Source organism: Malus sylvestris, chromosome 13, assembly GCF_916048215.2.
Source record: "Malus sylvestris chromosome 13, drMalSylv7.2, whole genome shotgun sequence".
Lineage (NCBI taxonomy): Eukaryota > Viridiplantae > Streptophyta > Magnoliopsida > Rosales > Rosaceae > Malus > Malus sylvestris.
This window is the reverse complement of record NC_062272.1, coordinates 4,519,890-4,570,703: the sequence shown is the minus strand read 5'-3', so window position 1 is coordinate 4,570,703 and position 50,814 is coordinate 4,519,890. Positions and strand designations below refer to the sequence as shown.

Genomic DNA, 50,814 nt, shown 5'->3' with positions numbered 1-50,814 from the left:
GAACAATGCACATCCTCCTTTATTTATAGCGTCAGATACTTCCTAAGTAGAGTTAATCTGAGTAGTGAAACCCTACTCGGATGAGGACTTCTTCTTCTAATCAAACACCATCTCGAATACTCATACTCCCATCAGGATTTTGGACCTAGCCTTTCTATCAGGTCGTATTCAAAATGCGTCTTGACCTCCTCATCTCACCGGGACTCCTTATCACATCAGGATTTCTGTTAGACGCAGAGTTTCCCACGCCTCTTCCTTATCCAGGCCGCTCATTTTCCCAATGGGGCTCGACCGACTCCAATTAAGCAGCCATGAACAAGATGACCTCTAACAATAAATCCTTCTGGGCCGAGAATGATTCCACACTCGGCCCAAACCAATATTTGGGCCTAAACATTGCCCCCTCGCTTCTGAGGTCTTCGACCTAAATTCTTCGGTCGAGCTCTGACCTTGAAGAAGCGAAACTAATACTCAGAATCCATATACTCTATTTCTAAGGCGCATTTATGGAGCACGATTTGTACGATCTCGATCCTGCTGACCAATCCACCACGTGGCATCCTTTAACACGGCTAACCCTTAATAGTGACATTTAAAGCGTGCGGCTCACTGAACCATCTTACTATCATGACCTTGTTGCTGAAACAACCATGCCACCTTGATTCGTGAACCATTCAACATCGTGCAGATGCCAAAACATCTTTCACTGTAAATCTCGTCGCCACACACAATCATGCACCCCCCAAAACACGAAACCCTCGGTCTTCTCAATTGGATTCTCTGAATGTTCATAATGATTAGCGAATTCTTCGTTCGATTTTACCCTTCATTTTGAATTTCAAATGATTGCCCTTCCTTCCACAATTCTATAAATACCGAAATTCCTTCATTTATACTTTACGCTTTCAAATTCTCTGAAATTCCTTGCCATTGCTCTCCAGTGAATCCCCTTCTTCCAGATCTTCGTCTTTAAATCCCCAACCCAGAAAACTCCTCTTGCGTCGCATCTTCAACCCACTTACAATGGCCTCCTTCATCTCCAAGCTTTCCAAGCAATGTGACCAATGCCAGAAAATTATTGATCGAAGTTCGATCAAAACCATACGTTTTGAAAGTGACATGAGCACCCCTCATCAAATCCTTGGTCCTCTCTTCAAAGCGGCGGTACCACCAACCATCACTGAACTTCTCAAGGAGCACTGTCTATCACCCTTATTGCAAGGGTTTGAATGGTCAAAGTAGGACCTGGCAAGGCCTCAAGGTTCATGGCCCTCGACCACTACAGCCTGGGCAGCTTGGGTCGTACGAATGGAAAAACTCTTCGGCAAGCAATGGAAAGCCCTAAGCATCTATGACGCCATTCATCTCTCATCCATAGAAGTCGTCCTGGACAAGGAGCTTCTTCTAGCAGCCTTATGTTTCTAGTGTTCGGCCATTAACAACATGGTTCTCCCTCTCGGCCCCATTGGTCCCACCATTCTTGACATTATTGCCATCTTAGGGACTTCCCCGACTGGGGTCCCAATCGACGCCGTCGTCTCTAGGTACTCGTCGAACCTTGACCTGAAAGCGCTTTTCGACAAATGAGCCCTTGAGACGTTGAGCGGTGAAGGCCAAACACCTTCGAAAGAAGAAGTTCACAAACTTCACAAACTTCACAAGAACTTCTTCAACTATAACACCCTCTATCTCTATTTTACCGACCGATGAGAAGAGGTTCTGCGAGAAGGGGAACACGAGGCTTTCCTCTTCTATTGGTACAACAAATTTATCTGTTGTACCAAATCCAACAAATGTTTGGTCGAGAACATGCCAGTGGCCGAAGCCTTAGCTAGCGGTCACACTCTGACACTCAGCCCGACCATTCTCGCCCATTTCCTACGCTGCTTGGCCGATACGACCCTAGATAAGGTCGACCCGCACCAGAATGGTCCCCTCTAGGTCTTCCAACTCTGACTGCAGGTCTACTTCACCCCTCTTCGGCCAACGATTGCTGATTTCTCGCCCACGGAAGCGCTCGGCCCTCAGCTGGCTTCTCGGCCAACACCCCCTCACCAAGCTGAAGAGGTGTTTAAATACTTTTTCGCTCTCGACGACCTTTTTAACTACGAGCTCCTGATCTGTCGTCGTCGAGAATACCCTTCGTCGATCAGGCTTCCTACATCAGCGTGGGGCGCGGATGAAGATGCTGACCTTTTTCAATCTTGGGGGTCTTTCGTGCTTACCTGCGACCTACCACTCGGCTGTGATGGTCGCCGAGCAAGTTGGGAAGTGTATCATCCCAACTTCCTCGCTCGGTAACTTGGCTACCTCCAAGGTTACCCGGTCCCCATTCTCTCCTCACGATTCGTCCTAAGTTGCGGACGCGAACCTGGTTCTTTAGAGAATGAGTGCAATGACGCCAAAAATAAGTTCCATGAGCGATGCCAAAAACTCCGCCTTCGACCGGTCATTCCAGAATCTCTTAGCACCGATACCTTCGACGATTGGTGGGAAGAATACACTCATAGCTTCTTCAGCGCACCGATCGAATATGTCATTAACAAGATCCTTGGCGATCGTCCCCACAAGGCTCCTGCTCCCCAACCTAAAGAGGCTACCCATGGTATATAACTTTCTTTATATATTTAGATATATATATATATATATATATATATATATCCTTATTGTTATTGAATTGGCTTTCAATTCCCAGGCAGCCGAGCATCGAAAAAGGTAGAAGCAGTGGCTACTATTCTTACGAAGTTCACGAATCGTTGTCGTTGGATTCGGTCACAGTGATGGTTTTCGTCAGAGTAAACTCACGCCGAATTAACAGCAAAGTGTAAAGGCACAAATACTCAAAACGGATATAAGTATTAATAGTGAACCTGGTTCGGGCGTCTGAATGCCGAACTCTAAATCTCACTTGAGAGTATCCAATCATAAAATAACTCGGTGTGCAATGCGCTGAGCTCAGTAAGCTGTAACACCTCACCTCGTCGAGAAGGCTAATGAGATGACCTCGATCAATAAGGATTCGGAAATCCTTCTCGACCGAGACTTGGATAGGTAATCAACTGCCCTCGCCGCAGTGATGTTGATGCCAACGGAAGATACTGCAAGATCGGCTGATTCTACGGCGACAGAGCTATCTATGCTGACTGAAGATATCACCGGTTGCTTTCACAGTGCTGTTGATGCCAATAGAAGATGTGTCAGCGAAAAGAGAAAATAAAAATCTCAAAGTTGTTGAGAGAGTTTGCTCAGGGCAGTTGTGTGTTGAATTGGAACAATGCACAACCTCTTCTATTTATAGCGTCAGATACTTCCTAAGCAGAGTTAATCTGAGTAGTTAAACCCTACTCGAATGAAGACTTCTTCTTCTAATCAAACACCATCTCGAATACTCCTACTCCCATCAGGATTTTGGACCTAACCTTTCTATCAGGCCGTATTCAAAATGCGTCTCGACCTCCTCATCTCACCGGGACTCCTTATCACATCAGGATTTCTGTTAGACGCAGAGTTTCCCACGCCTCTTCCTTATCCAGGCCGCTCCTTGTTTCTAATGGGGCTCGACCGACTCGAACTCTAACAATAAATCATTCCGGGCCGAGAATGATTCCACACTTGGCCCAAACCAATATTTTGGACCTAAACAGATACATTACGTGTTATTATGCAAATAATGAGATATGTATGTAAAAAATTTAATAACTTAAAATGTAAAATTTTACATTACTTGTATAAAAACACGTAATTTAAAAAAATTTCTCCTCAACAACCCCGATACATTTAGGTTTTCTCCAGAAGTTCCAGATCTTTCTACACCCTTCTTTCTTCCTTGTGTGGTCATTCTCCCCCGTCACCTCTTAAATCATTCCCCTCGCAATCGCTAAACCCCATTCTCTAATTTTTTCCAATTTTTTCTCATTTTTCGTTTTCCCCAAATCTCCCTGAAAATTTCTCTGTTTACGCTTTCAATCCGCAAAAAACCTAGAAGTTTCATGGATTCCGAAGCTGAGTTTGCGCCTGAGTTCGCTTCCCTTTTCGACTGGCTCACGAGGAGGGGTCCAGATCGCGAGCTCTCTGTGCTCATGCCCTTAATGTTAGGTGCAGTCGCCTCCGCCTCCACCGCGACACTCGACCTGGAAAACCCAGATGGAGAAAACCCGGAAAGACGAACCCCGCGGGAGCGAATATTTCTCGTCGATCCTTTCAACCAACGCGTGGCCGTGATCGGAGGCGATTCTGACCTGGACTCGCTGCTGCAGGGGCTGGGTGGCAAGGACGGTCAGCCGCCTGCGTCGAAGGCGTCGATTGACGCCATGCCGAGTGTCACGATTGTCGAGGCGGACGTCGGGTCTGAGTGCTCGATTTGCTTGGAGCAGTTTGAGGTCGACGGCGTGGCGAAGGAGATGCCTTGCAAGCATAGGTTTCATGGGGATTGTATAGAGAGGTGGCTGAAACTTCGTGGGTCGTGCCCGGTCTGCAGGTTTACGATGCCTTTTGAGGAGGAGGAGGTGGGGAAGAAGGGCGGTGAAGCAAGCGGAGAGAGGAGGAGGCTCCACGGGGAGATAACGGTTAGGGTTTTTGTTCACAATGGCAGGAGAGCAAGTGAGGGTTCTGAGCAATCCAGTGATGATGATACGATGCAGAGTTAGAATAAAAGTTGCTTTAGTAAAAAAAAAAAAAAAAAAAAAAAAATTTTGTTCTTATGAATTTCTGGGAACGAGGAGGAATATTGTACAGGATCTCCAAGATTTCAAGGTTCAAAATTAGTTTTATATATTGTGGTAATTCTCATTTTACGGTGAAATCCGCACTTTGCTAGTTTTAATTTTTTACGCTTCATTTTCATATTTAAAGTTACGGTTTAACAATTAAGCAGCGGGACTCGCCTCGACTTTATGTGACATTGGCACAATCTTTTATAACGTGAACACCGAAAATAACGCTAACACAGAGTTCATAGAGTGCTTCCCTAGAAAATGACGGCTCGACTTTTGTCTTATTAATTAAGCAATTTACCTCAACTGGAATGTGAACTTGTTTCGGTGTTTCTAAGGGCCAATGCCACTTGACAGTAAAATTTGAGGGCTGCCTAATGCCCCTGCAGCTAGTATCACATCGCCCGTTGAACTCCTTGAGTTCTTCCGCGGGTTGAGATAAGCTTCGTAAGTTTGCGAAGAGCTCCCGTCGCTCTTGATGAATCTTATTCCTCTAGCTACTGCCTCTGCAAAAAAACCCTTAGGAATTTAACCAAAATCGATAGGGACCATTGACAGGCTTTAACTCCCGCGGCGTGGCCTTCACATCTCAACAGTTTTCATGCTTACCTTTCTTATGAAAGATGGCACTCGATACAGCTGCACTCAAAAGAGGCGTGATGTAGTTTGGATTCCCTGCCGCGAGAAAATCAGCTGAGGTGTTTCTTCTTCCCCGTTCATCACGCGTTGTCACGCCAATCTTCGTTCCCCCTATATGATCCAGACTAAAACCGTTGTATGGGAAAATTCCTGCTTCAAGAAAGCTAAGCTCAGCAACATACAGCCATGGGGTCAGTTTAGGTTTAAAGGCATTCCTATACTCCACCCATTTGTAAGCATCCAACACCATCTTGTTCCACCCAACCTTTTCGACGTAGTCCTCACTTGCTCTGCTGAAAACTCCGCCGTTGATGGCAGATCCTCCTCCTAGAACTCTCCCTCGGAAATTGTAAACGCCGTCCTTGGAGATAAAATGTTGCGCAACTCATGTGTACTCGTCAGTTTGGTGCAATAAGAGCCCATAGTTCCTGTTTTCTAATATCAAGGGATTTCCATACGGCGAGCCACCTCATTCCACCAAGAGCACTGAGAACTTCTCAGAGAGGGTTGCGGCTAGGGGACAGCCGGCGGTGCCTCCTCCAACGGTAATGTAGTCAAGGACTTGCCGGAGACTTGATCGACATCTGAAGTAGTCATGTGGGGGAGTCTTTGTCCTGCAACCAGGAAAGAAATCAAAATGTGATTATCATTTCTCAACATTCAAGGCTAGCTAAATTTTTTGGATAACCATTTCGTTTTTCAGTTGTCCGCTTTTATTTTCAGTTATTCTGAGAAGGATAAATAGCATACCTTGAATCCATGAAGAACACAAGGCCAAATAAGCAAATGGGAGGAACACAAACAATGAAAATCCCATTGCCATGAACTCTCTTTGATGCTTGTAGGTTCTACTAAAGACATTTTTCTTTATTAATAGGCACAAGTCAACGACCGTTTCCTTCTAGTCACTACTAAAGGGGTGTGTATTTAATTGCATCATATCCGTACTTATTATTTCACCGCATTAATAAACATCGTACTTTTTAAAAATACATAGATTTTCTTTAAAATCTAATATGAATATAATAAATGAATACATAAATTGGTCGATCGGAAACAAGTTAAGAGTTGGAGCACTTTACCCAAGTTCAAATTACCACGGATGCATTTTATGAAGCCACTAACTCTACTTTGGTGTATCGTTTAACCTAAAGGTTAAAGTTATGTTACCACCTCATGTCATATGAGATTGTATGAGGAAGAGATTAATTTGTCACCAGTGTTTTGCGAAGATCGGATGAACATTTATCGTACGCAGTCTTACCCTTACTTTGCAAAGATACTGCTTCCATGACTCTAACATGTGACCCTTTGGTCACAAAGAAGCATCATTTATGTGTTGTCAAGGCTCCCCATTTTACTACCCGTTAAATTAATTAAACTAATACACCAACTGTCCCATCCATTTTCACGCACCAACAATTTATTCTCCGTTCCATTCGCTGCACGCAGTAACAATCTAGTCAATGATCTTTTGTTCCTATTCTTTCTGCCTTATAGTTCAACTTTTACTTGTGAATTGTGGACTTGGAATTCATACAAATTTCCGGTGAGCACTGAAGTTGGATTTTGGTATTTTCTTTGTGGTTGGTTGGCTGGATGGTTTGGTTTATCGGAGGCCAAAGAAAATCTTAACTTGACATGATATTTATGGCTAAAAATACAAGTTGATGAAGTCGATCACCTTTCGGGTTTAAGCATTTTCTCTCTCTTGAAGAATATTCATCCCTAGGTATCTTCCAAGCATTAACAAAGTGGCCATTGGATTTGTGCCCGGTGACTCAAAGAATGTTGATCCATCAACTACTCTCAGTCCCTTAACTCCATAAACCCTGTAATCCTTGTCAACCACTGAGCCCATGGTGCAACCTCCATGGTAGTGATAGAAAGTCCTCACATTCTTCTTGCACAGTTTTCTCAGCTCATCTTCTGTAGACATCAGCTCGTCTTTTCGCTTGCATTCGATCCCCAGGAAGAACGCGACCGATTCAGACCTTACCACTCGCTCAAGCAACTGAGACAGCTTCACACATTCTGCCAAATCTTTCTCATTTGCCAGATAGTTGAATGTGACTGAAGGGTTTTCTCTGGGGTCGGTGCTGATCAGCTCAAGCGTTCCTTCTGATACTGGAAAGGCGAGTTTCGCAGCTATCGGCATTACTGTTGCATTGGAGCTGACAGGTGAAATTCCTGCCTCAATTATGATCTTGAAGTCATCTGCTATACCGACAACTTTTGGAGGTTCTGGTGGGAAATTTTCGGTTTAGGATCTGCTAAAAGAGCAATGCCAGGATTGTCTTTCATTCCTTTTCCAACAGCATCTTGTTGTGCCTTGGCCCGTTCGTTAGTGTGGAAACGAGATTCAGATTACAACCCCACCAAATCAAACTCAGTTGAACAGAATAAAATACAAGAAATAAAGACACCGAGAGAATTACAAGGTTTGGCAAAATCCTGCCTACGTCCTCGGAGAGATATTGCTCTTCACTATGAGAATAACTAGTACAAGATACACTTGAGTTAAATCGACATAACCCAAACCCCAATCCCTTGTACACTCACAGAATTTTCTCAAGAACCTCACTCTACCCCAAGAGTTTCTCAGTCTCACTCTCTATTTTTCTCTCCTTTGTGTTCTCCTCCGGATGCACTCCCAATGCATTACTAAATGCACAAATATTGCATCTAGTTATAGGCATACACTTGCAACTATGCCAACAAACAAGACCAAAAAGTCTTAAGTTCACATGACATAATTATCACTTAGCCTACCTAGCATGCACCAAAGTCTATACCTAGTCTATAAAGTACAACTTTTCTCCATTTGTCATTTAATGCATATAAAATACAACATGCACAATTGTGTGCAAGCAACCACAAAGTCAAGTCTTGCTTGCTTCCAACTTTGCTTGTGGCAGTCACCATGTCTTCTCTTGTAACAAGACTTCCATGCCACAACTGAAAGCCAAACACAAAGTGGCTACTGCCATTTCCCTGTAGCACTCAGAAAGTTACACTATCAAAATTGTTGCTAACTCATAAGTATATGAGCCAAGCACAACACATCTAAGTCGACAACTAGTTCGATGTTGAAGTTCTTTAGGTGTTGATGAGGGCCGATGGCACTTGACAACAGAATCTGAGGACTGCCTAGAGCCGCTGCCGCTAGTATCACATCACCCCGTGAGCATGAATTCTCTGTCTGGTTGAGGTGAGCTTCATAAGTTTCGCTCGAGTTTCCGTTGCTCTTGATGAATCGTATGCCTCCAGCTATTGTCTCATTTCTGTCACCTGCAAAAACCATTAGGAATTCAATCATAAAGGGTTGACCAGTTAAGGATAGTGATTTTCACACTCCTATCTTCTCTTTCTGCATTCCGCCCCTTGTTTCTGTCCGTTAATTCTCTTTTGACACATCAACTCCAAAGGCCAAAGAAGATGTGAAGAGTGCAGGTCGAGAAAAGGGGGCGCAGAAACTCGCCGTTAAGAAATACTACCAGTTTTATGGTTACCTTTTCTGTGAAAGATGACATTCTTCACAGTTGCATTCAGAAGAACTGTGATATTGTTCGGATTTCCTGCCTCTAGAAGATCAGCTGAGGTTTGTCTTCTTCCCTGTTCATCAAACACACTTGCACCGACCTTTGTTCCCTTGATGTGATCCAAACTAAAACCATTGTAAGGGAAAACCCCCGCCTCAAGAAAGCTGAACTCAGCAGCATACTGCCATGGGGTCAGTTCCGGTTTAAAGACGACTCTAGATTCGACCCATTGATAAGCATTTGTTACCGTCTCCTTATCCCACGCAACCTTTTCGACAAAATCCTCACTTGCTCTGCTGTAAAACCCGCCATTTATAGCAGATGCTCCACCTAGAACTCTGCCTCTGAGATTGCTCACACCGTCATTGGACACAAAGCTTTGTGCAACTGATGTATATTGATCAGTTTGGAGCAATGAGAATCCATAGTACTTTGTATCCAACACCAAGGGATTTCCATATGGTGATCCTCCTCGTTCCACCAAGAGCACTGAGAATTTCTCCGACAGGGTTGCAGCTAGGGGACAGCCGGCAGTGCCTCCTCCAATGACAATGTAGTCGAAGGACTTGCCTGAAACTTCATTGACATCTGAAGTCATATGGGGCACTGTTTTCCCTGCGATTACGAAAACTGGACATCAATCTAAAATGAGATGTTGGTGAAAGTAAATAGGGTTAGTGACAAACCTTGAATCCATGAAGAACACAAAGCCAAGATAACAATTAGGAGGAACAGATAGAATAAAAAGCTCATTACTTTGAATAGTTGGTGTTTAGCATTAGAAACTCCAAGATTGGTGCTTTCATATAACAGGATTAGGAAGATAAAGGTATGAATTGTATATTCGAGTTTTTCTACCATACATTACTCAACTGGACGGCCAGATTTAAATATTTTAGACGAAACTTCCATATTTGACGGTCTGAAGGATCTCGCCCGTCCAATGCATTCCATACGTTGACGCATTGTAGAGTTGTCGTAGTTTATTGTCATGTGGGGGACCTAAACTTGAGTGAGTTCTTTGACATTGATTAGCTAACATGCGCGTGCTTAGTTCATAATTTTGTTTTCTATGATGATTTCTCACCCTCCTCCTCTTCTGCTTGTCCCTCGACAAACATCGAAAAGAAATATTTCAAGAGTGCTTGACATGATTAGCATCAAGTCATGCGACTTGCAGCTATAAAAGTAGGGAATCGTATTCAAAACATTCTCTACATTCTCTAGGCAAATTAGGTTAATCAGATCTCAGAAGCATTAAGCAATAAGCAGTTTCCATCTGGTGTTCAAACACGCACGTTCGTGCACACACGTACGAGAGAGAGCGAGAGCGAGAAAGAGATGTATCCACACAATATATTATACCTTCTTTTAATATGAATATACTTTCAAAAGTGGCATACATATATAAAAGTGTACATACATGTATATAAACAAAAGACTAGGACACGAGGGAATTAAGTTTTGTCCATGAACTGTATATAACTAAAACCGGATGGCTCCAAAAGCATTTGAGGAATCAGATTCCCTTGCAGTTCAAGTCTATTACTTTCGGTCCCGAATCAATGTTGTCACTCTGATATTTGCTATTCAGATCAAAAGTAGCCAACAATCCAGACTTTCTCAGATGGTTTCCACCCTTATCTCTTTGTGTTTGTGTTCTTTTAGCAACTGGTTGCTTTACAGATACACCGTCAGAAATCGGACTGCTGCTTCTCTTGCTCCCAAAAACATGATTGCTTGCTGAATTATTCCATGCCTTATTGTCCGGGTGGATGCCCATTAATGGTAGTTCAACACAGGTTGCATTAGAATTTTTAGGGAGCTTTTCCTCCTTCCTTCCTGAACTTTCGGAAGATGTCAAGGAACTGTCCATGGAGCCTCTCATTTGCTTCCGCTCCACGTCTTTTAGGGTTGAAGTTCCTGTTTCTGTTAACTCTGAGAACGAAGAACTCGGACATCCATTGTTAACCATTGAAACCAGCTGGGTGAGTTCAGCCTTTGCAAGTTCTACTCCCACTGAAGAAGAACTATACCCTGAAAGAGTTTCTTGCGCTTTCTTCAATACCGATTGTAAATACTTCCCTTGAGCTTCAATTCTCAGCTGAAGATGTCTCTGCACCTGAAAACAGAACTCCGGCTTTAAGTACCGATACTTTTTCAATCTTTTTATGAATCGAAGATGGGAATATGGTATTCGTTTATCAATTTTACCTCAATTTGTTCATGAAGTTTCCTCTGCACTTCCATTTGCAATTGGAGAGACTGAGCTATTTGCAAGCTTCTGATATAAACATAACAACACTTAATCAATAGGGAGCTCTTTGTGCTGTTATTTTTCCATCTAAATTCATCAAAGAGATTGGGATCTATTTCTAACTATATTACTCATTAATCTGACTGTGATCTTCATCGCTGATATCCGCGCCGAAATGACCATCACTGCTCTGAATCTCCTTGTAATCTGCATCAAAGTAGAGGACAAATATAAAGAATCGACAAAGATTAAAGAACGAGCAACAAATGATGATCCTCTATAGTTTTCGGAATCCAATGTAATGGACTCACCTTCTTGCTTGATGTCAGCGGAGTTTTCGGACTGTTGGCTTTTCCCTAGCCTGTATTTCTGCACAAGAACACAACAGAGTTTGAGAATTACGCTTTTCGATCATGATCTGGACAAAGATTAGATGTGACGAAACTCGAGAGAGAAAGTGCCTGTAAGTGGCTCTTTAGGTGGTACAAAGTGAGTCCATGAATTCCCATCATCCTCATCAAACTCTTTGGTGTGGCCTCTGTCCATATATGAAACATATATATATACACACACACATTAGAACTTCGTATTGTATTGTATAAGACACTAAAAATAAGGATTAGGCGAGATCAGCTCCTCAGTGAAGGTCACAAGATGCGAACATCCACCCTCGATCCTAAAGAAGAGGGAACATGACCTACACTTCTAGGAGCCCCCACCCGTCCCCCTACATCACCAAGCTTATATACTCAACTATCTGCCCCTCCAAGCTGACTGACAGCCTCGACGAATCGCTGATGAAGCTCTGGAGTCCACTTTAGCCGCGGCTTCGCGTCGGTGGATAAAACCAAATTCATATTCTGGTTTTGCATATTCTGATGAACCATTTTTGTTGAGGTGGTGGATGAGAGAGAGAGATGGCAAGTTGCAGGAACATAAATATATAATGGCGGTTCTGGTTTCTATGATCCAAGCTATAAGGGAAGGGGAGTTTCAAGGTCTGGTCTTTATAATTTGGGAGGGGAGGGGATGGGAGTAGTAGTTGTAGGGGTGTCCTATGTTCTCATTCCATATCTGGAAACATAAAGTGGGGTTATGTTGGAGGCAGAGAATATATGCCATGAGCTGTACTTACCCTTTCCTCCATTTCTCTCTCTATCATTTCATACCAACTTTTTTCTAAAAAAATTCAAAAAATAATTTTATTTTCTTTGCTTCTTTGACTTGAAAGAGGTAGAGAGAATCTCTGATGCAACAAAAACAAGAGAGAGAGTTCAATTTGTGAGAGCCTTAAAAGGAGAGAAAAGGAAAAGTGTATGGTTTGTTCTTATCTTTCTCTCTCTCCTTGTTGTATCTCTCTAGTTTCTCTCTCTAGACTCTATGCATGATTCCCTGATGAATAAGAAACCCCACCATGATTGCTCTCGTTCATGATTCTCCTAGTTTTAATCATTTTTTCTATGATCTCATCTTGATGTGTAGAAATTTTACAAAGAGAATTGGGGTTGCAGTTGTAATTTACAGCCTGTTTATAGAGATAGTTTTTAAAAAACTTGCAAAATCTCTTTTTTGTTTAGTTCGAACTTTTTCTAACAACTTCTCTGGTGTCACTTAAACTAATTATTCGTTAGTGTTTATTTTCTATTTTGCTTCCATGTTACCAAAAAACCCCACCATGACGAATAATAATGGGGCAACTTTGCTAATAGTGTGAGAAGCAATGCAATGCAGCTAAAAAATAATTATAATTATAAATAAGAAATAAGTTGATGGGGACGTCATAATTGGATTTTTTTTTTCTTTTGGTGATTGAAAGGGAAATGGGGATTTCATTTTCTTTTTTATATTTCTTTCCCATTTCTTTTTGTTTTTTATTTTTTGGGTATTTCTTGTTGTGAGGAAGGAGGTAGTGTGATTGGCACATTCCTTTTGTTCTTTGTAAGGATGGAGGAATCAACGAATCTAACGTTGGATTTTGGGACCCCAAACCATAACCTTTTTTTTACTCCGATAGAAGTATTCCCACATAAAGTGAACCAAATCACACCAATTTTATTGAAATAATAGACATGTTTGGTAATCATGACACGTGTGGTAATCATCAGAATTCTGTATATTACAGTGGTTAAAACGGGGACCATATCTTACTAAATTGATTGGGATATATATATGACAATTTAGTATTTTTTGTATAGGTAAGATTATCCAAATACGGGAGAATCTAGTTGTCCAATTACAAAGGTTAATACATGGCACTAAATGCCACACAAGGTTACATCAATCAATGGTTCCTGCCTTGGATGTATCAGAGACAGGGAATCAAAAGTATAAATGCACTTGTTTTTTTTTTTCACAACGATATTTCAAATTACCCTGATATAGAATGGTAAAGAATTTAAACTCGGGTACAAAGGATAAAACTCTGAATAAGTATTGTCTTGGTACAAAGCAACACAACCTCTCTCTCCCTTCTTTTTCTCTCTCTAAACAAATGGAAATGACATAAAGGGCAATCTACAGGCTCTCACTCTGCATAAAAGTCTCAAAAAGAAATATATTCCAAAGGGATTGTTAGCTTTAATTCTGTAATCCATATCCAAAGGACTGAATAAAAAGAAAATTTTGATCAGAAAAGAGAAGAAGAAAAAAGAAAAGAAGGTCACAAATCACAGTGGCCAACAACAAATCGTAAAAGTCGATCGATATCGGATTGATCTCGGGATTTCTTGGGTTGTCGTCAAGAGTTTGATCACTGGATTCAAAATTCAATGATTATTGATCTTCCAAGGACTTGCCATCCCAGTGCTTAACATTCACTTGGTCTGCCTGCTGCATAAATACACAAATGTCCCAGGATTCAAAGTTCAAATGCTAATTTAATTACTTCTTAACACATTAATCTTATCAACAAACTAGACGATGCATACGTTGTCGTCTTTGAGACTGTTCAAGCATTTGATCCTAAACTCATTAGCACAATCCTTGGATACAAGGCAATGACATGGTCACATGGGGAAAATACTTTCACTAATCAGGTTGTTACTCTCATCATTCCTGCAGCTAAAATGGTTAACCGAAAGATTGTACCGGTGGGACCTACGAGTGGCGGGGTCTAGGTTCCCGGTGGTGGTGGAGGGTTCTTCCTGAGCAAGCATTTGCTTCTCCTCTATGGAGCTAACATATCCCTAGTGGCAAGCTCATAGTTCACGTTCAAAGAAAGGAATATAATCATTGACAAATTCTTATGGTAGTGTGGCCCGAATGTTTGAAAAACAAGAAAAGAAGCAAGAGTTAATGAGTTATTGGTGTACCTTTCTCTTTAACCAGCTGCTGTACTTGGAGCTCCTTTCGTCGCTTTAATATATTCCATGGCAAGTAAAGGAGATTCCAGGATGATGCCGAAATGGCCCCTGGTATTTTTGGGTCAGTAGGAGAAGGTCCAGTGAATCAAAAAGCCACAAGAACAAAGGTGCCTCTCATCAATTATTATGCTTCAAGGGACCCCATTAGTGGAGATCTCACAATACAAAAGCATGGAGATAGAAGAAGATGAGAAGAATATGGCCTCAGGAATCAAGAAAAGCGAAACAAAAAGAACCTGTCAAAATCCCACCAAAAGAATACCAAAAACAATTGTTGGCAATGTGGTGTAGAAATCACAATCGCTTACTGAAAATGACGCGAGCAATATGTCACCAATCAATTTCTTTATGTAACAAGTGCATGGTTATGGGCTTCGTCTTTGAGTATAAATGACGACTTACATACTTTCATGCACCTCAATTTTTTGAAGAGCTATAGTGAAATGCAGAAGGAACTCCCCTCCCCAAAATCAAAGGCCAGTTGCATTAATAATACGAGCACGTTTGTGAAGCGTCTTCGTAAACATTTTGCAACCACTGTCGATGTCCTTGTTTTTACATGAATTCTACCCGAACAAATAGTCAGATAAAAACGCTACACCTAAAAATGGACTTCTTTCTATTGTGTTGGACACAAATGTTTTTTTGGCCTAGTATTTAATGCAAGTACAAGGAAAATGTAAGACAAAACTCCTCGTTGAGATCGGATTTTACTACGATGGAGCCACTATGAACTGAAAAGAGTGTCCAACTGCAGTGAATTCAGCTATCTCAAATGACTTGATAAACAAAGCGGCAAGCTCTTAATATCAAGCTTTAATATGTAAGCATATGTAATGAGAATAATAAACAATGAAACCTGTCAAAAGATCAAACTAAAAGCACGAACCAAATGTTTGTGTTACTTCTAGAAGGAACACATCTGGAGAGCCGACAAGCCAATGTTTGGAGCTATCAAATTGCTGTTGAACTTTCTGACAATATAACTTCTCCTTATAGGGTATGCTTAGCTGATCATGCAAGCTTTAGGTTCGTTATACATCTTAGGATGTAGCAAGCTACACATAGATATATACAGGGTCTACCAAGCGCGTGTTTAATTAGCGTATAGTGGATATATTAAGACTAGGGCCGTCTTTGAGATTTTAGGGGTTCTGTTCGAAATTTGTAAAAAGGGCCCTTCTTAAGATAGTTTTAAGTTTTAAAAAAGTACGACAATGTATTGATACTAGAAAACATTCACTTAAATCAAACACAAAGCCACTTAGTACTACGGTCTAGTGGTATTCCTCTTCGCTTGTATGTGAGAGGTCTTGTGTTCAATTCTCGCTCAAAGCGAATTTGAACCACATTATTGTTAGTCCATTGTGAGGCTTAGTCCACTCCCCACCCTCTTAGCATAGATAATATCATTTGTTCAAAAAACAAAACAAACTTTAGTACTCACTGATTGCATGTTTACAAATGTCCTTAATGATAAGTAAAAAGAGCTACAAACATAACCTTCACTAAATAATCAAAAGTTGTTTTATCTTAAACAACCAAACATGAAGACGTTACATATTTCAGAGCAAGTCCACCCCTAAGGACTTTGTGCCAGCATCCAGCGCATTTATCCACTCAATTAAATAGTAATAGACCCCAGTAAACAGTAATAGGCCAAAGCATCTCCACCCCTAAAAATACGCTGGCACCCAGTCTATCTAATATTATATTATTTTATTCATATCAATTAATATTTTATCATTTATTTTATTTTTTATTTTTTCTTCTTTCTTCCTTTCCCTCTCCGATCCTTTCTTTCTCTCTCTCTCTCTCTCTCTCCCTCCCTCTCTCTCTCTTTTCCAGCTCACTCCCGTGAGCTCACCTTCTCCTTCCTCTTCAAAACCTTCCATTTCTGCACGCCATCCACCCTTGCATCTCCGACGCCATCCCCCTGCATCTCCGACGCCGTCCACCCCTGCATCTCCGACGCCGTCCTCCTGCATCTCCACACCTCCGACGCCGTCGCTTCGTCCTCCCGTCGTTCTCCCTCCGTGGTTCCTTCCCTCGCGACATCCTCTCCCGCCTCGACCAGCTCCGCTCCTCAGCCTCCACAACAACTCCCTCTCTGACGTCATATGCCCTCCGACGTCACACTGACGTCAGATAGGCCGGTCCCAAGGTCTGTCGATTTTAGGCCGGCCTGTGGACTGGCTTGGGCTGGGTGCCAGTCGATTTCACAGGCTGGAGTGAATTGACAGGGTGCCAGCCTGGTTTTTTGACTGGGTGCTGGGCTCTCTTCTTCCCGGTGGAATTGCTCTCACAATTGTAGAATATGTACGAGCACACCATCTTTGTCAGGACCCCACAACATGACTGAGACAAAACACAATCATGAAGAATATTCCCTCAAATAATTCAGGCAAGACCAAGTTATTTTCAATGGAACAATACAACGGATGCAAAAATACCTCTTGGTTGACATCCATGAATCCAAGACATAGCAGCATGAAGCAGGTACCTGGAGAGGCAAAGCCTTGGTTAATTGGTAGGAATTCTCAAGAAAACAAATAGGGTACCTCTAATTTATACTTGATTCATTGAGAAGTTGATGTTTTCTTGCCATTTTGGATATAATATAAAATTTTATAGATATTACTGTTACTCTATTGTATTAGTATTAGTATTAGTATTCTTATTGTTATAGTTTATTGCTAGCAGCATTAGATACAGAATCTAACAACTATTTCCAGCAAAAGGATATGATGTATATGGTACCTCATAAATCCTCATCAATCTCTAAGTAACAATCGTTCTATATAATATAACTTCAGAGAAACGTCTTCACTGAAAAACAACATGTTCTCCCAGAGAGACACACACCACATGCATTTCAGTGACTTGTATGTTGAAAAGTCCAGAGACCAAGTTCTATGACCCAAACGCCGGCTGCTTCCATTCCATAACAGGAGTAACGATGATTTAGAACATGGAGCTATCTAACTTTGCAACGGTTTCACTTGGAGCCCTTTTTTCTTCTATCTTTCTAAGCAACTAAAAAAAGCTAAGAAGGACTAACTAATACTTGACCTACTTTCAACAAACAAGAATTTGATATATCACAAATTGATTGCTGAGTCCATTTCAACACTTGAACGAATAATAATTGACTCCACCTCAGCCTCCCAAACCAGGTTTTCAATACAATAGAACTCCGATATGAAGTCTCATATCTCAAAAGATCAGATTGTTAAAATTCACTGCTCTAGTTCTACCGGCACATCTTTGGAAAACATAATCAACCGGGTTGGTGATGCCCTAACACCAAGTTCTCCAAAGGTGAGGCAAATCTAAGATCCTTTGATAAGGGATGCTTACACAAGTCAAGAACCCGCGCAGAATGGCAGAATGGCATAAAGGGTATGAAGCCGAGCAACACTAATTATCAGTCAGAAGATAGCCTTCCTGAACAAGCTTTCCAGGCCACCTGAAGTGCACAAATCCAAAGGAACATCCCGCACCCTGTATAGTATCAAGACCATCTAAAAACTTATTGATGGAAGCTTTATTTTCAGACTAAATACACCGATAGAAACGTGTGATGAATTTAGAACAAAGTTTCTGGTCATGCTTCAAGGGTGAATCTCAAATATGTTGCATCACTTAACATGTTAAATCTAAGTATTAACACTATGCAAGATCTGATCTCAGATTTCGAATATCAAGTAAAGTTGACATGTCCCAAGCAATGAACTTGGTAACAAAGATGTCAACGCTGATGCTCGAGTTGCTGGAGTTTATTTCTCCGTGCTTAATTACAAACTTATAAGAATATAAAGCAAATCCATAAATTGTAATCTGGGCAATTCTTCATGGGAAAGCATAACAAAATACACTGCTGAAAAGATTAAAAAATCTTTACAACAAAATAAAAGGTCATTTCTTTACCTAAAAGAGTAAAAATCCATATTTTCCTAGAAACGTCCTGTCCTACGTTCGTTCGTTGTACTTTTCCTCCGCTTCATAACGCACTTTTCTTAAAACATTTCCTTTTTAGTGACAAATCATATTAGGGATTAAAAATACCAGACACTGTTTTAATCTGTTTCTCCACGATCTTCATCCCAAGATTATTAAGCATAAACTCGTCCCATGTTATTGTGTACAATAAATCTTGCTTCTTATTGTGTTCTAATGTAAACTTGTAGTTCTTTTTTGTGTATAATCTTAAAATTTTGTGTATCAAGTAACATACAAAAGTCTTTTATATTGTGTAACTATTTTCTTTTACGTACAAACGACGGTAGAGGTGGGGCAGATTGAACCTATTATGATCTTAATTATTGGTGCTGGAATAAGAACCCTTAAGTCTATAAGCGCGTTAGCTATAAACCCCTTATATGATATATATATATATAGGTTGAATACTTGTTTGGGCCATAACTCTAATGGTGATACGTACATTGTGTGTCTTCTTCATAAGACATCTAAAAGCAAGGGACCCCTTGTAATTTGGCTGCAACTCTATATTTGAAGATAATTTGGAAGGGTATATGTGAAGGTTGCTTGGAGCTCTCTCATTTCATTTGCTCCTTTATTATTGGAAAGGGAAAATTCTTTTTCGGTTTACTACTGGGAAAGGGCAATTCTGGGGAAAGCATGAAAGTCACACTTAAAATACGCTAATCTTTGCTTAATGAAGAAACCCTAATCAGGTCAGATTCAGTTAGCTTGTGCATGCAGTGTCAACTTTCATGTTGCAATCAATAGATTTATGTTAGCTTAATTAATGAAGAAGCCCCAACTAGATTAGATACGTACATGAGTAACTTGGCTACAAGTTTGAATTTCCTTCCTACAATTTCTCGTTCAAAAATTTCAGCATTTCTATTACCCTTCAACTGTAAAATTCCAAGCAAATAAAGTAGTTCTTGACTTTTGGGTTTAGACTTTAGATGCAAGACATATTTATGTCGGCCAACAGAACAAGTTGTAGCAATTGTGATTGAGGTCATGAATTTTGGAAGACTCTGTCAGTCTTAATTCTCGTTTGAAAACAGAAAAAAGAAAAGAAAAAATAAAACACCTTTGTGGTTTGTTTGTATGATAAAGAGATTTTATTTATGATTCTAAGCTAACAATACTCTCTGTTTTGTAAGGATCGAGAAGAAATGTTTTTTACGCAACATTATCTTTGTTTTTCAAATATATATTATTTTTACAACTCAAATTTGTGACATTTCGAGCACAAAAGAGTAACTTCTATTGCACCAAGGCTCACACTCTTCTTATCATTCCGATAAACAATTAAAATAAACTTCTAGTTAAAATACAAAAGCCTAAAAGGTAGTGTTCCACCTGACCTTCTTCAAACTCCACCTGTACACTGAGGCAGCCACTACTTTCTCTTTATTTGATTTGGATTTCATTGGAGCAAAATATTAAATATGTTATGATTCAATTAAATCAGCTGTGTGAAATCGCAAACCACAGAAAACTGTTCAGCCTCACTTCGATTTTTCTTTACAAGAAACGATAGGTTATATTTCGTTGAACATTCTAGACGAATATCGAGGTGTCAATATCTGCATAATGTTGAAATGATACTGAAATCAGACCCCTTAAACCACACTTGACTTCTAGGAACATGTGTTTCAATATCTGCTTAGTATTGAAATCAGACCCCCTTTTGAATTCAAAAGAATATTATTAAGAATTTAAAGATAAATCATGACCACCAGTAAAAAAGTTGCCGGAAGTGGAATATCTGAAGATGGATTTGGATCCTCTCCTGAGCAAAGGAGACGGCGCCTCTTAACTCAAATACACAGACCGTTAGATTTTGATCTAACGGCTACAATTATTATAACTTTTAGAGGGGTCTTCTGTTTGTAGCCGTTGGATCAATCCAACGGCCCGTATATTTGGGTCAAGAGGATCCGTCTCCCTTGCTCAGGAGAGGATCCAAATCCTCTGAAGATAAATAGTAAATACCTAAAAAATTGACTGCACATATATAGAAAACAGAACTTTCAACCTTCTGAATCAGCTGGAAAGGCAGGATTAGTTAGTGCAGGAAGGGGAAACCAAGAGCAAAGTGATTATACTTCATTTCAAAACCAGTAACGTGTGCATGCATGCATCTTAAGACATTGTCCTTTTGATTTTACCTATATACGTAAAGAAATTAAGAGAATGTCTATGCCACTTCCCTTAGGTTTTTGACAGTGTGTCTCTTTGATTTTCTGGTAGAATGATTATCATATTGATAGAAAGAGGGAACTTGCATATTATACTTAATTGAGATATTTCTCTTATTGCAAATTGGTTTTATGATGGAACTTCAACTTTTTTCATAGTATCAAAGCAAGTTGTCCTACTTGTGAAGCCTGACGGCCACACGTGCTTCACGTTATCCCATTTGTGTTACCCATATGCTAGGCTTGAAATTCGTCACACGCGAGGGGACATGTTGAGAATGAGTCACACATTGATGGAAAAATGGGCATTCTATATCACTGTAATTTTGTTGAAATAGATCATGAGTTTAAAAAAATTAGCCAATTCAAAACTCATATATATGTAGCTAAACAAAACGAGATCATCAAATCTTCTGCATCCAAAATTGGTGTGGTCTCTCTATGTCCCCAATTGTTGATTGACATGTATTTATAAACATAACTTCTCTTAATTTTATTGTCATCAACTTAATATGTGTCAAACAATGATTGAGGCGATATAGAAGCTACACTAAATTTGGGTGTATAAATATTTTTTTTTCTTATGAACAAACAATATTATATAGGGGTGGGCTTATCCTTAAAATGAGTTAGCAATAATGTGGTTTAAATTCGCTTATGACGATAATCGAACTTAAAAACTCTTATTTACAAATGAAAAAGAATATCAATGACCATAATACTAAATGGCAGTGGAGAAGATTTGATCTAAAACAAAACTTCCCAATTCATTTGGTGAAATGATGGACTGCCATCATCTAATTAATCATGAAAAAAAATAGATATTAAAAGATAATGTGTTACGTGATGTAATAAATACATATTACGATGGAATTATAAATCAAATAATACAAATTTGCAGAGCCACTAGAACTAGATATAACCGGAGAGGGCTCTTGGTCCCTTTTTACTAAATTCATCCTGTTTGGGATTCGAATCGTTGGAATTTGATCCAACAATTACAAATAAGAAGCCCTTTAAAAGTTATAATAATAATTAGGATCCCGAATTAGATGAATTTGATGGAAAGAGATTGGAAGAGAATCCATTTCAGATAGGGATGTGATATCAACACATCATTTTTTATTTCTCTCACACCTTTTTAATTTTCGACCGTTGGATCAGATGAATTGAAAAAAATCAAATAATAAAAATTAATAAAATATATAAAAGAAGTAAAAATAAATGTATGAATAGCACATTCTTCCGATATTACGCAGTCGTGGCAGCTCAGTCTCTCAAAAGCGAAAGTGCCATCAGCTTCGAACTACGGGATCAACGGCGGTGATATGCTGATATCAGATGACCTTTTCACTACACTTTTTGCAGGTTGCAGGTGGGTCCCCGACCCTCCATTCCTTGGTAGCTGATCGAATTCAAAGCTGCCCCCACTGGTTCCTGTCCGCCACGTGTTTTCTACTGCAAGCGACCTTTTCCCACGGCACACCCAATTATTTCCCACAGCTGGCATAGACATTATCCTCCCTCAGAAAAGCCACACAATAATTATGCTAACACAAAACAATAACTTCCACTTCGCAGATCTGAATTTTTAGCCAAATTAATAAGGGTAATTTGCTTTTGAATTCAAAATTTTTATTTGTAATTTTCTTCTTATGTTACATTCTTTTAGATTATGAAAAATGATTTAAATTTATATGCAAATGATGAAAAATATATTATTACAGTCAACTTATCCAAACTGGAATAGTCAGCTTATCTTTAGCTCAGTTGGTAAAACATAGGATTGTAGTTGGTTAACCATCAGTTATGCATGTGGTCCATATGAGAAAAATATCACTAAACTAAGAACTTTATTACGGTAAAATTTATGGATTGTGTTTATTAAGGTAGTATTTCATTTGGTAATTTTTATTACTTCCCCATTGCTCATTTGGTAATTTTCATTACTTCCCCATTGCAAAATATAACTTACTAATCATCATAAAGGAACAAGAGTTCAACACATTGCAGCAAGTACTTAATAGCTTTATATAATTTCATTCGGGGGTTAGGGTTTTCAATAGCCCTATATGTTCAATGAAACATAATTGAGATTTTTCTTGTGGAAATAAAACTCTATACATACTTATCCTAAAAATTCACGATTTCTTTATAGGTGCAACGATAGTAAGTATTTATATGTCTCATTTCTCGACACCAAACTTGTCTCAGTCATTTTCTATGTACAAGTTTGACAGTTTTTCCTTTTCAGAAAAATAAGCAGAATTCCAAGCATACTTATCAGTGAAAATTCACGATGTTGGTGGTAAAATATCTATAGGTCTCATTCACCAATAATCCAATTTATACATTCAATGGTACATATTTATGAGTCTTATTTTCTATTGAAGTACAACGTAATATGTTGTGATTAGAAAATGTTTTTTTTTGCATTAAGTACTACAGTCTAGTTGTATTACTCTTCTTGTAAGGTATTAAGTTTGAATATCGTAAATAGCGAATTCAATATTAATTTATTCCCTAACTCTTGCAGTAATAATTTGAATAAAAGGCAAAGAAAACATGGACAAATTAGTGAATCTGACAAAGGCAAATAGCATAAATGAACAAACAAAAGAGAGAATATTTGAAGTAGAAGGCAGGCAAACTGGCAAAGGCAGGTGAAGGAGGAGAAATGTTTCAGTCGAAAATACGGTTTGGTACACTAAGTGTTATAATATAAGTAGTTAAATACTTAAAAAAAAATCAACTGATTGTATTATGATACTTGATGTATCAGTCCGTGTTTTCGACACAATGAAAAATATCTCGTAAAGGAGAAGGGAGTAGTTAGCAAATTGTGAAAAGGGGGTGGAAATTCAAATGCTGATATGGAATGGAAAAAAGAGAGGACAAAGAGAAGCACTATCTTTTTAAGAAATGTGGGGAATCCAACAGGGCGAAAGATATCCTAACGCCACATACAACTTGTGGCTCACAAATCTCCTTCCTTTTCCCCCTTTATGATGTGGCATTCCCCACCTCGTTAAACCCCACTCACCCCTTTCCCCCTTCTCCTCAAAACTCCCCCTCATCCTCCTCCTCGATCAGAACTCGGAGAACAACAAAAAACAACAACCATCAAGTGCACCAAAACCATCAAAAGACATCAAAAGACTCGAACTTTCTGTGCTCTTTGTTCGAAAGACAAATTTTTGTTTCTGGGTTTTAATCGAATTACGAGAATGTCGTCGGAGAGTGAAGGAGGTGGACACATGATAAAGCTGTTCGGAAAGACTATACCTTTGGCCATGGCGCCACTGAACCGTGAGTCTTCTTCCTCCATTGACGTGCGTTGTGGGGCTGTTGACTCTGATGTCGCTGCTACTGCTTGCGGCGGCGGCGGCGGTGGAGGTGCGGAAGACTGTTCCGAAACCAGCCAGAAGCTTTCTTCTTCTTCAGCTGCTACCAATTCGCGGGAAGAGAAGTCGGAGAGAGAAGAAGATGCACAGAAAGAGGTATGTTTGAGCTTGAGTTTTCTATGGCGGCTGTTCTTTTAGATTCTAAGAACAACCCATTTTTCAGAAACTCAGAAATTTAAATGGCTCGATTTTACCTGCTCTTGAGTTTGTGATTTTGGGATCTGAAAATTGACATACTTAATGATTCTTGACTATTTGTTGTCCTGAAATCAAGATTGTCGATTTGGTCTGTGTTATTCCTTTCTTTTCTGTCCTTTTGATTATCCCGAGGCTGTCTTTGGGGAACTTGAGGATTACGTCATGATATTCGGATGCTGGCTGTGTTGGATTTACCAGTCTATTTCGGTTTAGTTTGATTCTGTTCAAGTTTCCGAAAATTTGGATTTTTGTTGATTTGGTGAAAACGTTTTCATTTTTTGGTCAAAATAAAATCACAAAGTTCCAGTTGAAATGGTTTGGAAATCAAAAGGCATGGTGATAAGGAGAAGTTGCTTTTTTTAACTGCACTTTAGAAGTAGCTAATTGTGCTTTTGGCTTCTGAGACTCTTTCCACGGATACTTTGAATTGCTTGCTCTGTTTTACCCATCCATGTCAAATTTGTACGTTGACATGGCTGGTAAACATTTTAGAGGAAAGAAAAGGGAGAATCCTAGAATTTTGCTTCATTTTCGTTGGGATCGGATAACTTTTGCCAGTTGAACAAACGGCTTATAAAATCCGCGATAGCTTTCGGTTTTTCTGCAGTGATTATGTTTTTTATCCAAAAAGCCTCTTGTACCTTTTTCTTTCTGGACAACTTTAGCGTTTTGCACCGTCTGCTTCTGTAACAAGATTTTTTTCTTTCTTTGGCTCCGTTCTTAATCTACTTTGGTTCCCCTTTATATGTTTTGTGAATGACAATGTTTCGGACAATAACGAAATTTATGTATCAAAAGTTCTTCATACCCTTTTTCTCGTGTTTATTCTGCTTGAAAAACTCGAAAGCGGTTTCTGTTTGATTTATAAATCAATGTTTTAGCATGTATGATCACAACAATCTGTTTATCAGCACATTGAGGGAACTCGGAACTGTTCTTGTAAAGCACTTTTCTGATCAGAAAATTTTGTTTGAAATATAGGAAACAATATCAGGAAAAGAACTCGCAGCTGATAAACAGCATGATGATACCTCAGATCGAATCACAGAAGACATAAAAGCTCCTACAACATCATCTGGAATAAGCGAGAATCCTAAAACTCCTTCAGCTGATAGAGAAACTTCATCTAAGAATGGAGACCTGAGCGAGACTGGTAGCTCACAAGACAAGACTCTGAAGAAGCCAGACAAGATACTTCCATGCCCTCGATGTAATAGTATGGACACCAAGTTCTGTTACTACAATAACTACAATGTCAACCAGCCTCGCCATTTCTGCAAGAACTGCCAGAGATATTGGACTGCTGGAGGAATCATGAGGAATGTGCCTGTGGGTGCTGGTCGTCGCAAGAATAAGAACTCTTCAGCTTCACAGTATCGTCACATTTTTATGTCCGATGCTCTTCAAGCAGCTCATGCTAGCACTGCAAATGGTGCGCACAACGCTACTTTGGGAAGCAACGGCACTGTCCTTACCTTTGGTTCAGATTCTCCTCTTTGTGAATCAATGGCTTCTGTATTGAATCTTGCAGAGAGAAACCAAAATTGTGTGCAAAATGGATTTCATGGACCCGAACAAAGACTCGTAGTTTCTCCCACTGCTGGAGATAATGGGGACGACCGCTCAAGTGGATCATCCATTACAGCTTCAAATTCAACAGAGAGGGGAGGCAGAGCTAGTTCTCAAGAGCCTTCAGCTCAAAATTGTCAAACTTTCCCTCCTCAAGTACCATGCTTTCCGGGTTCCCCTTGGCCTTATCCATGGAACTCAGCTCAGTGGGCCTCTGCAATGCCTCCACCCGGCTTCTGCCATTCAGGCTTTCCGATGTCATTCTACCCTGCACCGCCATATTGGGGCTGCACTGTGCCGGGCCCTTGGAATGTTCCATGTCTCTCACCATCCTCTACTCTTAGCCATTGTGCTACAAGACCCGGTCCAAATTCCCCAACCTTAGGGAAACATTCAAGAGACGAGGACATACCTAATCCATCCAGCTCTCAGAACGAAGAGCCTGCGAAAGAGAACAGTTCCGAAAGATGTGTTTGGATCCCAAAAACTTTAAGGATCGATGATCCTAATGAAGCAGCAAGAAGCTCTATATGGGCAACACTCGGCATTAAGAATGAAAAGGGAAACTGTACCAATGAGGGAGGAGGTCTCTTCAAGGCGTTTCAATCAAAGGGAGATGAGAAGAATCACGTGGTTGAAGCTTCTCCAGTGTTGCAAGCGAACCCTGCAGCGTTTTCCCGATCACTCAACTTCCGCGAAAGAACATGATCAAAGCTGAAGTCTGAGTGGTAAACTTCGGCAATGTGATGCAAGGGGGTTTACCTCCCTCCAACCTTTGCTGCTGACAAATATGACACCTTTTTTTTCCATTTTCTTTTTTACCGTAAGGCAATGTTTACTGATCAGCCTCAATGTTTCTGAGTTAGATCATATAGATGTATTTTCTTGAATCTCTGTGTAACATTATGGATAGGTCCTTTTTGTTTTCACCTCAGTTAGTTGCTGCAGAAAGTGTTTTTATACATATTTAGGATGTGAGGTAACATAAGATAGCTAATAAAACGAGAGATATTTGGATGTAAACAAAATCCAATATTTGTTAAATAAACTTTAATTTTTCTCATGTGCTTTTCGTGTTTCTGGTAATTATGATACGCTGATCTACTCATGTGTCAATAAAGCTCCCAATATACTGACTTTTAATAATATCACAAAATTAATAAGTTACAAAATGATCGACTTCTATTGTCTTTAGAGTAATGCGTGATATAATTTTTTTTAAATGAAAACTAATTCATCAAAAGAATGAAAAAGTCAAGGTAGGGCCTAAATTGGGAAGATAAGCTTTGAACTAGTGGTCAATCGGAGGGGCATATATCCCTTTCCAACATACAAGGAATCCAAATTGGTAAAGATAAAGACCATAAAGTGTAAACCGATGTGAGCCAAGTATATCCACCAAACACAGAAAGTGGCTTCTTTTCTCTTTCCACTTTGCTTGCTGGATAATATATCAAAATCAGGGAAGACACTCCATATTTATATATGGTTTCTCATTCAGATATTTCCTTGTCTTTGTCCTCACTTGAAGGAGCCCCAAAATTAGTTGTTGTGGGACCCATTACATGTGATTCCAACAAAAAAATTCTGAATTTTTGCTATATGTTGATTATATTATATGCATACCAAATACTCTCAAGATATAGACAAAGATGAGTTGCAGATGTGGATCAGATCAGTTAGCTAAATTTTTCTTAAACTTCGATGATATGAGAAGAATTTTATTTTATTTTTTAAAGAAAAAGTTGTATCTAGTCAAGGGGCATAAATCAAACTACTCATAATACAAGGAAAAATAAATAAAATACATGAAACAGAAGAAGGGATATAAACCTTATTATTCTAGAAACGAAGACAATAAAGATACAAAGAAAAAAATGTTTTTTTTTTTTTTTTTGTGGGGGTGGGGGTAAGGGAGGGGAGGGGGAGAACACAAACCGTAACCCGTCTAAAGCAAAACCCAAAGATCTAAACTTGCAAAACAGATCGAGAAAAAAAAAAAAGTAAGGTAAACTTGTATGCTGAGATGCACATCAATTTGAGAAGCAGAAGTTAGTAAAGAAAACATAGTCCGAAAACAAAGTAGCATGAGCCACTAACAGATGGGAATCATGCCATACCAAAGTTGGAGAAGGCAAGCCATGTTAACAAAGTGTCATTAACAACATTTACTTCGCGATATATGTGAGAGGCGTAGAAAGTCATATTCCAAATGTGGTTCAACAAATAGACCATTGTGTACGAAGAGGCCAAGGTGAATCAAAATCAGTCAATTGGAGAGAAATTAGTATATTTACAATTCTCGCTTGTATTAAAAGGAGAAAAATTAATTATTTGAAAAAATAAAATCATAGTATCTTGTTCTTTGCAGTGTCAATCAGTAATACGTGACATTGATCAAAATATATTATAAAAGCTCTTGTGGTTGTTATATGTTTGCATGTTAACATCAACACTTATGTTTGCCAACACTTAGGTTTGCATGTTAACATCAACACTTTGACTTTAAAGTAAAACAAAGGAGATTAATATCAAACCTTACTAATCATGTTCTTTATTGGTTGCCGTACGATTTAATTTCTTCTTTTGATATATAAAATAGAAGATAATTAGGGGGAAAAGGGTTCTTCACATGAACACCTTTCTTTTTCTTTTGTTTGTTTTGAACTTTGAAGTTTTAATAGAAAAGTTCTCCCCTGACATGTCACATATGTGTATTTCCTCGTCGCTTGGGCCTCGTTGTTTTGAAAATAATAATTTTGGACTTCAAAACTTTTAGACTTTTAGTTGGGCCCAACCCGGTTTGGAACTCAAACGACTCAGAGACGGCCATAGGCAAGACGAACAAGGCATGTGCCTTGTCCTCACTTTAAATTAGGCCTTGACTTTCTTCATACTCTGCATTATTCATCGTAGGAATCATAATGGATAGGTGTTGAGTATATCCACCAGTGTTTTGAGTTCGAAACTCTCCCTCCTAAATTATGGTAATAGTTTCGAACCTTTTCACTCCCATTGATAATAATAAATTTTTTAGAATAAAAAAAAACGTAGTCTTGATTAAAAAGAACGAAAACAATCTCTTATTCTCATAAATCTAATCTAATGCATCTCAAATTCATATTGTTACCAAAGAAATCATCTTAAAATACTAAATTTGGAAGGCCATATTTCATTTTTGTCTTGGGCCTCATTTTGCATTGGGACGTCTCTGAAACGACTTGACTCGACGCGGTGGATTTTAGGATTTCAAGGAGCAGAGAATCTAGAGATAGTTATGGGCAACTTCCTCCTCAAAAAGGTCTTGCGTTTATACTTAAGATCATATTCTGGGGAGACATTGTTTCTGCTGTGGTCGAGAATCCTCTTTGGTTATGGCGTGTTATTATGTTTCCATTAAAAGTTGCTCAAGCAATCATGTACATACACAACAGTGCGTTATGATATCACATTCACCATGATCAAACTAAGGACTTTTGAGTAAAATGATTTTACACACTATAACTACAAGTCGTTGCATTGAAATTACTCCTGACAGAGAGAAGTTGGGAAGAAAACAAAAGGCTGTTGTCCCAGTTTCTTCGAGGATTCGTAAAGCCTTTTGGAAATTGGATGTCCTCATGGAACATGAAACATTAAGTCGGTCACGCACTAACTATCAAGTTCTGGAAACCAGGCCCGGCCTAGGCCTAGTGCTGGTAGGGCGACCGTCCAGGGCCTAAAATAATTGGGGACATCAAAATTATTAGGATGATATATTTATATATATTTTTATAAAAGTATAAATTTATAAAATTTGGTTCGATGACAAAGAAATTTAACTAGAACTTATGATTTTGTTGTTTGATATTAATGAGGAGTTCTTGGGATCAAAACACCATGTGTGCTTATTTCCCTTTCAATTTTTACAAATTTATTTTCATAAGAGTATAAATATATAAAATTTGGCTAAATAATCAAGAAGTTTAATTAGAATTAATGGTTTTTGTTGTTTAAAATTAACGAGATGTCCTAAGTTCAAAATGCTAAGTGCATGTTTATTCTTTTCAATTTTACAAATTTTTGTTTGGTTGTTAATTTATTTTTAATTAGTAGCTAGTAGCTATGTGAATTGTTATTTATAAACATTTGTTCCAATTCAAGTCTAATCTTCAACAAAGAGTAATGTGTTGACCAAATTTTTAGACCAAATTTGCAAATCATATGACGTATCATCAAAAAGTTTAATTTAATACTCATTTATTACTTATACATATCAATTAAAGACAAAAAAAACATCATTACCTTTTTAATCCCATATTGACAAGGTTAGTATATAAGAAAAAAACACCTCATGATTTATACAAAAACACTGTAAAAGTTCAAATGGAAAACAAAACTCATATCTATCTACTTGTAAACCTGAAGTTTTTTTGTTTCCTTCTCACGATACAAAATGAAATAGTTTTTCCGTGTTTCTAAATTATTAAGTTTGAAGTGATTTTCTAAGTACAATTTTATCAATGTCTTATGTATGAAAACAAATAATTTTCTTATATAAAATGAGGGCACATTTTTTTGACGTCGCCCCAAACCTCAAAAAATTTTAGACCGGCCCTGCTGGAAACTTCCATAGGCGATGTGAACTTTCAGTTCAGTTTGTAGGCTGTTTAATTTCTTTTGTTGTTTTGCATATTTGAAGAAAGGTAGGTTTGGTTCAAACAAATTGAAAATTAAATTTACTATAATTCAAAAATCCCGCATATGTACGTATACGTAACCATATTGATTAGAATATGAAGCGGTTTTAAATTTCTCTTAATTTAGAATGTGAGAAGTCATGAACATGTAAAAAAAAAAACATGAGAATGAGAATGAGAATGAGAATGAGATTAACTATATGCCAATATAATTTTTAAATAAAAATATAAATCCGAAAGCTTACTCTCTTAGACCTACTCCAATCCTTAGTGTAAAACTCAAATTTTAGATTTTAAACATATCTCAACTTGCTCAAACCCTTGAGCCAAATATGAGTTTTAACCCAAAGCTCATTTTTAGGGCAAATTTAGACGGGCTGGCCCACCATATATGTGTACTTTTTTTTAGTTTTATATTTATAAATTTATTGAATTTAACGGCTAAGATCTAATATGATCAAATCTAACGATAAAGAAAAAGATCTAATGGTCCAAATTTAAATCCAATGGCTAAAATAATTTAGAAAAATTATTTTATGTGTTTCATGTTCTTTCATAGTATTTCGCGAGTTTCATGGTGTCAGTTTAGTGATTTTTCAATATTTATCAGAATCTAAATTTTTTTAGGTTAAAATGTTCATAAAATTAAAGGAAAACTAATGAAAATAACTTGAAAACTTTGGGTTTTAACGATAAGGAAAAAATAAATGGCAAAGTGAATAGTACCAAAATTGACTTTTTAGTGTAAAAACAATAACGGAGCTAGGAATTTTTTACCGGGTGGGCTAGTTTAAAATTTTAAATCTCTTTAAATAAAGAAACTTGATACCCTATTTTTCATAGTATCATCTAGCTTAAAAAAATTCACAAGGTGAGCCAAAAACATGTTAAAATTAAACAAATCCAAATTTGTACATGTACAAGAAGCGATGAGAAAAATAATGTAAGAAAAAGAGATGATTTGCAAACTGTATTATATAATTTTATATAGTTAAACCTAGAGAATTCGAATTAGCGACTAAATATTTGGTGGGCTACATTAGAAAATCAATCAAAATTACATGTAAAATTTTATTTTTCACCACAAGCTACCTGTGGCTACTGCCCAGGGCAGCCCTTAACTTGGCTCCGCCATTGTGTAAAAATATAGTTTTTCATTAAAATGAACAGTACCGGGAGCTTTTCGTTAAAGTTCGCTAAAATTAAATTATGATAGTTTACATAATTTTTTTTTTAAAAGTTACTTTAAGAATTCTAAATTAATTCTTTAATGATTTCAAACTAAAAGTTTAACCCATAAGAGTTTGAGCAGAAAATATGTTTTTGGTTAAAACCTAAATTTTCTGAATGTTAAAAACTTTAGGTTTTAACCCAAGGTTAATAGTCTGGTAGTCCTATTGGCCCGTTGGGAATAGGAGGAGGTAACTTTCTGTTTCTGTTCCCAACAAGCTTCAGTAAATTCTTGTGCATCTTCCACGAAAATTTGGTCGACCGAAAAAGAGCACCGCATCTTTACCCCTTGAGAAAGTTAAAGACGTTGACGCTTCAAGTACAAGTAACCCGGTCGCTCTTTTTTTTTCTATATAACATTCTCTAAGTGTTGGTTTGCTCTGTCAACTTATCCATGAAGGACATACCAACAAACACAACTCAACTGGTCTGCCTTTATTTTTCAGCATTGATTTCTTGGGTATTAAATTTCTTAGTTTTGTCTTTACACCACATGTTTCATCCCCTTGTAATATTTTTCTCCACACCTTCGAAGAGGGTTTGCACCAATACCCTCAAATCAACTTCTGATAAAACAGAAGTAACGGAAGAAGTGAAGACGGTGATGGACAGGCTAGGGTTAACATGTTATGATGCACAAGGAGATGATATTCAAGGCGGGGTTGGTGCGGAGGAGGAGCTTTCGAGACTGTTCGATGAGGAGGAGCCTAGCTTGGAGGAGGTAAAGGAAGCGTTTGATGTGTTTGATGAAAATAAAGACGGGTTTATAGATGCTGCAGAGTTACAAAGAGTTTTATACATTTTGGGTTTGGAGGACGGGTTTGGATTGGACGAATGCCGGAGGATGATCGAGGCCGTTGATACGAACGGAGATGGACTAATTGATTTTGATGAGTTTGTGAAACATATTGAGGACAGCTTTTGTTGACAACCAAGCTGAAGTGTGCTTTTGCTTATTGTTCTGGTTTGCATATTGTAATGCCTAATTCCTGTACAACTGAAGTGTGTGCTACTTCTGATTACTTTTATTTTAATTGTTATGAAGTTTCATGGATTACGAAATTGCTATATTTTGCTGTCTACCTAGGTTTTTGACGATTATAAGCCCTTTTTTTTTTTTTTTTTTGTATCTTTTTTGTTTTCGTTTCTAGAAAATTAAAGTTTATGTTCCTCTCTTTTTCATGTTTTTTTATTTTTTTATTTTTTTATTTTTTAGGGATAAGGTTTATGTCGTCCTGATTAGCTATACATTTTTTTTTTGCCATCAATAATCTATACTGCCAAAAAAACATAAAAAAAAAAAAAAAAAAAACAGAAAGAAAAAAAGCACACGGATGTGAGCCGTCATATGGTTATTGCGAATCTGGAAGGTATCATGTCACTGGATGTTAATGGGAGCAATAACCCTTCACTGCGGCCTGAACTAAAGCTACTCACCCCTTCCAATCCATTTCAACAGATCATCCATATCTGGTAGAGTCAATCATGTGTACTTATGGCACGTCCTAAGATTTTATAGGCCAGAGGAAACCGGTGACAGGTTTTTTAGGAGGCCGCTGACGAAGGAATTCAGGTTTACTTCAGTAATGAATGTGGATGTAAATTTTTTATTCCTTGATTTTGGACAATTTTGCACCTACAAAACAACTAACATCTTAAGTTATGGCCAAGAGCCTCACACACCCACGATGAATGGGGGGGGTTTTGGCCGAAGAACCTCCGATGCCAAAGTTAGAATTTAGAGAGAAATAGTGTTTAGAAAATTTTGGGATTTTTGCCATAGTGTTGGAATAGCTTTTTGGTGAGAATGGGTGCTTATTTATAGGGTTAGGCTTTGCCCAATTTTCCCAAGGTGTGGCCGGCCACTAATGGGTTTTGGTGGTTATAGTTTTGGCTTAATTAGCCAATTTATTGGCTAATTAAGTATAAAAGAAATAAATAGGAGGTTACAAATTTGAATAGTTGCGTAAATAGGGTAATAAAATGGAAAAAAGTGTGAAAAGCTAGGGAGAAAGGGAGTGGCCGGTCAATCACTAGTTTTGGGATTAAGTGGGATATATGTTGTGGTTATTTGGATGTTTTAATTGATGTTTAATGGATTAATTGGGTAATTAATCCATTAATTAACCAATTAATATAATTTTGGAATAAATATTTTGGAGGTTACGGGATTTGATGAGATGAATATTGAATTGTTACCTTTTTGGAGCATTTTTGAGCTGCTCACGTGTAGGAATCCCGGTGTGCCTCAAGGGTAGTTTGGTCATCTTTTACTAAAAAATCCATGTGTCGCCTTGTGATTATTTTTGGCTCCACAAATGCCCCCACACCTGCTGGGCTGCTCGTAGGAAAGGGCATTAGATGTAGAGATCTTCTTGCTCTAAGAAACTTAGAACTGCTTCCTATTTTGATGTAGATTCCCTCTTTAATGTGAAATTAGATCCTTTTAGGAAAGGGAAATAAATTTCTCTCAAAACCTATTTAAGTCCACCTTAAGTGGGTTGTTAAATAAACTTTGGAGAGCGATTTATTCTACCCTACAAGAGAGAGAAAGCTTAGAGGATATTTGCTCCCCCTCCTCTAGCAATCTTCTACATCTTGTCCGTGCAAATGACCGTCTTTCATTGCTTTCTTCGTCTTCTTCATGCCGCACTGAGGTAAGAAAAAATTAATTTTCCTTGTCTTCTTCTTAGATAGTGCTACCGCGGGGCAGCCGTCGGAGTGGTGTAGCACGTCGGCTAGCATGGGCCAGGAGTCGGCTCGACATGGGCCGATGAGGTATTGTGGCAGGGACCACTGCTTTAAGCTGCTCGACTTGGCTAGAACCAAGGGCAGCTTGTGTGGCTGGGGCCGCGGATTGTGGCGTTGGGGCATAATACTAGGCGAGTCACATGACTCATGTCTTTTTAAGCTTTTGGACATGACGCGAGCTAGGCCGGTGATTGAGAGAAATGAAGAGGTTGCAGGCCTCATGAGCTGCTGGAATGTTGGGTTGAACTCATCTGCTAAGTACCACGAATGGCGTTAGCTATTTTAACTCTCTTCATTAGGAGAATCGTGGGCTGCTCCCAAAATAGGATTAAGGCGGATGCATTGGCTCGTCCAATCACTGTTGTGGATCCTGCTGCAAGTGAAGGTGGGAAAATGGATCTTCTTTGCCTGCTCAAGAGATGCCAACTGAGAAAAAACCAAAGACTTCTTTCGCTCCCGCGGGTTTGCCGACTGCCTCCAAACTTGTGATTGACTTGACTTTTTCCAAGGGGACGAAAAATGAGGCTGCTAGATCTGAGCATGTGGCGCCTGTCATGTCAAGAATGGCTAGTACGATTGCTGATAGGATTGTTCGGCATAAAGGTCCTGTCATGCCCCTAGTGCCGAATTTTGTACCAAGACGTCTGTTGGGAGCTAAGTCTGGAAAAGTGGCGCCAAGGCTCATTCCTTATGCTGCTGAGACTGATTCGCCTACTGGGAATGAGGAGATTGCTCACGTAGGCAGTTGTGAGAAATCCACTAAGCGTGCTTCTGGGGAGGCTACTGAGATCTATATGCTTTTGAAACCAGATCTCTTGAAAACATGGACGCTTGTGACAAGTTTGTTGATGGCGTCAGAAATGTGTTTACCCAAGCTCGTTTGCGAAGCATACGACCCAATATAGAAGGACTGCTCTACTTGCTATGATGCAGATATAGCAAGGCTGCTAAGGAGACGGAAAATACTATGGCAGATTTTGAGCTCGTTGCTTTGAAGGGGTATAATATTTCTACCCCTACTTTTTTGCAGCTTGAGACCGTTCACCAAAAGATCGTTGACTTGAAGACTAGGCTTGACGCGATCCAAGTTAAGCATGAAAGTGCAAAGAAGGAGATTGGATGTTACATACCTCAAATTCAAGATCTTGAGTATGCAGTTTCTGAGCTTCATTTTGCTGCTTATGCAAAGGATGAAAAGTTGATTGCTGCTTATAATCAAGTGATCCACTTCAAGAGAATCGTCGATAAGCTTAAACCCCAAGTGTTGAAACTTCAAGGTGTACTGAAGATCAACGAAAGTCTGAAGAAGGAAGTGGATGAGCTGCAGAGCATCCATATTGGTCTACTCAAGGAGGATGAGTAGCTGAAAGGTGAAAAGGCTGGGCTCGGGGTTTTGAGACCTTCTCTATTTCTCCGAAAACTTGCTTGCTTTTACTTTTGAGGCTTCTATTGGTGAAGTAGTTGGAGAAGTTAGTGCCCAGGCTGGGGCAGCCGAGGGTGAAGTGCCGGATGATACTGCTGCTAAGAGCGTCGCGGCTGCTGAAGGTGTGGCGACCGAGTAGTTGTGGGATGTCCAAGCTGCTATAGTCTTCTAGGTAGCCTTTAGGATTTTATGTTTTTTCTTGTAGCTCTCGTTTTGCTTGAACTCTTTTGGCATTTGCTAGTTGTTCATAAACATGTTTTCCTTCACTTTTCTTCATCTTCGCTTCTTTTGTTCATGACCTAACCTTTAGACTTGATAGACCAGTGGCATGCATGCTACTTTTTTATAAGCAAACAAGCCCATGTAGCCTATGCAGCCGTAGGTGTTGGTGTAGAACTTTGCAAAGTTGTTAGTCATAAGGTTGGCAGCCGAATGCCTTACTTATAGAAGCAGATAAGTCCACGTAACCACTAGGCTGTTAACTTGACTTTCTTCAATTCCGTAGGTTGTGTAGCAAGTATCAAAACACTTTAAGACTTGGTGTAAGTTGTTCAACGCTTGGTAGAGATGAAGCTTATCGACTACGTAGCATGTCGGCAGTGGATAAAACTTCGTATATGTGCGCTAGCTTGTTTAACCTTTCACAAGAATGTGCGGTTGTATAAGTCTAGCGTGGCTTTACTGCTAAAAAGGCAAGCCGTAGGCAGTTTTCCGGAATCCGTAGGCTACCTTAGTGCACTCGGTAGCAGCTTTAGGGTTCCAGGGCAGTCGTCTATAGGGCGTACTGCGTAATGTGCCCCATCCGTCTCTAGGGCCCGGTTCCCCGTGGATTAGGCCAAGAGACCCAAAATCCTTCAGTTAGCTAAGCCTTGAAAAAGACCATTGTGGCTAATTTTAGGAATCCCGACGCAAGCCATCGTGCATCTAGTTATACTAGGGCAGCCAGGCTCATCCACGTCTGGATATTCGGAGTGTAAAGTTTATCCTCTCGTCTTGGAGAGCTGACCCATATGGGTGTCGGGGAATTGGTTTACCCTCTCGCACTGGAGAGCAACTAGTTTACCTTCTCGTATTGGAGAGCAATTAGTTTACCTTCTCGTACTGGAGAGCAATTAGTTTACCCTCTTGCACTGGAGAGCATGGTTGGTCCCTCGGGGGGGCGCAATTCCTGCTATGGGTCCTTAAGAAGGGCGCAGTCTTCTTTTGAAGTGCCGGAGTGATCAGTTGTTGTAAGCATGCAGCCGAGCCAAGTTGTGATTAATTCTGAATTCCTCATTGAAAAATGAGTGAAACGAACAAGAACTTAGTTGTAAGGTAGAAACTGCATAACAACTGGATAGTCCTCGACTTGTGAGGTGGTGCCCATCGAGCTTTTTGAGTCTTCGGGCTTTAATGTAGTGGGAGGTCACGCATGGTACTTCTTCAGATTGTAGGCGCTCCACCACTTTTCGATCTTTTTATCGTTTCATGGTGGCGAGGGTGTAATTACTCTTGCCGCCTATTCTGCTGATCTTGTATGGACCTTCTCAGATGAGATCCATCTTTTTGGAGCCTTCTTTGTGGGCAATGATGAAGGCTTTTCTTAAGACTAGATCTTTGGGCTAGAACTGCCGGATCTTGGCCCTTTTGTTGTAGCTGGAAAGGAACTACTGCTGGTAAGCTGCAATGCGGGTGATTGTCTGCTCGTACTTCTCATTTTCCAGATTTAAGCTTGTGGCCATCTCTTTTCGGTTACTCATCTTTTGGTGGTGCGATATGCCCATAGACATCCAGGGAGTTCGTCTGGCCATTTTCTTTTCTTACTGGTGGGGGATTTCTTGTGGCAGTCGAAGGTCATCTTGGTGGATACTTTGGCTTGCTTATTGCCTTGAGGATATCTTGGCGTAGACATGTGCTACTTTATGCCATATTTTTGGAAGAACTTTTCCAAACCTTTGCCCACGAATTGTGGGCCGTTGTTGGTGACGATGGATTAAGGGATGCCAAATCGGTAAATGATGTTCCTCTATATGAAGCGCTCTATGTCCGTATGAATTGTGGTCGTCATGGGCTCTGTTTCTACCTATTTGGTGAAGTAGTCGGTTGCCACGATCATCATGCCTTTGCCCCTAGTAGTCTGGCTGATGATTAGCTAGGAATCGGAATGAATTGAAAGCTTTTTCACCGCCAAGTCTTTTGTCATTCAAAGGCCTGCTAGTGGGGCTTCGTACTCTGCTTCGTTGTTAGATGCTTTGAAACCTAGAATGATCGCCTGCTCGGGCATCGAACCGCCTAGGGTGACAAGGACCTCGTCTGCTCTGAACTTTTGTAGTTGGATGCACCGTTGACATGCAAATGCCAGAAGTCTCCATCAGGTGAAGCAAGTGCGGCTGAAGTGTGCTCAGTTACCTTCGAGGCTTCATTGGGCCGCTCTGTTACGTTGTCAAGGCTGGGCGTGAAGGCGCGGTAGGGAGCCATAGAACTAGGGCCATGTTACATGTGGCAGGAGATGCTCAACTGCCGGTATTGGGCCACTCTAGAGCTAAATAATGGAGCAAGGGTCGGCTAGGGCCGTGTGACACGCAGCAGGAGGTAGTGTTCAACTGCCAGTACATGTTGCTCTTAAGTAGAATCTTCTGGGGCGACGAGGATAAAACTTGCTTATAAGTGCTCATTCCAGTGTTCATTTGCCCTTGGCGTGTCTTTTGAGCCGAGTTGTTGCTTTCGTAAAAAAACTTTGCATCCGCCAAGGTCTACGCCTTTATTGTCGTGCGTCTGTATTCGGCAGAATAGTGTGTCATGATGATGACTGCGTGCGAGGAGAACTTTCAAGTTACAACAAATATCGCCGAAGTTAGCTTTTGAATTTCTGATAACATCAATGAGAGCTTTTAAACTGTGGAATACAACTGATAGCATTGATGAGAGCTTTTAAACTGTGGAATACAGGTAGTCGGGCCCCCAGCTCTTCTCGCATGATGATAGAGCTTATTGCTGGTCTAGATACTATCAAACACGTGAATAAGTCCTCCGCTGCTTCCGGTTTGGATAGTAGGGATGTGACGTCGAGTACTTCTTCAAGTCTTTGAATGTGCATTGGCAATCCTCGTCCCAAAGTGCATGCTTCTCTACCAGAGCGAAAAAGTCTGCCAGAGTTAGATCTTCTTTCATTATCAGTTTTCCGAACAGTGGGTGGTCTGCTGGAAGTTCTTTTTGGAAGGCTGCTCTAGCTATCGAGTCGTTACATCCGACTATTTTTGCTTTCTCCGCTTTGAACCTCCTTACATAGTCGCGAAGCGACTCTTTTGGAGTTTTCTTAACGTCGAACAAATGGTCGGACTTCTTTTTGATCGAGCGATAGGATGAATATTCTTTGGTGATCAAAGAAAGTTTGTCAAAATTCCGGATAGATTGTGGCGGCATGGTGTAAAACCAATCTTGCGCCTCGCCTTGTAGAGTGGTGGCGAATATCTTGCACATGAGATCATCGTTGTTTCGATAAAGGATCATTGCGTGTCGGTAGCGTTTTAAGTGTCTCTCCGGATCTTCATCCCATTTGAAAGATACGAAATGTGGCATGCTGAACTCGCGTGGAGGCTCTGCTTGCTCGATCTCGTCCATTAAGGGTGACCTGCTTATGTTGGTCATGTTCCGTCATAATGCCTCGTCGGTGACCTTGTTGCGTTGGAAATCATGCAATAGGTTAGTCAAGAGTCTCTCTACTTCTTCCTGAATTTGCCTTTATTGGGGTAGCGGAGCTCTCGGTTGCCCCCAGCCATGACTTGCTGGTCTAGGCTGCTCTTCTATGTGTTTGGCTCGTCTATACCGCGGATGCAGTGCATGTGGTGCGTTCCTAGCAGGCGAGCGAGTTCTTCGCAGGCTGCTGGTTGAACTTGAGCTGGATTGAGTGACTGCTTCTCTCCGTCCGTCGTGCTGCCTACTCTGATGTGAGGTGAAGGATGCTCCTTGCAGGCTTAGCCACGAATGAACACTTTGCCCGGAAGGTTGCTCATGTTGACTATCGGAGTGTGACCCCAACCGTGAATGTATGCTCATCTGCGGGCCTAGTCTAGAGTGCATACTCATCCGCGTGCTAAGATGGGAGTATACGCTATCTCGGGGGCCCAATCAGAAATGTACACTGCCCGAATGTTCGGCTCGTGGTTGGTCGAGTGGCTGCTTACCGGGACGCTGCTGGAAAGGTTCGTATGCCCTTGTCCTACTTCGGGATACCTCGTCCGGGGCACGTTGGATCCCGATACGTTGTAAAAGTTGATTCACCAAGGTTGTCTGTTGTGCAAGGGTGTTCGTCAACTCTATGACTTGTCGAGACAAGTGTTGTTCGCCATTTGGATTGAAAGAGCTTGGAAGGAATGCACCTCTTAGGGCAATGGAAGGGTGGTAGACTCCGTGGGCGAGATTTGAGTTGGAAAATGTCAAATCCGCGAAAAAATGTAGTGAGAATGCCCCCAGCTCGATGGTAGGTCTGGATGGTTGAGATAGTCTTGGGCAGGCTTGGAAAGCCACGGGAGCAGGCTGGGCCATGAGAGATGGATGCTCGACGGGAGCAGGCTGGACCACGGAAGCGGGCTACTCGTCGAGAGCAGGCTGGGCCACGAGAACAGGCTGCTCGGCGGGAGCAAGTTGAACCACGGGAGTGGGCTGCTCGTCGGGAGCAGGCTGGGCCACGAGAGTAGCCTGCTTGGCGGGAGCAAGCTGGGCTGTGAGAGCAAGTTGCTCGGCGGGAGCAGGCTGAACCACAGGAGTTGGCTGCTCGTCGGGAGCAGGCTGGGCCATAGAAGTAGGCTGCTTGGCGGGAGCAGGCTGGGCTGTGAGAGCAAGTTGGGCCATGAGAGCAGGCTGGGCCGCGAGAATGGGATGCTCGTCGGGAGTAGGCTAGACCACGGGAGTGGGCTGCTCGTCGGGAGCAGGCTGCTCAGCGCGTGATGCATGCGAATGCGAGGCTTGGGCTCGGACGCGTGCAAGCTTGGATGACACGGCTTGGGCTCGGACGCGTGTAAGCTTGGATGGCACAACTTGGGCCGTGGCCTTGGTGCTGTGAGCCTTGGATGGCACGGCTCGGGCCGTGGTGAAAGCACCATGGACCTCGCCACCATGGTGGTTCCCATGGTGGAAACTCGTGGTGGTGGTGCTGCTCCACTTATTGTCGCATTTAGCCTCACGAATCTCCGCAATCCCATTTCTTGAACATTAGAATTTTCATTTAAGAAATTTTCTAAATTTCTAGCCATTATATTTTGCTTATACGTTTTATCAAAGAACCTTTGCAAGTAAAAAATTCTAATAATAAGAACGTATGAAAAATATTCAAATGGACTAGAAAATAAAGAAAAAACTTTTTTGTGCGAGAGTCTTCTACGAGTATGGATTTCAACTCTCAATGAAAGCACCAATTTGTGGATGCAAATTTCTTCCTCCTTGATCTTGGACAATTTTGCACCTACAAAACAATTAACACCTTAGGTTAAGGCCAAGAGCCTCACACGCTCACGATGAATGAGGGGGGCTTTGGCCGAAGAACCTCCGATGCCAAAGTTAGAATTTAGAGAGAATGAGTGTTTAGGGAATTTTGAGATTTTTGCCAAAGTGTTGGAATAGCTTTTTGGTGAGAATGGGTGCCTATTTATAGGGCTAAGCTTTGCCCAATTTTCCCAAGGTGTGGCCGGCCACTAATGGGTTTTGGTGGTTATAGTTTTGGCTTAATTAGCCAATTTATTGGCTAATTAAGTGTAAAAGAAATAAATAGGAGGTTACAAAATTGAATAGTTGTGTAAATAGGGTAATAAAATGGAAAAAAGTGTGAAAAACAAGGGAGAAAGGGGGTGGCCGGTCAATCACTAATTTTGGGATTGAGTGGGATATATGTTGTGGTTATTTGGATGTTTTAATTGATGTTTAATGGATTAATTGGGTAATTAATCCATTAATTAACCAATTAATATAATTTTGGAATAAATATTTTGGAGGTTACGGGATTTGATGAGATGAATATTGAATTGTTACCTTTTTGGAGCATTTTTGAGCTGATCGCGTGTAGGAATCTCGGTGTGTCTCAATGGTAGTTTGGTCCTCTTTTACTAAAAAATTCATGTATCGCCTTGTTATTATTTTTGGCTCCACAATGAAGATGGATCTATTGTGCGCCAAGTTGAGGTAAAAAGCATTAGAGATGAAGCTCTTGTTGTGGGCGACAACCATGGTCTCTGTTTTGGCTTCAAATTTTCCTGGTTGCCGCGGGAATTCTAGATATTACACCGATGCTTTCATATCATCTTGTCCATCGTCTGATGGTAATAAACCATGTGATCGTGATTTGTTGTCTTTCTGATTGATCTTTCGTACTAGTCTCGTTACTTTCCCCATTCAATAACAAGGAGAAGAACATCACACACCCTACTATTCATAGCTTCCCTGATTCATTATTTTTTCCGTTACAAGTAAATAAACATGCCATGTACGGGTTGAAATCTAGTTTTGCTATGAAGTTCAGTTGACACATTATGCAACCTCATATTGACTTGGCCCCAAGCGGAGGAGTTCTTCGGTCTCCATGCCCGAATTACATGGTTGTTCGGCCAAAAACCCATCACTGGGACTAGGAGAGCGTGGGAGGGTCTAGGTGGGATGTTTTTGTGTCTAGGGCGGATGTGTGAGGTGGAACGAGTTGCCACGGCCAATAATTTCTCACCCAATTGAGGGGTGATTTGAGAATCCAACATTCTGAACAAGTTGGTCATGCGATACATTCATATTGGTAACAAGTGACAACAAACTTAAACTCATTGGAATCTTGTACGAAGGCCAAGGCCCAAATACTAGTTAAGCCTTGTGAGACCTCCTCCATCAATCTCAAGTCTCAGCTGACGTGGATTGAGAGCTTTCAAGTCGAATTCCATCGATGCATGGAGTCTGGAACCAGGACCACTCAAATATTTTCCTGTTCTGGGCGACAGACATTTGAAACAAAACTTGCGTACGAAATCTCAGTGTAATCGTGTTTTACATTACTGAACCAGTTCAATACGTATTGGATTGGATTGGAATAGGCGACTTTGAGTGTGCATTACTTTCCACTGACGTTACTTGTTCCAGGCTTTCAGAAATATCCGTAATATCCTTTGGAAATCCTGGACTCTCATGCCCTATCCTATCCATCCCTCAGCAAAATAGTAATAAGTACTATTTAACACAGTTCCAAACGGCTACTCCCATGTGCATTGAGCGAATTCTCTCTCTCTCTCTACCCCTCACGGTAAGATTAGCATAGGTTAGGATAGTCTTCAGTTGCAGAAATTGTGCCTGAGTTTTTCAGTCCCCGTGGGAAAGAAAAGGATGTTCCAAATAGTTCTAATCCAATGACCCTATTATTATCTTTGTTTACCTCATCATTTCATCATCATCCCTATTTTATCACCTTTTCCCCTATTTAATTTCTTAACCTTTACTCAAACAAATACAAAATTTGATAAGATAGTGATTTTCACTTTCGTTTTATCCTTCTTTAACCTTTTTTACTCATTCTCTTGTTAACATCGTTTAGTTCTCTCTTGATTTATTCAAGGGTTAGGGGATACAAAAGGAATGCGAAAATCGCTTCTACCATATTTTAAGTTAGTTTGATCTTCATTCTCTTGAGCTCCTTGGAAACTATTATAGAGAATGATGAAAAACATGAAAAAAAAGTGACAAGTCAATGTGTGACAATAATCTAATTTATTGGATCACCTTTTGGTAAGGGGGTCTCATGTGAGAGTTTGGGGGTACATTGAAAAAGATGGTGGTGGGATATGACTAAAAAGGGGATGATGCAGATTTTTCACTGTCAGCTGAGCTTAACTAAAACAACAAGCCTTCTCTCTTTTTTCTTTTTTTTCCTCTAATTGCTTCATAGTTTTTCTTGGACCACAAACACATTGTGCCTCTTTTTCTTCTGATGATTCAAGTGAAGAAAATAAAAAAAATAAAAAATAAAATAAAAAAAACCCTTTTCGGCTGAGTTCTAACTTCATGTGGCTCCTACCCCAAGAAAATCAATGAAGGGCGGTGGCTGAATGCTCGTCTCACGGCGGCTGCTGCCGCCGCCGCTGCCAACAACTCTGTCAGCAGCTGATGCTGATGGTGAGGGCTTGCCGCCTGAAAATTGACATGAAGAATCTGAGTACTTTTGATGAACAAGGCTGTGGAAGTTTGACTGTTGCATTGTCATCACATTCATGTTTGGAGGTGGATGGTGGGTATACATACCCCCATATGAATGACCCTCCATCTCACCTGAACCATCCCAACATTGGTTCTGGCTCATCATCCCCATCACCTCATTGCTCTTCCGACCTGCAATAACACAACCACCATTATGTGTTTGAGACTTTGCTGCAACTGGGACATCCTTGTGTCTAACCCAAGTTAATTATACACATGAGAATACATGATTATATATAGGATGACATTTCAGATTTAAGTTAACCCAAGTTAATTATCCCAAGTTAATCATACACGTGATAATGCGTGATTATAGACTGAGATACGGCTAGTATGACATTTCAGATTTAAGTGATCTTATTGGAAGAGAGTTTTAGACAAATGGAAAGGTGATAAATTAAAAAGACTAAGCACAATGACATACCACGGAAGAATTCAGGAGTTTGTTGTGAACAAAATCCACTATTATTATAAGAAAGCAACTTTTTTCTTGCGATTGCTTCTTCTTCCACACTAATCAAGTTTTGTGAACCATTTGAGCCATAATAATCAGCCCCATAACCAACAACACCATCATAGCTTGTTCCATATGAAAAAGAAGATATAGAACCACTGCCGCCGAGGCCGCCATTGGGGAGACTGAGACCATTATAAGGTGGCGGAGGTTCAGTACTCCTCGAGGCTGCATTGAAGCTTGGATTTTCCTCCATGCTTCTGTAAACAGTTTGGTTTAGCTTCCTCCTCCGATAAGCACTGGATTGCTCTCTGTACTTCCTGGCCATGATAACATGCCAATGGTTCTTCACAGCATTATCAGTTCTTCCAGGAAAGAGCCTGGCTATCATGGCCCACTTGTTGCCATATATTCTATGAGCTTGCATTAGTCTTTCTTCTTCCTCCTCAGTAAAAGCTCTTCTGTTGATTCTTGGGTCCAGCTGGTTAAACCATCTTAATCTGCAGCTCTTACCTTTTTAACAAACACAAATATGCAAAAACATATGAATTATTCTAGATTAGAGTGAAAATCGTGAAATCAAAGAGAAAACATAGCAGTGATTCGTTTTCTCGTGCACTTCTCATCTGATTTATTCTTCTTTTTTTGTTGTTGTTGAAATCTGGTTTATTCAATCCAAGAGTTCAGGTAAAATAGGAGAGTGCGGTGGAAGAACGCGAGTGTGAAAATCAATTCCAAAAAGAAGACATAACTACAGACAAAAGGACTAAACAATCTCTCACATTTTTCTTACCTGATCTTCCTTCCAGCTTCTCTGCAATAAGGTTCCAGTTCTGAGGGCCATAAAGAGCCACAAGTTCCTTGAGCTTGGAATCCTCAGCAGGCCTCCAATGCCCTCTGGCACACAGTTTTGATTGCCCACTTTCTGTTTCCTTCTCACTAACTTTCCCCCCACTCTCGTTAGGATTCTTATCATGATCACTGCTGATATAATCTGAGCCCTTCATGTCACTGCTGTTGTGGTGATCCTCATAACTTCTGGTAGAAGGAAAACCCCAGAATGCCCTTCCATTTTCTGGTTCAGAAATCTTAGAGATGTAGCTGCTGTCCTGCGAAGAAACTGATGAGTATACTCCAAACTTGGAGCTCAGAGAAAGAGAGCCCATATCGGCATAAACCATTCCCATTGAAGAAGAAGAAGAAGAAGAAGAAGAGGAGGAGAAACAGCTTAAGGTATTAGGGGTTTCTGTTGCATATATAGCACCATTGTTGGCCATCATTTTCTTACATTGAAGAACTGTTACAAAGTCATGTTTGAAAAGGATTGGAAAAATAAATTGGAAGCAAAAGAGAGAGAGAGAGAGAGAGAGAGAGAGAGAGCGCGCTAGTGAAAGCTAGGTAGGAAGAGCAAGGAGTGTGTTTGCAGGCGAGAAAACTAGAAACAGCAAAAATAGCAAATAGTGTTCAGAAACCTACACGGCCTCTCACCTCATCAGTCTCACTGACTGTGTGGGGGTGGTGGAAAGAGGAGAGAGGAGAGAGAGAGAGAGAGAGAGAGAGCGAGGGAGAAGTGCTTTTAAGTAGTTAACAACCCTGACTGACCCTGACCCTAAAATTTAACAAGCTCCTACTACTATTTTATTGTTGTTCTCCTCTTTTTCTTTTTAACAAATCCCACATCACTCACACGTGTGAAAGTGAGGCCTACACTCTCTCTCTCTCTCTCTCTCTCTCTCTCTCTCTCTCTCTCTCTCTTTATGGTGATGGGGTTGAAAGTTGAAGGGTTCTTCTTAGGCTGTCTCTCTCAAGATTGACAAGGAAGACTCTTAATGTGATGTATGCTCGCTTGGGCTTGTGCTGGTCTAGACACGCCCCCCTTCTCTTTTCAAACCGCAGATTGAAGAGCACTTTGACACAAGAACCCTTCCTGTTGGACACCAGTAAACAAGGTAGGCCAGCTAGCCCTCCATCTTATCACTCAACATATGAAAAGATTTTTGCGTGCGATCGATCTCGTTATATACAATACGTTATGTATATATTTCTCTTATCACTTGATAAGAGACTCTTATGTATGTATTTATTCTTATGTATGTGTTTATATTTTATGTATGTACAGAAATAAGAATGGACACATAATTATAAAGATAAGACCGGCTTTTTCTGGCAAGATGAGACCCCCCTGTTTAACTAGAGTTGGGGGAATTTACCTTGGGTTTCAGTTAACCACCTGAAGTTGACCCAACGACCATCACCAAACCCCATTTGGCCATGAATTATTTGCCTTGATTTTTTCATGTCCCTTCTTTCACAACTATTATAACAGTTCTGAAAGGCCACTTCCTTAACGTCATTCTAAACCCCACCTCTCCACATATCTCTACCTCTCTCTCTCTCTCTCTCTCTCTCTCTTACGGAGAGGACGGGTGTTCACGAATCATGTGCCCAGGAGGCAACAATTTCATTATTTATGGATTCCATATATAATCCAAGATTCTAATGACCTTATTCTGTATAAGCAAAAGATTCCAATGACTTCGAATCATCAGCTAATTAAACAAACACTGCTGAATAATCTATCTTTTATATATAAAAAATGATATTTGAGATGAATGAATCGGACATAAATTTCGCATGCATAGATAAACAGTCATAACATAACACCTCAAGAATAAAAAGAATAAAAACAACCCAATATCAGATAACCCTGATTTGGTTTTATTTATTTTGAAAGTCTAGCCGTTCAAACACTCTGAATATTCATAGACTGAAGTAATTTAGAAAAATCCTTTACTATAAGATTGTTCGATAATTATTTCATTTTTAGTTTTTATTTTCATTTTTTTTTAACTTAAAACTTGTTAAGTAACTACTTTAGGATTTAGCTTAAAATAAATGAAATCTACTTTCTTAAGTTTACTTGATTTTCTGTTTTTAATTTTCTTTCTTTAGAAAAAATAATTTTTAAAAAAAAAAAAACCAAAGAAACGATGCACGTTTGTGTGTCGCTACTCTCTCAGTCTCTCACTGGACTAGCTCATTGCTCATGCCTGTACTTAGCATTTAAGGTCCATGTATGTGCATGTGATCATGCTTATGAGATCCCTGCTGGCTGGGCTTCTTCATGTCATCATATCCATGGAGACCCCACGTTCGGAAGCTGCAAAACAAAACTAACTTCTAATATGCCCATGTCATACATATTCATCCACATAACCAACGACTAAATAAACCAAAAGTTAATTTGCATGCCTAAAATTCAATTTAGATTACAAACAAACTTAGACACTACTACTCTCATCAGCGAGACAGAGTCTGTTCAATTACTGAGTGGACTTGGTCAGACAATTAGGGTTTAAACATAGATATATAACATCATGGTTAAGTAATAAGTGAGACAAAGACAAGGGTATTACTATACGAGACCGGTTTTGCAAAAGATGACAGGATGGATTAGTTATGTATTAGTACACAACGTAATGTTGTTAATTGGGACATGAGTAAAATTGGGGGGGTAATACTAATAGAAACGATCTCCAGAAATTCACAGAACCCCACTTATCGTTAGATCTTTCAAAAGACAAAGGATCACTTGGTCCTCGACTTCTCAGACCATGCATGTGTGATGTGTGTGTGTTTGTGGGGGGTGGGGGGCGCGCGTGTGGGCATTTAAACATGGGAGTTTTAACGAAAAGTGTGTTTGTGGGGGGCCTACGGTACTGTTCATTTTAACGAAAAACCACATTTTTACACTAAAAAGTCAAACCTGGTACTATTCACTTTACTCTTTATTTTGTCCTTATCATTAAAACTCAAAATTTTCAAGTCTTTTTCATTAGTTTTCCTTTTAAACATTGACAGGTACAATTGAACAGTACTTATTAGTGTAGAGAATATATTGTTCCCATCACCGTGTGTGGTTTTTGGGGGAGGGGGGGGGGGGGGCGCGCGCGCGCGCGTGGGCATTTAAACATTGACAGGTAAAATTGAACAGTACTTATTAGTGTAGAGAATATATTGTTCCCATCACCATATCTCTCGTATCAACTGCCTTCTCTCACACCTTCTGTGCTTTCTTTTGTTTTCTTCTCCCTCTGCCAGTCTGCCCCTCCCCACGTGTGACCCATGTTTGCACGTGTATAACCTAAATCTCAGACTCTGCATGAGGGGAACTTTGGCATAATTGCCCCAAAAATAAAATGAATTCAACTGAAGGTATGTAAAAAACTATACACTAATGATGGTTTAATTTGTGAAACTAAATATGTTAAATAGAACAATGACACAAATATTGCAGCTTGAGGAAAGATACGATATTTATTAAAATCGATGAAAATTGAACCAGAAATAGATTACAAAAGTAAACCTCAGTTAAAAAAACTTTGCGGTGACTTTGAACATGGTCTAATTACAAAACAATTTATATATAACATATACAAAAGAAAGAAAATGGGAATAAATAAATTATATAGTATTCAGATGTTCAGATAGAAGAAGGCAAATAGGAGATATGAAACATACAGATTGATGTTTAAAAGCTAGCTGTAAAGCCTATGACTCTGTGGAACTGTTTGAAAGCCTGTAATCCTGAATTCACCGAGCTCAGATCTTATGCTTAAGTTCATGTGTAAGTGTTTAATCAATGCAGAAAAAAGATGTCTTCATAGCCCTAGGCATAGCCAATGTACTCATTATCTCTGTTTGGTTTTCATTTTATTTTAGGAAAACTGGTCATTATAGGACAACTGCAAATAGTTTTTGCTCAAATAAGAAGAAAAAAATCCAACGATCAACACGGGACATAACATGTGAAATGTTCAAAAGGTCTAACATACATATCATGTATTTAACAGTAAGAATTTGCATTTGGAAAATGAAATTGAATTGAAGATTGTCGATCGATTGCGTAGGGATATATTTAGGGCATATAAGATATTTTTCGTGTCAAAGTTCAGGTTGGTTGTGTGGATTTTCCTATTTCAGCAACATATTTTTATAATTGTCCATACAACATCCAATTTCTCTAATTTTATCACTTATTATTATCTTTTTCTTCAGTTCATACTGTCATGACAATCCTTTTTTTTTTTGTCGGCTGTGAGTGTGCACATATTGTGTATGACATATGCATGTATAAGAATGAGGCAGGAAAGTGTTATGTAAAAAGATGGAAGAGTTTGTTATATATTGAGGGCAAGTTAATGAAAGAACATGCTTCTGGGATGATCCATGTAAAGACATGGGAATAGGCTGGCTTGCTGGCTCATGTAATAAGGCAGCCAGAAACGCATGAAAGAAAGGGTCACAAAAGGTTGATATATTAGATGTCCCACAATATAATTTGTAGGACTGTTGTATAAGATTCTACTGAGTCTGTTCCCTTGGAACTACATGCAAAAGAAAAACCAGTAATGTCTTAGTTCCTATAGGTACCGTTTGGTACGTGGGACAGGACAGAACTGAATGAGACGAGGCGTTCCGTCCCACGTTTGGTGCACCTAAAACGGGTGGAACACGCTGTTCCACGGGACAAATTTTTGGTGAATTTTCGTTCCACCTCACCCTCCTGGAACGACTCGTTCCACATCCATGGAACACAAAATTATAACCTCTCTGTCTCCTTCTTCTTCCTCCTTGTTTCCATCCGAGGGCATCTTTGCTCCCTCTCCATTCCTTCCCGTCCCATCTCATCCCGTCCCATTCTGTTCCGTCTCGTCTGCATACCAAACGATATCATAGGTTACTCTCCCTCCACTCCCCCAAGTCAGGGTATCTTCCAAGGTCCATAGCTGAAGGAGGTCTAGTTAAATGAGTAGCTATTTTAGCTTTGTGAATTTAGGTAGGAGAGGAAAAGCTAAATTTTTACTAAACATTAAAAAATACAAAAATTTAATTGTTTGTGGACTTGAAGAGAAGACAAAGATTTGGGTTGTTAAGTTTAGAAAAAAGTAATATTTAAATATTTTAACTTAAGCTAAACCAGTTAGTATCGTTGGAAGCATGGAAGAAAATGCCGATAATATCGGCGAAATATCGCCGATATTATCGGTTGTTCGCGCAATGGATATTTAAATAGGTATCCAAATGGTTTTCGTCAAAATATCGCGATATTATCGATAATATCGCGATATATTCGATATTATCGAAACAATCTCGTCGAAAAGGCAGCCGAGGCTGCGTCATCCCACTACCCAGATCTATTGCAGACTCAGA

At 39.9% G+C, this 50,814-nt stretch overlaps 5 protein-coding genes, 1 long non-coding RNA gene and 2 pseudogenes across 6 annotated transcripts; 3 read left to right on the top strand and 5 right to left on the bottom strand.

Annotated features, from left to right (window-relative positions):
- The first annotated feature begins 3,773 nt into the window (after positions 1–3,773).
- Positions 3,774–4,801, top strand: LOC126595162 (E3 ubiquitin-protein ligase MPSR1-like). Its single transcript, XM_050261541.1, has one exon. The coding sequence runs from the start codon at positions 3,990–3,992 to the stop codon at positions 4,644–4,646; it is 657 nt and encodes a 218-aa protein (XP_050117498.1). The 5' UTR covers positions 3,774–3,989; the 3' UTR covers positions 4,647–4,801.
- Positions 4,802–4,907: 106 nt separating this feature from the next.
- Positions 4,908–6,011, bottom strand: LOC126596785 (protein HOTHEAD-like; annotated as a pseudogene).
- A 966-nt stretch (positions 6,012–6,977) lies between these two features.
- Positions 6,978–9,747, bottom strand: LOC126595775 (protein HOTHEAD-like; annotated as a pseudogene).
- A 490-nt stretch (positions 9,748–10,237) lies between these two features.
- On the bottom strand, positions 10,238–12,317 carry LOC126594809 (myb family transcription factor PHL8-like). Its single transcript, XM_050261064.1, has 6 exons — positions 11,905–12,317; positions 11,612–11,688; positions 11,462–11,519; positions 11,282–11,357; positions 11,108–11,177; positions 10,238–11,015 (listed from the first exon to the last, which is right to left on the bottom strand). Exons 1-6 carry the CDS (start codon positions 12,035–12,037, stop codon positions 10,413–10,415), a joined length of 1,017 nt encoding a protein of 338 aa, XP_050117021.1. The 5' UTR covers positions 12,038–12,317; the 3' UTR covers positions 10,238–10,412.
- Positions 12,318–13,551: 1,234 nt separating this feature from the next.
- Positions 13,552–14,755, bottom strand: LOC126595082 (uncharacterized). The gene is made up of 2 exons (XR_007613505.1): positions 14,462–14,755; positions 13,552–13,979 (listed from the first exon to the last, which is right to left on the bottom strand). It is a non-coding gene; the product is annotated as an uncharacterized LOC126595082 (long non-coding RNA).
- An 8,883-nt stretch (positions 14,756–23,638) lies between these two features.
- Positions 23,639–26,928, top strand: LOC126595081 (cyclic dof factor 2-like). Its single transcript, XM_050261426.1, has 2 exons — positions 23,639–24,194; positions 25,278–26,928. Exons 1-2 carry the CDS (start codon positions 23,922–23,924, stop codon positions 26,571–26,573), a joined length of 1,569 nt encoding a protein of 522 aa, XP_050117383.1. The 5' UTR covers positions 23,639–23,921; the 3' UTR covers positions 26,574–26,928.
- Positions 26,929–32,175: 5,247 nt separating this feature from the next.
- Positions 32,176–32,844, top strand: LOC126595080 (probable calcium-binding protein CML46). The gene has a single exon (XM_050261425.1). It carries the CDS (start codon positions 32,268–32,270, stop codon positions 32,700–32,702), a length of 435 nt encoding a protein of 144 aa, XP_050117382.1. The 5' UTR covers positions 32,176–32,267; the 3' UTR covers positions 32,703–32,844.
- A 10,800-nt stretch (positions 32,845–43,644) lies between these two features.
- LOC126595079 (transcription factor CSA-like) lies at positions 43,645–46,362 on the bottom strand. The gene is made up of 3 exons (XM_050261424.1): positions 45,395–46,362; positions 44,572–45,114; positions 43,645–44,279 (listed from the first exon to the last, which is right to left on the bottom strand). Exons 1-3 carry the CDS (start codon positions 45,879–45,881, stop codon positions 43,954–43,956), a joined length of 1,356 nt encoding a protein of 451 aa, XP_050117381.1. The 5' UTR covers positions 45,882–46,362; the 3' UTR covers positions 43,645–43,953.
- Between the last annotated feature and the right edge of the window lie 4,452 nt (positions 46,363–50,814).

Bases quoted from the DNA above. Each gene is read 5' to 3' on its own strand.
- LOC126595080 (XM_050261425.1), top strand. From the start codon at position 32,268: ATGTTTCATCCCCTTGTAATATTTTTCTCCACACCTTCGAAGAGGGTT.
- LOC126595081 (XM_050261426.1), top strand. From the start codon at position 23,922: ATGTCGTCGGAGAGTGAAGGAGGTGGACACATGATAAAGCTGTTCGGA. The intron at 24,195-25,277 runs GTATGTTTGAGC...TTTGAAATATAG, and splicing joins AAGAAGATGCACAGAAAGAG to GAAACAATATCAGGAAAAGA.
- LOC126595162 (XM_050261541.1), top strand. From the start codon at position 3,990: ATGGATTCCGAAGCTGAGTTTGCGCCTGAGTTCGCTTCCCTTTTCGAC.
- LOC126594809 (XM_050261064.1), bottom strand. From the start codon at position 12,037: ATGGTTCATCAGAATATGCAAAACCAGAATATGAATTTGGTTTTATCC. The intron at 11,689-11,904 runs GTTGAGTATATA...ATATATGGACAG, and splicing joins TCAGCTTGGAGGGGCAGATA to AGGCCACACCAAAGAGTTTG. The intron at 11,358-11,461 runs GTGAGTCCATTA...ACTTTGATGCAG, and splicing joins CGCTGACATCAAGCAAGAAG to ATTACAAGGAGATTCAGAGC.
- LOC126595079 (XM_050261424.1), bottom strand. From the start codon at position 45,881: ATGATGGCCAACAATGGTGCTATATATGCAACAGAAACCCCTAATACC. The intron at 45,115-45,394 runs GTAAGAAAAATG...TTTGTTAAAAAG, and splicing joins GAAGCTGGAAGGAAGATCAG to GTAAGAGCTGCAGATTAAGA. The intron at 44,280-44,571 runs GTATGTCATTGT...GTGTTATTGCAG, and splicing joins AACTCCTGAATTCTTCCGTG to GTCGGAAGAGCAATGAGGTG.